Source organism: Numenius arquata, chromosome 3 (assembly GCF_964106895.1).
Source record: "Numenius arquata chromosome 3, bNumArq3.hap1.1, whole genome shotgun sequence".
NCBI classification, from domain to species: Eukaryota; Metazoa; Chordata; class Aves; order Charadriiformes; family Scolopacidae; genus Numenius; species Numenius arquata.
The window spans coordinates 10698452-10769607 of record NC_133578.1 but is presented as its reverse complement, the minus strand read 5'-3'; the positions used below and the strand labels follow the sequence as shown (position 1 = coordinate 10769607).

General features: G+C 46.6%; 1 protein-coding gene across 1 annotated transcript; it reads right to left on the bottom strand.

Annotated features, from left to right (window-relative positions):
• Positions 1-36762: 36762 nt before the first annotated feature.
• On the bottom strand, positions 36763-48440 carry MARCO (macrophage receptor with collagenous structure). The gene is made up of 15 exons (XM_074145704.1): positions 48281-48440; positions 47129-47230; positions 46511-46741; positions 46053-46088; positions 44741-44785; positions 44307-44414; positions 42859-42966; positions 42699-42743; positions 42184-42282; positions 42034-42087; positions 40974-41018; positions 40718-40825; positions 39404-39445; positions 38933-39106; positions 36763-38603 (listed from the first exon to the last, which is right to left on the bottom strand). The coding sequence occupies exons 1-15, from the start codon at positions 48393-48395 to the stop codon at positions 38473-38475; spliced, it is 1443 nt and encodes a 480-aa protein (XP_074001805.1). The 5' UTR covers positions 48396-48440; the 3' UTR covers positions 36763-38472.
• Between the last annotated feature and the right edge of the window lie 22716 nt (positions 48441-71156).

Below are 71156 nucleotides of genomic sequence, written 5' to 3'. Positions count from 1 at the left end.
CGGGGTGTCTAACTCAGACATATATAATAACAGGGGACAGTAATCCTGGGTGTCCCTTTCTGTCATCAAGCCACTGTTAATGAGTCCATGCTCCGTCCTTCACGAGACAACATATGTAATTTAGGAACACCACGATGGTCCTAACGTGCCTGCCCTGATTTATCCAATGGCTGTTATTCCTTTTTCATCAATAAGGAGTAATGACACAATGAGTCCCTGTAGCTGGATCATTAATTAGGGGAGTTTTCACCTTTCAATTAATAAAAGAGAAACAAATGCCTCCTGGATCCATTTGCTGCAGTCCCAGGGGAAGTGGGGGGTAATCACCTTGCACAGGTAGGGCAACCAGGGAGTTTCATTGAGCAATGTGACGTGCCGTCTCCGGAGCTGATTGATTAGCCCAGGAAGCTCGTTTAACCCGATATCATCTATCTTCAAGACTAATCAGGCACGATGAATAAAAAAGAAGAGAGGCAAGCACGTTAGTAAGAGTAGGCTGGTGGCTGATAAGCAGATAATTACACAAAGCGAAGCCGTCACAACGATAAATGTGTTTTAGCAAGGAGTGACCTCATGGTGTGGGAAGCATAGAAAAGTTTAAACTTCACTATCATCCAGGAACAAGGGGGATGAAGGTGGCTTTGTCACATGGTAAATCGTGCTGGGATTTTTCACAGAGCATATGTAGAGGCTCTGGACACTGCTTCAGCAAGCTCTGGTGCTGCTGGTAGGTGGTTGCTTCTCAGGGTTTTGATCTGAAGTTTGTTTTTTCAGATGTATCACAGGTCCTGCCAGCCTCTGGAGTCATCAGATGGACACATCCTAGAGCAGCTGCAAAGGGAAGCATGGAATGCTCATAACCTGGGGAGCTGCTGGGACCCCTTGCTTCACCCTGCTCTCTTCCTCAGTTTTCAGAGGAACCTCAGGAACCTTGGTGGGCATCCCTTTGACCACATCTCCTCTGGGACATGGTCTGAACCAGGGGATGCAGATGCTGACTGAGCTCAAGGGTGAGCCAGCTGCTGGGTAGGTTTTGGTGGCAGTAGCTGAGTGTTGATCTGTGCTCTCCCTCAGGCCAGCGATGGGGGTAGAGACCTGGCATGCAGGACCTCAACCATCCCATAATGGAGGCCTGCAAGCCTCCTCTGTGCTGGCATTTTGGGGCAGCTCAGGGTTCTAGCGGTGCAGTCCGAGAAGGTGGCCGTGCCAAGAGCCTTCCCCAGCCAAGCTTACTGCTCCCCTTCTCTCTCCACAGGGTGGCAATGCCTGCCTTCAGCTACAGCAGCCTGGTCCTGCTGCTGCCACAGCACACATCCTCCTGGGGAGAAGCAGAAGACCCTGGCTGGAGGGTCCCTGGGCACCTGACACTGCCAGTTGCTCAGGCACAGCCTCCAGGTACAGCCTTGTGGGGACAGGGACAATAGGTGCTGCTGGCTGGGGCTGGCACCTCCAGCTTGGCACCTCTTCAACATCACGGGGTGTTGGTGGCTCTTGGTCCTGTGTCTCAGTGCCCACCCCGCTGCTGCCCATCTCCCTGGGGTGCCACCACTGCCGCTGCTGTGTCACTGATGCACATCGGCTGGGCTTGGTGGGAGATCTGCTTTGTTGTGAGGTCTCTGAGATAAGAGTCGAGACCTGCTGCTCGCTTAGAGAGACCTGTGCAAAACCCCTGTCACGCACTCGGTGGGCAGCAAGTCACTGGAAGGTGTTTAATCCGGCCTCGTAAATACGTGTGTGGCTCTAATTTCAGGTCCTCTCCTGCAGAAGCTGCCAAGTGATGCATCAGTGGTGAGAGAAGTAGCTGCTGAATAGCAGGCGTTAAATAGATAAAACATTAAACCTGTAGTATAAAGGCAAGCACTGAAAAGGCAGGTGCTAAAGAGAGGAGCGGCTCTGTGGGAGAATTGAAATGAATTCCTCTGAAGCAGCTGAGACCATTTGTTTATTAAAAAACACATATCTACACACGGGTGAGAGGGCGTTGTGGCCAAGAACAAGCTCACGCCACTCCCATGGCTGAAGGTTGAGCTCTAAGTCGGTTGGAAACCCCTGGGAGATGAGCAGCAGCACCTTCCCCTGCTGAACCATCTGGACCCTGCACGGGTGGGAGAGGGGCTGGGATGAGCAGTGCTCCATCTTTGGGACTCAAGAGTGGCTGCACCCTGAGAAGGGGTCCCCCAGGGTGCCCCTTTTTATAACAAATATTACAATATGCCAAGCCAGAGGGCAGAGGCAGGTGTTGCATTTTAAGGCATGTAGGAGCCTGAGAAAGTTGTGTGTATAATTGTTCTCAGAACTGAAGTCAAAATTTAACCCCGTCTCCATGTCTGCCCCGAAAGGAGAGCCCAGACACATGTCCTCTAACGATGTCATGTGTCAGAATTTCTTAATTACGCTTTCCCCTCTGATTTCTGTTTAATTTGCTCCCTCTCCTTCTGAAGATTACTCCCTTTTTACATCCCTCTGAATAAAGAGCGTTTAGTTAGCGGGGAAGAAAAGATTTCCATTGAAGAACTAAGAAAAGCACTAGATTAATTCTCTGCCTGCAGCTAAACTGAGAGTTCATCTCCTAATAGGCCATTTCAAAGCAGTTAGATTTACTCTTTTAGACTAACCATACTGTCTGAACAATATTTTATGCCTGTGCTAAAATATAATAGGCTAGAGAGACAACTCAGATGTCAAGAGTAGATAGTGCTGTCAAAGTAATTTGTCTTGGGTAATAGATAGACTGACATGACTTTGAAATATTCCCAGGAAGAAATAATTCCACATTTGAATGGTTTGTTTCTTTCCCTTTAAAAAGCCAGGAGTGTATTATTTAAATCATGTCTATCAGAAAGTCTTTATTTTCTGTGAAAATAACATTGGTGTTGCCAGTGATGGGGACATGGCGCAGTGGGACTTTGCAGTGTTTGATAAGGGAATTAGGCGACGCCGGCATGGTGCTGCCCGAGCATCCTCAGACCACCCCTCGTAGCACCTTGGTGCTGCCAGTGCTCGGGGGAGTTTGGGAATGGATTAAAAAAGTTAAACCCAGGAAAGCTCTGGGAAGCAGCGAGAGTGCACCTGAGTTCAGGAGAGATGCTTTTTGGCCAAGACGTTTCCAAGTCCCCTAAGGAGTGTGACACCGGCAGTTGTTCTCCAGCATTAACTGTTTAGATCAAAAATGCTACTAAATTGCAGGGGTAGTTACTGAAGAAATGTAAGTAAACTTCTTAACACAATGTTTGCCACAAGCCTCCCCACCGCAAAAGTGTTATTGTTACTTTTTATAGATTTTAAAGCTTTTATTAGCTTCCTGACAGATAGTCAGCAAATACACATATAGTTAAGGTATATGGACGACCTGGTATCTGGTCTTTTCATTTGTCCAAATGTTCTGGAAGAAAGGCTTAGCTTATTTTTCTGTTAAGAAAAGGAAGAAGTCAGAAAAGTCTTAAGAGAATTCATCATCTTGTGTTAAAAAGATAAAAAGAATGTTGGTTGGTTCTTATTTTGCAGAACACAGAGTAGGTAAGACTTTTAGTGTTTACTTAGTCCCTTCACACCACTGTGCTGAGTAAAAGAATGGTTGAGGAAGGAGCCAAGAACAATTATGTTCCCTTTAAAGCCTGTTTCCACTGCAGGTATAAATGGCACCAGTTAGCACAGCTGATAATCACCGCATTTGGCATCTTCCCCAGTGCGGTGCTGTGCTCTCCCAGGCTCATACTGAGCTGCTTTGAGGCTGGGAGGGGGGGTCTGCCAGGGCACAAGTAGGGTCAGGCTATTATCCATCCATGGGGATGGAGACCAGTCTTGCCCCAGGCTCAGAGTCTGGGACCATCTCAGTCATGTCCATCATGGGGAAATTCTTTAAAGGTACAAAAAGGCCAATGGGTCAAAACAAAATAAGCACATAGAGCGTGTAAATACTTCCTTCACCAGGAAAAGGGCCACCTCATCTGGAAATGGGTCTGTACAAACTCAGTATAGAAATGCTATTAGAAGAACACTTGTTGCTGCTGATGGCAGCACGGTGTTTGGATGGGGACCAGCTGCCCCAGGCATGGGGGTGCTCTGCAGGGCAAAGTGTCTGCCAAACTACCCAACACCGACAGCACATTTTATCCCTCACCCCCCATGCATGAGTATAAATGACCACCAAAAAACGTGGGGCCATAGCAACAGATCGCCTTACTTGGAGGTTTCCCAGGAACTTTCCACAGGAAGCTAAATATCCAGCTTTGACATCCTTGTTTTATGGGTGAGTACATTGAAGGGTGGAGAGGGACTTGCCCTGCTGGGGTTAGAGGCAGTGCTGGGAATAGGGTGGAGGTGTCAAGCTAGGAAGTCTCATGTTTTAGTGACAGAACTGACACTTGTGGCTAAAATGTCCCTTTTCTGTTGCTACTCTGCTGCCACTTGCAGCCATTTCTATTCAAGGCATGTTATTATCAAATCTTGTGGGGAGCCCCTTGAGATTTGCGGCTGATAACTAAAAGAAACTCCTTTATGTTCATAATGATAAAACAAAGCATCGAGTCATTCGAGCTGATTTTACCCAAGACATTTCCTGAATTATTGCTCTCTCACAGCTGTCATGGGCTTGAAACTTTCAAAAGCCCATTTTGCTTCTGCTCGTAGCTCTTTCATTGTCAAAGACTGGTGCCATACCCCTGGGTTTGCTTGTGCAGCTCAAAGAGGAGCAAGCGACGCGGCTCCTTAAAGTTAAACAAAAAACCCTCACCGCTAATGAACTTGTCTAATTTTATGCAGAAAATGCTGCCATCTTTCCTTTTAAAACTCACTTCAAATTCCAGGTTGATACCAATGGGGATAGTTTCAAAAGCACCTCAGACTAGGACGCAAATCCCTTTGACTTTCAGCTGGACCTGTGTGCTCCTATATAATTTGGGGGGGAGGGGGGTAGGAGAGAGAGATTTTCAGTTGTCAAAGCCTTTTAGGCAGCATCACAAACCCACTTGGCTTCTCTTAAGTGCTGTGTCCAGCCAGCAAAAATCAATGCCTCTCTACTTAGCTGTACAAATCCCATTTACTGTAATTACCCATGTAAGAAAATGATATGGATCTACTTTAAGGATCTCCGAAGTTGTTTTATGATCTTCCTGCAGTGTTTTATGCATGTTGTTGAGGTTTTTTTTCCCTCACATCTTGTGCCGTGAATGTGAAAATAAAAAACCCCAAACAACCCATATACAAAAAAGACAAATAATGTCTCTGAGATGATTAAATTCCTATGCAGGTGAGTGGGTAGAAATGCTCTTGCCTACTCCGAAATCAAGTTGACCTAAATTATACAGTATAGATTATTGTATTTAGAATAATAATGGTGTGCTGGATATAGTGGAGTGATTTTAAACCAAGGACGTACAGCCTTTGCTGAGATCCAGACAGGTTTCTTAATCTGATTTATGATGCAAAATTTAGGTCAGGTGGATTGATTCCTAATAGAGATATAATGAATCAAAATTCCTAGAATGGCTTTATTTTGCACAGAGGTGTCAACAAGCTGTACTTCTCTATTTGTGCACCTGGCGTGTAATGATTCTCTTGCAAAAATCATAATCCATCAAGTCCTCCATTCAAGAATATCAATCAGTGCCAGGAACAAGACTATTTTAGCCAGGAGTTCTCAGTCATTTTGTTTTCCTCCTCATGAACACATAAGGCGCTGTGACATTTAAATTGTGCTTTGACATATAATCATTAAATGTTTGAAAATGTCTCATTCAGTTTTTGTTGCCTCATCCATTTGCTTACACTGGCTTCTTGTTTTGCCATTGTTGCTGGGGTTTTTAGCATATGAAACCCTATTGTTGCTTTTAATAGCTGGAGGCAAAATTATCTCAATTTCTTGAAAAGAAACCTGGTTTTAGTATTAGAAAACTAAAAGTAAAGCTAATGAGATGTCTGTTCCTGCCTTAACGGTGATTAAGACAAAAAAACCCCAGACCTTTCTCTTAATATACCTATCTTTGACATAATAAGCCAACTTCAAGAAGATCATCATAAAACTTGTGATATAGTCATCAATGTAGATCTACAGGACCTCATTGCTAAGATTTATGTCCTATGTGTTTTCCTGTGTTATGCATGATTTTTTTGCCAGGGTGAAATCAAAAGTTACATGGTTGGGCCACTGTAATTCCCAGCCTTCTGACAGGGTCTTCTGTTGGGCAGCTTTCTGGCTATAGGTGAGGAACGAGGGGTTTTGCTGGAAATGCAACAAATCCCTTATGCTCAATAGCAGTTCAGGGCAGGGCTGGGTGCCACAGGGTATAATTATACTATAAGGAGATGTACAGGCATGGCATCATTTGCTATTGCTAGTATTAATTGTTATTGCTTTAACAAACAAGAACAGTGACTTCTTTCTCTTATTGCTGAATCAATATGCAAATGTCTAAGTCAAGACAGCAGCCTGGTGGTGTGAGGTGCTATGGACTTACCCATGGAGAAGCAATGTCTTCCGTAGACAGCAGGACTAAATGACCACATCTTTTTTTAAATTTGGTCATTGAGTTATAAAAATTATTTTAAAATAGACTTAAGGTGGAGACCTCTACAGAGCATGTTGAACTAGTGCCTGGAAATGGCATGAACACTCACTGTGCTCCTGAGAGTGTGCTGCTGTTAAAAAAAGGCATTAATGTTATGGTAAAAGTTCTTAACTTTGCTAGTTTCAGCCAAAATTCAGCTTGGTGGTGTGATCACTAATGTCCTCCTTCAGCCTCCATGGCTACTTGCCTTCAGCCTCTTCCCTGAGGCATCCTCTGGCATTGCACAGATGGCAGGAGACTAAGTCGGGGCTGGAGGAGATCTTCATATCTCTTTTCCCTGGGTGAGAAAATCACTGTTTGCAGAGTGGTAAGAGACCCTGGGCTGCAGGAGAGCCCTGTTTCCATTTCCCTGTGTGGAAGCATCCGCAGAGGTGCAGCTTTTCCCCCCGTACCCATCTCCCATTTAAACAAGTTGAAAACAAAGGGGCTGCCCTATTAAGTGCTATTTGCCATGCTGGATGCAGGCAGCTATCCGTGACTTATAAAAATGGTTGTATATTTTTTGCTAGCCCCCCCAAAAAACACACAAATCCACCTGCCCGCCCTTGCGAACACGCTCAGAGCTATCCCTCTCCAGCGCGTGATGGGCTGAGATGCTGCTTTCCCCCAGCCCTCCTGCAGATCATTGAGGTGGTTTCCCCACCACCACCACCCCTCTTATAATTCTGGTGTGTAACTGAGAAAATTATACCTCATTTCATCCTTGGTGTAAATTGATGCAGCTGCCTGGGAGTCGGCGGGGCTGTGCCAGATTGTACCAGCCGTGAGCCTGGCTGGGGGCCAGCCCTTGGCACAAACTTGCTGAAAGCTGTGTACAAACAAGGCTTGTCACTATGTATGTTATTGCCCTTTTGTTTAGGATATAAATATGTCCCATACCTGCTTGCAAGCCTCTCGTTTGCCATTTCAATGGAGAATCCTGTAAAACAGCTGTCATGCTGTCTCCTGTCAAATCAGTTGCAGATGCATGTGTCCTTCCCCATAATAAACAGGTATGAAATTGTCTCTTCGCAACGCGCCGGCCCTCGTCGCTGGGAACGGAAATGAGGGAGGCTCGGCAAAAAAAAAATTGCCCTGAAAGCCAGCGCTCTGATGGAGCGCCGTGAAAGTTACTCGGACCTCTGAAAAGAGACTTACAAGCATAACGTCTCAGGGCATGAAGTAATGAACTAATGATGAAGGGTGGAGAAAAGTGAGGTGAACTCCAAGGTTGTCCATAAGGTCACCTTCCTCCATTAGCTGCAGGTGAATGATGGCAAAGCAGCCCTTGTCCTGGCCAGGGTCAGAGCAGGGCCCCGGGTGACAAAGTGTTTGTGTAAGGAGGTACAGAGTGGGAAGAAAGGAGATGAGCAGGATTTCCGGACTGCTATCCCTTTTCTGACTCTTGGACCCATTAGATACCTTGTTATTGCTAAGCGTGGCTGCTGATTTTGACTGTGCTTAGTCACTGGGTGACTTCGGGTGAGAGCAGGCCACCAGATCACCTGCTCTGAGGGACCTCCCAGCACGTACCTGTCCAAGCGACCCAAAATGTCTTGTGACACTCGGTGTAAAACACTGCCTTGCCTTGCTCCGATGACAGGCTAGTGTCAGCTTGGGAAGACATGAGCAAGCACGGGACACGTGTCCGAGTGCCCAGCTTTTCCCCCACCTGCGTTTGATAAAAAACCCCAACACGACACGTGCCAAAAGCCACTCAAGCACTGAGCTCTAACACAGACTTGCTTTTATGCTAAGTGCTACTCAAGGGAGAGTCAGTCTCCAAGATGGGTGGGAAATTAAGCTTAATACTTTATGATTCCTGGGCCCTTTTGCCTCTACATTCAACTCCCACCTTGTACACCAAATATTTTATGGCACACCTCCTGCTTTTGATTAAGTGCTTCTTTCCCGGCGGCTGACATTGGTCTTTCACATGAATTAAGTGCCAGGTTGTTGTTGAAAATCTCCCTCGCACCAATGGAGTTAATGAGGCGCATTTGCAGAGATGAGGATCTGGCCCATACATTTTATTTGCATTTTCTTAGGCCATGTCTCTGAGGTAGATAGTCATGAAGCTGACAGCATCAAATAAATTGCCTATTAGTTATTAGTATCTTGTTTGATACAATAACAGTCAAATCTGCTTACATCTGACAGCAGCGTGTGGAGGTTTGGGAAGTTTTGGAGATCCATCACAGCTAATTTTTAGCAAAAACTCAGTAGTTCATCAACAAATAGTTGGGGTCAGGCACCAACAGCGGGGTGAGGAGCATCTCAAGACAAGGCTTCTCAGCCTTTTGTATGGAACGCTGATGTAGTTCTCCATTCTGAGCATGGAAAGAACAATGTCTCATGGCTTGGAGACTCTCTGCAGCTCGTGAATTGCCTGTCCCCTCCCCACTTCAGCAAGGTGCTCTCTAACTCATAAAACTCTTACGAAATTCTGTTTGCACCTGAGCCAACGATGTTGAAACTGTGCAGTGTACTACCAGGTCTGCTGGCGACACAGCGATTAGTGAAGTGCTCCTGGGCACGGCACGCCACGCCATGCCACACGCAAGTCAAACCTCTGAGACAGGATTTTAAACAGGGATGCTGAAAACAAAAGCGCAGCAAGAAATCAGGGCACGAAGACCTGTTCTGGAAAGCATTTCTAAGAAGCATTACAGGAAAATACATGTTTATAGAAGTTACATTCACATCACTGAGTTTTGTTCTGGACTCTGGTGAATGATCACAGAATCTCAGAATCACAAAATGGTACCTCCAGAGAAGCGACCTTTGGAGATCATCTAGTCCATCCCTCCTGCCAAAGCAGGTTCACCTAGAGGAAGTTGGACAGGAAGACATGCAGGAGGGCTTTAAGTATCTCCACAGGAGACTCCACAGCCTCTCTGGCAGCCTGTTCCAGTGCTCTGTCAGCCTCAAAGTAAAGAATTTTTTCACCGTGTTCAGACACAATTTCCTGCGTTCCAGTTCGCGCCTGTTGTCCCTTGTCCTGTCCCCAAGCACCACTGAAAAGAGTCTGGCCCCATCCTCTTGACACCTGCCCTTTAGGTACTTTTAAGCATTGATGAGATCCCCTCTCAGTCTTCTCTTCTCCAGGCTAAACAGACCCAGGTCTTTCAGCCTTTCCTCATGAGAGGTGCTCCTTTTGCCTGATCATCCTTGTAGCCCTCCCCTGGACTCTCTCTGGTAGTTCTCTGTCTTTCTTGAACCGGGGATGCTAGAACTGGACACAGTACTCTAGATGTGGCTGAGGGGGAGGATGACCTCCCTCAACCTGCTGGCCACATTCTTTTTAATGCACCCCAGGAGACCATTTGCCTTCTTGGCCACAAGGACACAAGATGGTTTTAAGGAAATTGTAACAACTCATTTCATATGTGTATGGTGGATTAGACGTGAGGAACTGGCCTCACAAAATCAGTCAGTATTGGTGTGGTTCACCAGAAGGGTGCTGGTTGATGAAAAGACCAGAGGCTCAGCGGTGCGGGGAGGAGAAACTACTGCCCCTGGCTGCTCTCCTTCCTGCTGGTGGTGGGCGGAGATGTGTCCCGCTTCCAGCCACTGCAGCTTGGGTGATGGGATGCCTCTCCTTGCCAGCTTCACGTTGGCCAACATGCTCACAAGAGCTAAACCCTGCTGCTTGGGCACACTCTGGTTTTTGCTGCCTGCTTCAGACACACCTTTGGCAAAGGCATGCAGTTGTTGGTGGTAATAGCCTACGCCGCTGCAGTGAGCTCTGCCCTCCTAATTTCACTCCTACGAGATCACTTTACCAGCAGTTATTTCAGCCAAACAAGACATCATGCCCATCAAAATCCCTTCTACTAGGCAAGCCAAACCTGATCTAATAGCTGTGGGTTGAAGGTGTTTGCATGAGAATTCATTTTGACACACCACGCTAATCCGTGCAACTCTCAGTGCAGGAGGTTGGGGAGGGCATTGTCAAAATGACACAGTTCTCGCCGAGGAAGGCTGCAAGCTCTGAAATCCCCAAATTATAGCCAGGAAGTACGCAGTGATACCTGCTGACATTTTGTACAACTGCAGACAAAAATAGCTGTGCCGGTAAAGGAGGATGTGGGAGTCTGTAGGGAGGGAAAAAGCAGCAAAAATAAAACAAAAAGCCTTCAGAGCAGGGAGCTTGCTACCCTTCTCTTGGATGCTTTGTGTGTCAGTGGTGGAAGGTACCAGGTCACTACGTTTATCCCCATTGTTATGTGAGGACAGACATCTGTTGGGGACAACTGATGAAGCATCCTGCCTCCCAATGCCAGGAAAAACTCATATTACTGTGTCTTCTGCAAGGACATGGCTGGAACGAGGGCTGCCTGGCAGGTCCACGCTGCACCCTCCCACGCCTTCTTGATCCTCCTAGCTCAGGGGATGGCTGGCCTCTGTGCCAGCTCAGCGCACGTCCCAGCACAGTGATGTCCTGGCACCCACTGTTGAGTGGAGCACCCTGCTGCTGGGCCACCGCAGGCAAGAAGAGGGGGGTGGCCAGCGTGCTGTTGGCAGTATTAAAACAAATCAAATCAAATGGACTTAATTGCTGCTCCCAGGCTATTGCTCGCTCCTTTGCCTTTGCCTGGAGGCTGCCGTGGGTCTGAGGGCTTCGGAGGGGGAACAGTTTGCTCTCACCTGACTGATGCCCAAGCTGATGTGGGGGGCTGGCTGCCTTGCTGCAAGGAATGCAGCGGAGCTGGGTGGGTCCCTGCAAATCTCCTGAGCACAGCTGTGGTCCAGCGGGGACGATGTAGTGGTCGGGTTTAAAATGATGCTCTGGGTACGTAAAATCCCAGGAGGTGGTAGCAGTCTCTGAAGGGAACATGATTGCCGCAGCTGTAACAGTGTGCCGGAGCTTACTGGACTAACTCTAAGCTTTAATCTGTCTGTAAGCCTCAAACTCAGAGTCTTTTTATGACTTTCCCTGAGGATCTTTCCCTTCCTCTAAAATATTGCGGTGGGTGGGCTAAGGTCCAAGCAGGTCAGCTGAGCTCTTCCAAGACTTGTCAAGGGCCGAGTGCCCAGTGTCCCCTCAGCGCTGGTTCCTCTCCTGCCTGGGCCCCACAGGCAGAGCAGATCCTCCTGCTCCTCCCATCCCTTTGCCAGGGAAGGACATTGCTCCCCAAGGATCTGCAGTGAAGGGGTGGTGGCACACCAGGCCGTGAGCATCACCTCTGGACCATCCTTGCTGTCTTTCCATCTTTATGTCGGAGCTCCACATGGCTTTGTCCTTGGGCCCCTTCTCTTTTCCCTTTACTTCTCTTCAGGTTTTCTCATCTGCAAACTTCAGTTCAGCCCATGCTGGTGACTCACAGAGCAGCATTGATCTCTCAAATCACAGTCCCAGCTTGCCTTTTTGACATATCCTAGTGGATGTCTGGTCACCGTCTCAAGCCCTTTGCATCCGGGCTATGCCTACAACCTACACGCTATTTCTGTACAGCCGCTCCAAGCTACCACCTATCCATCAACCTCCAGAGCTACATCTTTCCTCCAGCCTTCCCTGCACCCACCTTTCCTCCTTGCCTGACAAATGCAGCTTGATGGGCTTGTGGAGAGCTACCATGAAGCTCCCTCTTTGGGTTGCTGGTGGCCGCCTCTTCCTCCAGTAAACCTCACCGTACCTTAGTGATCTTCAGCAGTTCCTTCTTCAGGTCATTTCACCCCAAAATAGTTACTTGTTGGTGCCCAAAGGTCTGCACAGTGGTGAGCGCTTAAGCCCTTGCTCTCGCTCTGGTTGTCTGTAGCAGTCTCTGGTCTTGAGCTGGAAATGCCTTTTTAGTCTGTGCTTGCGAAGGTTCTGGCACAGCAGGCTCCTCATTTCTGAGCAAAAACTAACACATTAAACTGCAGCTTTGATTATAAATACAAAAATATCCCTAAGAGCAAAGGGCTGGTCTGCACGTTTCCCAAGAGGTGAAAAGGGGGTAAAATCCTTATTTACCCCGGTGCAATTCAGAGCGTGTGAGTGCAGAAAGCTCTGTGCACTACTGTGGCCTCCAACAGCCACCAGGTTTGCTTGGGAAGCTCCACTGTGGTGGGTCCTGTGTCTCACCCCCAGCATGAACAGAAGGGATTTAATCGATCACTGGCAGGGCTGAGGAGAGAAGAGAGATTCAGGGAAGGAATCACAGGACAAAACAGCTTCCAAAATATGTTTTGGAAATCTGCAGGAGTTTGACGCTCATTTAAGATTATTTTCATTTTGTGCAGACAGAAGAGCTGCTAGGACAGGATAATTAGCTAATTAGCTAAACATAATGTCTAAATCTTTTTTTATCTTTATGCCAACTTTATTTTTAAACTCCCTCCCCTCTAGCCAAAAATCCAGCTGTTTCTCAAAATCATCTTGTGATTAATCTTGGTCCTCATTGTAGTCAAGAACAAAAAACCCCTTCATTACACTGTGGCCAGGGCTTCTGCTAAGAGGATTTTGGTCAACACTTTTTCAAATTTTTCAAATGCACATTCAAATAAACATGAGTTTTTACTTAAAAAAGCAATTTGGGCAAAAAGTAATCCTATTTAAAATATTATTTCTGTAGATGTACCATTTACAAAGTCCTTTGTGGAAGAATCGTTCTTGATTTTAAAAAAATCATTCTTGATTTAAACAAAAAGTCTGGAGAGAAAATGGAATTATATTGCAAATGTTTTTTATAAAAATAAAGACTTGCCCTCACCAAATGCTTCCAAATTTAAACAAAGCAAGCTTGAAATTCAGCACAAAAATAGGTTTTTGCTCCTGTTTGTTTTGACTTTCCTTCGGGTTGATTTATTACCGTTGGCACCCCGCAGCACTGTCTGAGCAGTCTTTCATTACTCTGCTCTTTTCTTTCGGACATGATGAAACTTTCTGGCTCCTTGCTGTCCTCCCAGCGGTGATGAATGCGGAGCAGGCACCCAGCTGTTCCCAGCCACATCCCCCCAGCTCCGCTGCCAACCACCCACCTCCAACACTGGTGTTTGCTCCGTCTTGCTTCTGCCGGTAATTTGGGTTGCACTGGTGCGTGCCTGGGAGAGTGGGAGATGGCTGGGGGAAAAAAGTGATAATGAAAGGCAATTAATTGAATCAATCCATCAACTAAAAACCAAATCCATGCCCCAAATGTTTCCTTCTGCTTACACACCTTTTTTTTTTAAAAAAAAAGTCACAGGGCTTCTAGCTGCAGTGGCCGCTGGAGCATGGGAGATACTGGGGTACTAAGGCAACCATGCAGGCGGGCAGCCAGGGCAGGCCAGCCGAGCCCAGCCTGCTTTTAATCATATATACTTATTTTGTATACACCCCAGCTTGTGTTTTCCACCTTCATTTTGTACCTCTCGCCAAGGAACTGCAAACCCAGAGCAATGAGTCCAAGGGATTTACTAGTCCGTGGTGGTGTTTTGAAACACCTAACCCTATGATTTATTTTTTCAGGCCAGCTTCATGACGATTGCTTTGTCCCGTCCTGTCGGTTTGGAGCTGCTGGAGCCGTCTCACTGGGGCTGAGCCATGAACGACTGGGGATGGCATTCAACTACTCTCACTTACCACACACCTGAAAAAGTAGAAATATATACTCAGGAATATTTGTATATGCACACTCAAGATATTTGGACTGGCTCTTCATGAGAGCTACCATAGATGCTCCAGCCTGGCAGCGGTACAGGTCATGAAATCCCTGGCCTTTCCCAGTTTTCCCCTTGTAGCAGCCTAGTTTTGCCAGTGGCTCAGTACACTCAGTTCTCCTGTTAATGAGGCTGTAATTAGGCAGAGCTAGTTGGGAAATGTTTTCTCCACTCCATCAAAGAAACTGAGATGTTGAGCATTGCTCTGTTTGGCAGCGGCATAAACAGGGGAGGTTACAAAATTGGTTTCATTTGCATTTTTGGGGTGGTTTTTTAATTTTTTTTTGGTGACAACTGCACCTCAGACACCACAACATTCTCACTTCCATATTGTCCGGCTGTGCGTGACACGGGAGAGCTTATGCAAGGCCGAGGCGGACACCAGGGACATGGCAGGAGGGAAGATGCTGCAGCAAAACCCTCATCATAGATTGAGTCACCATGGGGTGCTGAGACACCGGCAAAGAGAGAGAAGCTAATCCCAAAAGCCTGGAAACTCAAGCAGACCTCACAGGTTCAGAAATCACAGATTAAAAAAATCCCTCCCAGAGGAAAATTCCCCCTGTATGTTTTTTCTGGAGGCAGGATATTGTCAAACGTGATTTTTGAATGCTTTGTTTTGGCAATATGAGGTCTCATTCCTACCCGTCAGCAGACGTATACAGCCAACACTTGAATACGTAAATTACAGGGTATAAATTAATGAGTGTTGTGGAGTTCAAAGGCATGTATTGGCTATTGTGCCCTCTAATGCTAAGATCTTGCTATCTAACAAGTGATCCAGCTAACCGAGTCCTTGCAGAGGCTGTGCTTTGGTAGCCTGTGTGCTGGACAGGTGGTGACCCAGCCAACACCTTTGCATGTCAAGCCCGATGTCACTGAACTTATGTGAGTGTGTATGACTTTAGAAGAAATTAAAAAAACTCACACATGAAACCCACAAATTCTTAACTACAAGCCAACAAGACTTAACTACAAGTCAACATCAAGCTTGGACTAATTCCAATGAAGCCAACAGCATTATTCATCTCTCAGGAGAGATACAGAGAAGGGTGAGGGATGATCAAGGGCATGCAAGAATTTCCTTCCATATGCCAAACACTAAACAGACTGGGATTTTTCCTCTTGGAAAAGAAATGACTCCAAGTGAGATGAGCTAGAAGTTGTGATATCTTGAAGGTGGTGGATGGAGTGACCAGAGGATTATTCGCCATGCTGTTGAACAGAAGTAGGAAGGCCACCAGTGAATATTTTGAGCAGCAGGTTCAAAGCAAACACAAGAAAATTCTTCCTGACCTGACACCCAATTACACCGAGCCCCTGTCTGCCTCCATGGAAACTTTTGTGTCTCAAGTGGTCAGCCAAGACCTTTTTTTTTTGCTGTTTTCAGAGCGAATAAAAAGAGCTGCTCCATCTATAACAGGAGGGGTGCTGGGTTGGCAAGAACATGTCACATAACAGACACTTTAAGATATTTAATCCACCAAAAACTTCATCTTCTTACTGTACCACTGACTAATTTGTTAGCCCAAGAGGAAGTTCAGCAGCTCTAGCATGCCAGAAAGCAGCAGCACCTGGTACCTTGCATGGTGTCACTTGCCAGTCTGGAGCAATCAGTCAACTGCTTAATAAGCAAAACACTTGAAACCTTTAGTGGTATTTTTCTTTGTTAATATGAAGAGGTGACACACACGTCTAAGCAGCACTGACTTGCATTGTGCTACTTTATATGAATGCACATAACCACCTGCGACCTGCCAGCCCCTCATTTGTCAAGGGGGAGCAATCATTCAGCCACTTAACAATTGCCAGGAGAAAGGCTCCGAAGCTTTCCAACTGGAAATTAAAGCGCAGCACTTTGGTGAGTGATTGCAATTCCCTGACAAAGCATCCTGGAGTCTTAAAAATAACCATGCATTTTTGTATATATCTGTAAACAGTTGACAATTGATTTCTTACTTCCATTTTTAATCAGGCTGGGTAAATTCTGTAATTAATGGTCATTAGGGATTTAGAAGACAAATGAGTCATTCATTAGCTCGGTGTCCAAACTAATGAGCAATAAATGCTTATGAAAGACATGATTTATTTAGTATTTAGAATCCATGTCATTATGTGATACCTGATGAAGTTGCCAAGAAACAAAGATGACCCTTGCCTTGGAGCCGCGAGGGACAGCTGCCTGCTCTATGGGACCAAACGGGTGCCAAGTCTGGGGGACTCCTGGGAAGCCAGCAGCCTTCCTATGACTAACAAGGGTTAGCTTAGCCAGCCAAGACCAAGTTTTCTCCTAGTGCTAAGTGTTTTCCTTGAGGCTGGTTCAAGGAGGGTCATTCCTGGCTATTTCAGATCACCGATCTGAGGTCTTCAATACAAACATGGCACTGCCATGGGCTGCACGTCCTTGTCCCAAAGCCATTTTTGGACTTTCCTTTGATACCGTCCAGATGAGCAGCCCAACTGCTGCAGGAGAAGAGCTTGGCTATGCTGCTGCCCCCATAACCGTTCAGTTTTGTCTGTGTTCTTTCCAGAAGGCTTTCTATCCACCCAGCCTTCCTTTCCCACAGTTGGGAGCTGGAGATGTAATAGTTCAAAACAAAGCTGATGTGCCAAAATGCCATAAGCGATGAAAAAAGAACACCACAGAAGGAGAGTTAGTTACAGCTGTTCCTGAGAAAAATTTGCTCTGTGTACTCTTTAAGCAAGCCAGGAGAGGCAACTGGATGCCATGGGGACAAGGAGTTGTAAGGCTAGCAGGTATTTAACGCAGGTAAAACTGGAATTGCAGATGGCAGTACTCACCAGTCCAGGCTTATAAAACTCACTGGGGCCAGGAGGAAGGTGGCTCTCACCCCAGCAGAGGAGGATTTGTGGTCAGGGAGGAGGACAAGCAACAGGTGCTTATTTTGGAAAAGAAGTTCCTGCACTGCTTGGTGTGTGTCTGTGCTTACTAACGCAACCTCCTGGAGTCGCCCTTCTGGTCCGGTGAATCTCTGCCAGCCCTAACACTCATCCCTTTTTGTCCTCTCTGACTTTGCTGCTGTTTATTTTGGGCTATTGGAGGAAGAAGGTGCCCTTCAGGGTAACCAGGATAAGCTACCTCAGGTTGTTCCTGCAAGCCATTGCTTTTGGGCAGCGGTGTGAGTGATTCATTGCCTTTTGAAGGACAAATAGCTCCTCCAGAAATGTGTTTTCCAGCTGAGCAGACAGCAGGTCCAGGTCCCTTCAGGGATCCCCGGTCGTGGCCCTGCTCATGGTGGGCAAACTGGTCCTGAGTCAGACCAGTGCTCACTCCACTCATTTAGGGAACCCCATCAAACAGAGAGGACAGATTTACAGAGCAGAGACAGTCGTTTTCTTTCTTTCTCCTTACAGGGCAGTCAGTCTTCACACAGACCTCTGATCCTGTCACCTGGGTATTCATGGAACGTTACTCACTCCCAACTGCAAGTAGAAAGCAGGAAACATACTCAGTAATGTTTTCCAGGCACAGAATTGGCATGTTTTTCAGTCACAGGTAGTTCATATGCACTATTTCTCCATTGGGCTAGAGCTACATTATTGAATGTTTTAGATAGTAAGAATTTCAAAAATTGGTAGAAGTAGACATTTTGAGGACCAGAAAATTCAACTTCTTTTCTTGAAAAGAAAAGATCGTCAAACCTCCTGGTGTCTGGTGGGGTAAGAGTCTGTACATCTGCCCTGTGACACTTCCACTGTTATACCTCAAAGTTTGGAAAAGCTGGCATTTAATTAAGACATTTTTGAAAGATAGATGTCACTGAAATGTGCTGAAGGAGACAATTAAAAAATCTGAAAATTAATTCAAAATAAAAGGATCTCTTCAGATTTTTCATTTTTGGCACAGACGTCCTCCGAGCCTCAACTAATTACTGCAGAGACCAGAGGCAAGACCGAGGTGAGTTCATTTTGCTCCATCGAGCTCCATCATGTCCCTGCTGAGAGCGGGGAGTCCACTAGCACGTGGTGCTCATCCTGGGGTTAGGGAAGAAAGATGGGAAAGCACGTCACCTCGGCTTTGCAGCACTTGCATGCCTGCAAGTTTGGAGCTGTTGCCAACAGGAACAGGGTAGACAGCTGACATAAGAAGGACATGGACCTGTTGGAGTGAGTCCAGAGAAGGGCCACGGAGATGATCAGAGGGCTGGAGCACCTCTCCCATGAAGACAGGCTGAGAGAGTTGGGGTTGTTCAGCCTGGAGAAGAGAAGGCTCCGGGGAGACCTTATAGCCCCTTCCAGTACCTAAAGGGGGCTACAGGAGAGATGGGGAGGGACTCTTTATCAGGAAGTGTAAAGATAGGACAAGGGGTAACTGTTTTAGTCTGAAAGAGAGTAGATTTAGATTAGATATTATAAAGAAATTCTTTACTGTGAGGGTGGTGAAGCACTGGAACAGGTTGCCCCGAGAAGTTGTGGCTGGCCCATCCCTGGAAGTGTTGAAGGCCAGGTTGGATGAGACTTTGAGCAACCTGGTCTAGTGTGAGGTCTCTCTGCCCATGGCAGGGGAGTTGGAACTAGATAATCTTTACCAGCTCTAACTATTCTATGATTCTATGATTTGTGTCACCTCCATGAAGCTGCCTGCAGCTCTTGAGCAGGATCTGGGGGTTCTGGGACCAGCAGGAACACGTGGCTGTCCACCTTGCCTTGCTTCGATTGGGCACAGCAAACGCATGGTGGCTTCTCCAGACCTCAAGGTCTCAAGAAGAATCCTTAAAGGGACTAAAGGTTCTTCTGGCTTGACCATGTCAAAGCTCAACCTTCAGAGACTCAGATCATTGGGCTATAAATGGTAAGGTAATGCATGTGTGTGATAGAGTGACTTCCCCCTGCAGATGTCCTTTAACTGGCCAGATGAGCTGTGCTGGGCACTCTGAGCTGGCCCTTCCCACTTCAGAGCTATTGAGTTAATCTTATCTGTCGTGGTGGAGAGGTGTGGATCTCATCCCGCAGCAAACAGCCTGACACGTAGATAAGATAAGCAATTTGTGGCTTCGTGAAACATCAACACAGCTCAGTTTATGCCATTGAAGAAAGACATTTATTGTTTCCTTGCATAAGCAGCAGCAGCAAAGGTAATGCTTTCTCCCTTGCTGTTTTTGAAGGAGGTTGTAGCCCTTTTTAATGTGTGACCTTCAAGCTCTACAGAAAACTTACAATTGAAAAGCTCCTGTGAGTAATCCCATTTGTAGTCAATATAGTTGCATTCTGCAGAGGTTTGGTATAAGTCTCTCACCTCAGAATAGCAGGTGATAAAGTAAGGGTGGTTTTTTTTATTTTTAATAAATGGATTATTTGGCATTCAGAAATCCTCCCTTAAGCCCCAGGCTCTGAATTACACTATTGCAAGAAATATTTTTAATTTAATTGAAGACTGGTTCTTAAAGACTTGCAGCTCTGGCCGTGGTGGGCGCCTTTTGTCACAAAGCCAGTCCTTGGTGATGCTGCCTACCTGTGGGGTTATGTGGGAGTGGGGAGCCCCGCGTGCAGCGTGGGCTGGATCACCTGTCTCCTTTGCAAATGCTTCTCATTAATTTAGTGACGAATAAGAAAGTGGGGGGAGAAGGGGCATTTTTCTTGTCTTCCTGCTGTCTTAGTCAATTCTCTGTATAAGAAAATCTCTTTCTTGGCAGCTTGTAGAAGTTCATAAAAAACAAGTGACAGAAAAGTAAGTTTTTTGGCAGGGGCCAAAGCTGCTCGGTCTTGGCAGGTGTCCTCCAAGGTCACCTGGGACCAGGGTTCAACAGGGCATTTGCCCCTGCAGCCCCAGCTGAACTGGGGTTAAAGAGGTGTCCAGGTCTCTTGGTGATTAAAGGGGCTTTCTGTATTTGCTTTCTAGAGCATTGATTTCAAATGCTCTTGGCCTCTCCCTCGACAAAAGGACTTTTTCTCCCTCTTTTTTTTTTTTTTTTTTTTTTTTATATTGGTGGGGGTGAGATAGCTGGGGGAGAGCATGTGAGGGATTGCGAGCTGACACAGCATGCTCAGTTTGCAATATGAGAGTGCAAAAATTGTATTTTTCCTGTAGCAAACAGTCATCACAACTTTATATTTAACATCTGCACAGGCAAAGCAGCTGGGGGTAGGCAAATGAATCCCGACAGGGGAAAGGGTCTCCTCGATGAGTGCAGCCAAGTCCTCCTGTGAAAACTGGGAAACTGTGAAAACTGTTCATGCCATGAGTATGACTGTACATCCATCCGGAGGAGAGACAGGCCGACCCGTGCCCACGCTGGGGCTGAGGGAGGCTCCCACAGGGACGTGACTCATCACTCACAGAGTTTCCTAAATCTCTGTGTCAGTCAAGTAGTGGCTGCAGCCTGATGCGCAGAGCTGCTCTTAAAGGGGTGTAGCAAATTCAGCCTTCCCTGCCTTTTGGTGAGACCAGGCTTCAATTGCAAGGAAATGACTTCTTCCCATTAAACCACAGATCTAAACAATTTTCATCCTCCTCTTTACCTGTATATATATTAGGGATAGTCCTCGTCTCTCATCTGAGCACTAGAAGACCAGCTCTCCCCACTGCACGGCCATAAATGTGAACAAATCCCAAGCCCGTGGCAGATAACGGGAGCGCTGGGACAGCTTGAGCCATGAAGCAGCTCCTAAAGGCTGAGGCTGCTCATTTCTGGTCAGCATTTAAGGCTAAGCTGCAGAATACTTGGAGGAATAATTTTAAAGATGCTTTCTGGAGGCTCTGGAGCACAGAGAGAAAAATGCACTTCTGCCAAGTGGCCCAGAGTGAGATCTCTCTATACTGCGTATTTCTTGGGCCAGGGATGGTTTGGTCGCTTGATCTAGTTTAGTAGTCAGGAGGCTGGTGGATGGGACATAGGCCAAGACTATGTTGGGTTACTGTTCTGTGACGGGCAAGATGTGGTATTTTGATCTATTCTTAAAAGCAACCCAACAACCCAATGAATCAAACAAAAACAAACTCACAAAATGGTGCCCATCAGCAGTGACTAAGCCAGCAGGTTCACTGGTGGGAGTCGGGGCACAAGCTGTAGTGGTCTTTCACCGACAAGCTCCTCTGTGCATCTTCTGTTCATAGCTAGATTTAGGCAAATATATTTTTTTTGTCTGTTAAGCAAGCCAAGGGGAAAGTTGGCTTTAATCAAATTGAAATGGGCATTTTTTCTTTTAGAAAAGGAAAAAAAAATAAATAAGTGATTTGAAGTACTTGAAATGTTTTCAGAATGTTTGGACTGATTCAAATCACATTGCAGTTGGGATTGTTTCACCTGTCCTATAAAAGTCAGGTCAACTTCGAAATGAAAAGCATCGCTCCTGAGTGCAGAGTCATCCTGGTTTGAAATGGGAGATGAGAACAGAAAATGAGCAGACTGATGCTTCAGTGCAGTGAAATCTTTTAATAGCTTAAATTTAAACAAACACGTGCTTTAGTATTTGTATAGTTGAAGGTATAGACCCCTATGTACAAATGTTTGGAAATGCCAAGACAAAAAAAAAGCTCATTACCCCAAAATTAATTTTTCCTGAAGCTGCCATTGCTGTCAGTATTTTCCACCCTGTCAACAAACAAACAAGCATTCTCCCCTCTAGGCAAGGACAATAAGATGCCTCAAACGTTTTTTATTAAAACTTTGAATCAAAGTACTTTTCAAAGTTGCAGAGGGTCTTTTATTTATGGAAAATTCAATTCAAGAAGCAAACGCAGATTTTTGGAGGATGAGAAAAATTATGGCAATTTGGAAAGGGATCTTTTAAGTTTCAAAAGTAGTCGCTTTTTAATAAACACCAGTAAAAGAGCCATTGAAAAAAAAAATCCAAAGTAAAGGCTCTGTTTCAAGGCTTGCCAAGGCAGATACAGCTCCAAGGCTTTGCCTGTGCTCACTGAAGGCTTTTCCTACCTTCTCTGGTTTTTGCAGAAGTCACTTCCATGGGCTTTGGCCAGCCTGAAGGGCAATTTCTGGAGGAAGACTATACTTATGTGCCAACACCCCTGCCATGGACCCCAAACTGCATCCCTGCTTGAAATGGGCTCTCCTGGGACCTGGGAGGTCCTGGATGTGGGTGAGTGTCAAGCCTCATGCTTCTTTTTTTTTTGGAAAGATTCATGTGAAAGCCAGTTTCACCGCTTGCAGTGTCTGTTAGCTGTGGGAACCCAGGCTTCCTCCCGTCTCAGATAGGCAAATAGCTGGCTTTCATTTTGCTTCTATCTACCAGCGTTGCCAAATTAAATGTTCCGTGGATGGGCAAGAAGTAATAAAAGCAGCACTTTCAGAGGATGAATTGGGACCAGGTTCCCGTTCCACGACGCATGGCAATAGGGACATTTTCACTCATGTCACAAACATCCAGGGACAGTAACAAAGCGTGGGGCAAGTTTTTGCTCTTATTTGGGGTGAAACAGCCCAGCTTCTGTCTGTGGGATCAGTGGGGTGCTCAGGGTGCTCAGGGCATACAAAGACCCTGTGTTACAGCTGCAACAACACCGGGAGGATACTGCACAAAATAAATACGACATCTTTCAAAGAAACCAAAGATTTGGGTCTTTCCGCTGGGTTTCTCTAACATGCCTACAGTGAAATGAGGCACATGGCTCCCAAGGCAAAGAGGACATGTCAGCAAGCCCCAGCCTTGTGGGCAGCAGGATTTGACCATGCGGGTTTGGACACAGGCTCTTCGGAGGCAGTGACAAGGCTTGTTAATGTCAGTGGTGCTGGATCAGGGTGTCCTGGGGCACCCTCCTGCCGAGGGCAGGAGGACCTTTCGGAGCAGCAGCACTTGCAGGCCTTAGTGGAGGTTCAGGTCTTCTCCGTATCTGGCAGGCAGACCAGAGGCAGGCTCGCATTTGGCCAAAGTTTTGTCAAAATATTATTGGTAAGGGGAAAATTTAGCCAAAAACGAATTTTAAAATTACCTACTTGCAGAAGGCAAAAAATCTGATCAATATTAGTCAATGGGTAGGTGTTAATTAATGTCTTGTTTCTCAAGCTAAAACGCCATCAGGCTGGTAAACCACTTTTAACCTCACTTCCAGGTAAATTATGTTTAGTTGCCCTTTTATCCGCCGCGCCTTGTATACAAATGAGCAGCAGCTCCCAGTGGACTCCACCGAAAGGTTAGCAGCCGCGCACGGCATCCGGGATGAACGGTCGAGATCCTCTCAATACAAGCGAGCATTGCAGCAAAGAACACTTGGATTTGATTAATTGAGACAAATTTTACTATGACGGGAGCCCGGAAGGTACAGTGGCAAAAGCGGTTGTTAATCACGGTGCCTGCAGCTCGGCGTTGGGTACGCCGGCGTGGGAACTATTGTCATGACATCAAAATGCCTCTCCAGGATGGATGATGCGTAATTCGTGTGATGTTTAAAGATACGCGGGAGAAAGTGGGAGTGTAACAAGGGGCCAGACCCTCATTTACAATCTTTTCAGGCTGTGGATTGTCAAAGTATCTCAGAAGGGTTTTGGCAGCTTTGTCATTTCCCCTCCCCTGGTGCTCGGCTCTTATTTAATTATTAATGTGCGTGGCTCAGGGTTGTCTCGACAGGTGGAAGAAAAGTCTCTCTTGAAAGTGATGGGAGTAGACTTGAAAATCTCCATCTCATGGTCATCATGTAAGGCCTTTTGGAGCGGTACCAGAGGGTAAAATGTCATGAAAAGCCAGATCCAAAGTCTGTCGAAGTCAGTGAAGTATTTCCATCACTTCAGTTAACTTCAGGCTAATCCGCAGGAGACCTGATGAAAAGAGAAGAGGGGAGCAGGACAGGAGTGATTTCAGCCAGCCACCGCTTCTATGGATCGTGCTCCACACTTAACTTTACCCTAGTAATTGTAGGTTTGGCTGGTTAATGAGTCTTCATGCTTTCCCCCCACTCTGGGGGAGTCGCTGGTGCCTACGTCTGCCTCGGCAGTGACACAGACCCCTTCCCAAGCGGCAGCCCCCAGCTAAAGCCTATCCTGTGCTGGAGACTTTTCCTGCCACACTAATGCCTCTCGGGCTGCGATTTTTAATGACATCTCGATGTTAGCAGGAGTAGCAATATATGGATTTACACCAGCTGAAAAGCGTGTCTTCCTCCAGTGAGGAAACAGGAAAGGCTTTTGCCAGCAGAAGATACGTCTGCCTTCAAAAGTGGCAGCAAACTCTTATTAGTGCAGACAAGATCTGGGGAGAGATTCCCTCCCCAGATGACATTTTTGGCAGTTTTACGAATATTTTCCCCTTGTGTGATGAACACGGCCTTAGAGATGTTTTGACCATCAGCGTTTTAAACAGAAATCTCTCTCACTGGGATTAAGACACTTTGAAAATCTTCTCATCTGCAAAACATTTTTTCCTTTAATTTGGGAAGCAAAATTACTGAAGCAATTAAGTTCCCCACTTAGCTTTTCTAAGCGGTTTCTGCGCGCTTTCCCTTTTATCTTAGTCTCAACAGAAATGGTGCTGGATTCCAACAAATAAGGCAGAATGAGCTCCTTAGATTTGTTTCTGAATTGGGCAATTGATTGCTAGGAAAAGTAGTTTATGCTTCCAAGGATAATAGAGATGCATCTGTGGCATTTAGCGGCAGCGGATACATGCATCTCACATGCAGTAACAGTGGCAATTGAGAAGTAACGGAGGAGGAGCAGACCCCAGGGGAGATTCCCCAAAATCATAAATTTATGCCCTGTAATTAGTCTTCTTGCTTGCCAGCCTCTTTTTTTTTCCCATTGGTGTGACAAAATGGAAAAAAAAAAAAGAAAAGTCAGGAGAACACTGTGAAATTTTCTGCTCTTTCCTTAATTTCAAAACAATATCCTCATTGTGTTTACATCTGTCCTCAGTAAAATACATTGCCAGTTTTCCAGTATTCCCTGCCTGTCTGTTACTAATCCCCCTTCTCGTATTCTCCCAGTGACAGATGGCCACCATCGACAAAGTTTCTAGAAAGTATCTGGGATGCTGAGAAGTCCTTTCTGGCAGCGTGGGTACAGGGACACTAGGATTAAACTGATGTTAACGTGATGCAGATAAACACCGGGCCAGGTGGGCTTAACTCGTCTTTTTGGCCACTTTTGCCTGGTGTGCACAAGGATGCTTTCCTTGCTGTTGGGACACCTCTAAAGTGTGGATTGACTTAAATGATATGCAAACTTGGTGAAATCTTTAACACTCACTTTCCCTAAAAACTGAAATATTTTTGCGTTTAGTTTTGGCAAGAAAACAGAGAAACTAGCGCTTTGGCTCAGTCTCAAGGTTTGTTTTTGATTTTTTTAGCTTGCCGTGTAAGAAAAAGAGCCTCTTACTGCTCCATTTCTCATGCCTGTGGTGCCAAGATGTTTTACACTTGGTGTGAGCTTTCTTTTTTTTCTCAAATTTGCCTTGATTGTGGTACTATTACTTCTGAAACCCAGAGTCTAATTTCTGACCCCAGACTTCCTGAAAATGTCCCTTTGGTTTCACATAACAGGCAATTCTGATGGTCTATTGGAGGTTCTCTATATTTCTGCTATTTCCTACGGAGTCAGTGTGGATTTCCTTTTCCTCTGTACGTTTTGAAAGTTGGATGTTCCCCTCTCTTTGTACTTCTCCACTTTGCCATCCAGGTACTCGTCATATCACCTGCTGGGTAATTCTCTTAGCCACCCTCAAAGTGACAGATGGGATGCCTCAGCCTGAGTATTTACATACTTGACTTATCCCAGTCTACCTGAAATGCTGCTGCCAGGACAAACACTATCCTGCTGTGTCAAACGCAGAAAGGAAAGGTTTTGGGCTCCTTTCAGCTATATGCTTAATCTGTGCTTTTAGTGGGAAAGAACTTGCATTCTTTGATTTCCAGCCATTTTTCCCTTGAAAGCTACCAATAGCCTGCAATAGCTTGGGTGGTCCTTTCTCAGGCTGCTAATTCCTCTTGATTTTAGTGAGAATTGACCTGCTCAAGCTTGCTGAAAATTACTCGATAAGGGATTTTACATGTTCACCTTATTCAGGAAAAATAACTGTGGGTGTAAACCATTTTGACCTCAGCAGAGCTGAGTTTATTTACACCAGCTGAGGACCTGCCTGAGCCTATGCAAACCTGACATTAATCTCTTCCTTTCTCAGCTGTGATTGAAATATTTTCTGTCTTAACCAACCTTAAAGGCCTGTTCTCTGTTCCATACCTGATTGTGCCGGCTGGGGCTAACTGAGCATGAGTCTTTTGTCATGCAAGACAGACAAGGTGTTTTTTTTAAATTCAGCAAGACTTGCTGATTAGCAGTATCAGTGTTTTCAAATACTGCCAGCTACCACGATCTCATTTGAAAGAGATTGAATATTTGGAAACTAAAGGTCAGAAATATCAATAGAACAGTACATACGGCTCTGAAAACAAAGATGAAGAGTTAAAGCCTTAGAAACAGTACATGAGTTTGCCTCCTTAAAGTGAAAATGATAGCTATCATCTGGTTTATAAATTCATATCATATGTACATCTTGGAGCAGTTTACAGCTAAAGAGCAGAAGATGTACAAATGAATAGGAGGAAAAAAACCCTAAAGATAGGGGAAAGGATCCACAAATAGTTTTTTAGATAGGCTTAGCTGTGGTACTTGAAGTTAGCTGGGGAATAAGCCCTTCTACATTGGAGTAGGAGTTTCTCCTGTCCAAATGAGTCTTTTTAAAGAAATTTGGATGGAAACTCCATGCAGCTCTCTTCCATGCTTATGCTTCGACGTTTTTCAGGCAGTTTTCTAACTTTGTGTCCCTGTGGTGCTCTGTTCTGGGTCAGACCCCATGTCATGGCTGGGTGCGCTGATACAAAGTGAAGCACTCGCTTTCTTTGATGATGCGTGGCACAGAGCCAAAGGATGGCTTGGGACTGCATCCGTTGTAACGGGGTGAACAGATAAACAGCAATAATCAGGGTTAAACTGCAGAAGTATCAAGGTGGGAGAAAGCTGGAACTCGAGGCGCTGATGAAGTGCTGTTCATTGCAGTTTTATAATGCCTCTGTGCCATGAGACTGAAAATTACTGTGCTTTCTAATAATCAGTGCAGCTCAATCTAAAATGCCCTGTTTAAATAACCATTTGGGAGAGTCCCTACTGCTTTCTGATTCGAAAGCTGGTGGGTGAGTCCGCTGCTGGGCTTGTGGATGGGCTGCGTGTGCTGCCCAGCAACCTGAGAAAGTGGGGGACCCGATGCCCAGTTTTGTGCACAGCAGGAACAGTGAGTCCCTCCTCAAGTCCCTGGGCAACCAGCAAAAATGAGCCCGAGGCTGTGAATCCCGACTCCTGAAGCATTCCATGCCTCATTAGTTAATTCAGCTGCCCTGAGGTTTTCTCAGTCCTGAGTTAAGTCTCTGCTCTCAGTAGTACCACCCACTTTCCAGATGGTGACATTATTTCTTGCACCCTTTATTCGCTCCTGTCTCACCCTGAATCTTCTCCCTCTGGATTTAGGAGACAGCTGGTTGGGGAGTTCAGATCTGCTTTCAGGTGGGGCTGCGTGGGAATGGGGGTGGGCTTCTCCGTGAGCCCCGCACTGGGAAATCGTGCCTGCCAAAGGGTTACAACTGGCTGGGAAAAGGAGGTGACGAAGGATTTGTAAATGTCACCTGGACTCCAGAAAGTCCCTTGGCAATGTCCAGCCCTGGCTGCTGCTTCTGGGCTCTAAGCAGCTGATAAAGCTGATGGGAGCTGCGGTGAGTGATGGATGGGAGCCACGTGGCCCTGAGCGGTCTCTGTGTTTGCGAGGGGAGGTGAAGAACTGGAGTGGGATTTCTTTTAGGGGTGAAATAACTGCCAAGAGGGACTCAAAGGAGCAGAAAAGTCTGGCTCTGGGAGGCACTTAGCCTCTGACTCATTGCTGGGCTGAACTCCAGAAAGACCCTCTAAGGGAAGCTCCAAATTTTAAGAAGTAAACGTCAGGGGAGGAACCAACCAGTTTAATGCCACTTCTTCTGGCATCAGAAGTGCTAAATAAGTTCCTTGAAGAAAACAAACCACCCCGACATCGCCTCCCTTCCGCAGGTGCATGGGGGAAATGTGCACCTCATCAGCCAAGACAGAGCTCAATCTCTCCCTCACTCAATAGCCTCACGTGTTGCCGTCTTCAGAGCTTATCCCACTTGTCCTGCAAAGACACAGCACGAGATGATGTTTCTTTAAAGATTTCTTTTAATTTTCCCCCCTTTCTCTGGTGTTGAGTGAGGCGAGGGGCAGCGCACACCCCAGCTCCAGTTTAGGAGCAGAGGAAAGTTGCTCCAGGCTTTTGGAGCTCCCACTTAGGATCCTGGAAGGGGAAGCAGAGTTTGGAGAAGGTGCTCTGAAGTCTGTCTGTAAAAACATCAATCCTGGGTCTGGCAGAGATCCATCCTGGATTAATAAAACTGCAATCCTCATTTTATTATCTAGATCCCATGAAACACCTGCAGACCAGCACAGATATGGTGTTCACAGGGCCTTCCTACAGTCATTCCTCTTTCTTTCATTTATGTCAGATTTCTAGGACTGGGTGAAATTCAACATAGAAACTGTGTCTTTTCATCCCAGCCAGAAGATGCCTCACTTGACAGAACAACCACAAAAGTATCTCCACGAGGAACATGGATATGATTTTGATGAACTTTTCTCTAAAATGCCCCTACCCTTTATGCTGTTTGCCCCATTACATGCATAGAGCTAGTTGGAAAGGCACATCCTGGTGGGATTTCCATCTGGACTTTCTGGGATAAAGAAAACATAGCCTAAAGACATGCTCACCTAGTCTAATGAGCAAGAGAGGATGCTAAAATCCACTTTACCCCTTAATTTTCTGGTGTCGTCCATCTCTAGATGAGGCAACTTTGTGAATCTCTCCAGCGATGTTTGTTCTAGAGCCTTTTCCTTCACACAGCTCGTCTGATTTGTCGTGAGTCTTATACAGAGTGTGAGTTTCTATCTTCTGATGTACCATGCAAAGGCTGTCTTTTGGTCTATATGCCAAGCTTTGCTGTAAAAGGAAAGGGGTCAGCCTTCCCACTATGAATATTTAGGGGCATTTTACTGTTTGATGGGCCAGGAGCAACCGTGTGCCGATGTGCAAAAGGAAGATCACAAAAGTGCACGCAATGGGGATTGCATATCCCAAACTCCTCTGAAATATTTGAGAGACTGGAGACCTGCAGCACCTGGATACTTTCCTCCCATTGCTGCCCCATGTGAGCCTCGGCAGCTCGTTGCGTGAACCTTTTGGGCACTGCCAGTGTATGTGTGGCCATTGCTAGCATAAACCTACACCCAAAGCCATACACAGGCATCACATCACCATTGGAGAAGTAGCCCCACTCCACAGAAACGTTTTTTGTAAGTGTGTTATAAAAGATATTGGAGAAAAAGAGTGGACTGGCACTTGTAAAATGTCTTAACCACTGAAGTGCATGTAACATATTATTATAACAGCTTTTACAGGAGCTAAGCAGCATTCAAAAGAGCTGGGCAAAACAAAAATAAACAAAAAAAGGACTGAATTGGTACCAGGAGCAAATTTGTCTAGCTCCCCAGATATCAACAGAGCAATGTTGATTTATACCAGCTGCAGATGTGACCCAGGTCACAACTCTCTGCTTCTTCTCCTGCGCTGGGTGATGCTTGGAGGCCTTTTTACTGAAGTCTCATTGCCCAGGACCCTCTCATCAAGCGTGGTCCCTCATGTTTACCAAAGATGTACATTTCATCCTCGCATCCTCAGTGCGCTGTGTCTGCCCCATGGTGTCACAGCATGTCGCACCGGAGCAGGTCACAGCTGACACGCTGGCCCATAATTGGAAGTGGCACTGTGCATTGGGAAGCAACAAAAGGAAAATGTTGAAAAAATGTCTTTTTTTCCCCACATTTCCTAGTCTAAGATGTCAAAAGTCAAAGTGTCCCAGAACACTGTGGTCACTGCAGCCATTGGAAAAGAGAGATGCTTCTCTCCCTTCTTCTGCCCTCCCCGTGCCAACTTGCATAGGGTCCTCATAAGGGTCTCTAAAGCAAATAAACCCAGAGTAGGGGACTTCCCCACTCTTAATCTTGCTGTTTGGGAGAATAAACACAAGACAAGCGAAGGGCGTTCATCCTCCGCCCATCTATCTCTTAACCGTAGCCGGATCCGTTTACAGTGTTGTGCAGCTCTTCCAGGCTGATTGAAATAACTAGATTCTCAGAGACAGGGTATTTCCCTTCCCTCCAGCATTGCTGTAGGACTCTGTCCCTGCTTGTTACTGGAGAAATTTTATATCCCTGCAAGTTGAGTCAACAGTCTTTACCCACGTCTGGAAAAAAACCACCCTTGTTCTTCTAGCCCTGGGATCCTCATCTCCCACCCCTGGGTAATCAGGATTAGCTGTTACTTATGCAAACAGTGCCACTTAATTTTAGTTTGATCTCATTTCCACCCAGAAAAAGGGTTTGAGGGCCTCAGAAGTGTGTTGAGAGCCTTCCACCCCCACTGAGCTTCTTGCATCGCTACTCTGTGAAGTCAAAGCATCTCCTTGAAAATCAGAGCGACTGCACAATCAGAGCGATGGCTGAGTCCTGGTGCTTGCATGAGCCCCATCTACCCTGGCAAAAACCTTCCAAAAATTCCCTTTCAGATGCTGAACAGGAGAAAAAACCACCAAGGTCACCTCCGGTTTGATCTTGGCACGTGCCACGAATTCCTCTTCTCTCTTAACTCCAGCAAGGGCATCCCTTTATAGGTGTGTAGCTCGCCTGGTACAGCAGGCCTCACAAAACCTGGTTGTGGGTTTGTCCCTGCCAGGTGGAGTTTACTGTGTTAAGGAAAACCTAATTTCTTTCTTCAACCTGGTCTGAAAACAAATTTAAGGCAACAACACTCTGTGGCTCTAGGACCTCAGCTGGCTCCCAATGTCCCAGCACAGGTTAAGAGCGGAGTTACTGGGAGAAAGCTAGCACCGTAATTAATGTGGCAAGAATGTGGTGGGATTTCAGGAACGTGCTGTTGTCTCTGCTTTCAGAAAACTTCAAACCAAGAAGAAGTACTATCCTGGAAAAGAGGCCATAGTTTCAGAATGATGTAGAAACTCCTGGGTGAGTTTTTCTGCCCTGCACCATGCAGAAGGTCAGATGAGATTATAATGATGGTCCTGCTGGTCTTAACATCTGTGAAACTTTCCTACAGTTCCTTTGAACAGCTACTCAGCTTAGTAGGAGATGACTTTTTTTTTTTTTCCTGTTGGCATGTTATCAGAAGAGATCAGACTAATTGTGCGTTTATCTGGAATTACAGTTATGAAGCTGCTCTAATAAGGCAGTAATTCATATCTTGAATGATTTATGGCCTGAGCCTGAAAGCCCTCTGAATCCATTGACTCCAGTGGGATTTCCTAAGGCACCGAGATACAAGGTCGTTGCAGAGCCGTGCTCCATTGTGCTGCCGATACCCTGATGGTGTGGAACCAACACCTTCACAGTGCCACTTGTTTGTTAGGATTTGCACAAAACATCACAAAATGGACCCAGAATAAATGCAAGTTGTGTACTACTTCCTTATTCACACGGCATACTTATTTAACAGCTCCCAAAGTTCTCTGCTGTCTTCCCCCGCTGAGCACCTAGATGACTTGGGAGGAGTTTTAGGCGGCAATTCTTCTTCACTCTGGAACTTGTACTGTTAAAATTCATTTAGCTTCAACAAAGGAGAGTAACGAGCTTTTATAGTCCCTGTGAAGTAGTTTTAACCTAGGACTCAAAAGACAAAGAGCCCTGTTGAATAGCAATGTTTATTTAGCACTTTAACTTTTAAATCTTTCTCAATTCGGATGGATGTGTCTTCCCTTTTGAACTGGAGGCACAAGTGCTCTATTTGCCTGCAATACCATTTTTTTTTTTTCATCTCACACTGAATCCCCAGAAAATCCTCAAATATTCTTGCAAATCTCGAAGACATTAAGGCGTTAGCCCCCCTTCCTCCCCATTTAGACCTTTGAAGGCTGGTGTGACTAGAATGATTTTGGAGTCATAGCTCAGAGTCTGAATAAAAAATGAAGGGAAGCGTTTTGCAATACTGTAGCCAGTACAATAACTAATTACTTATAGATTTTAGGTCACATTTGAAAAAGACAAATACTGAAATAAATGGATAATCATTCGGAGCTACCACTAACAGTTTGTTTAAATACTTTGGGTTAAATTCAGCTCTGTGTCAGGGCAGAGCAGCTGCCTGCATCGGTGCTCCAGCTTCATACTGGTGCCAGTGAGAGCCAAACTGGCCCCTTTGCTGAGGTCAGAAACACTTGTAGCTCGGGCTTGTGCACCGCACTGGATGGTTGGTTGGGCCTTTGCTGGACCATGCCAGTGGGAAGAGAGTTAACCAAGCAAAGCATGACCAGTTCTGACACCAAGTGAAACAGAAAAATATAGCTGAGGGTTTTGAGGCCAAATGCTGCCGTCCATCTTGATGTCTGGCAGAAAAAGCTAAGAAACGTGTCGGCAGATTTGTGGTGACACGGTCTCTCTCTGCAAACAACAGAAGACTTCAGAAGAGAGGGGTGAAAATACAACTGGTGACCCATATATTACACGATGAGTTTAATCTTTAGATATAGCCAGCATGCGTATTAAAATTTTTAGCTGTCTGTAATATGGGCAGAGAAGTCATTCCTTTATTACAGTTGACATTTAATGTGATGGCTTTAATGTACTTTAAAGAACAACAACCCTCAGACAGAACAACTTCTTAGCTGTGAGCCAAATGAAATTGCCTTTTTTACATTTTTAACTGGAATCATCAATAATTTCACTAAGGTGAGATGTGTTATGAATTGCACTCAGCGTAAACTTCAGGCTTTGGAAACCTGAGGAACAGGCTTTTAGTTAGTAAACATTTTGCTCTTCGGCATCTCTGTGTGCCTGGGTGGTGCTTCAAATTGCGTGTGACTCCCGTTGAGGCTATGAAAGCTGCAACCAGCCTCTCATCAACCTCCACGGGCAGCCAGCAGCCTTCACCACCGCGTCGTTTATCTGGGGTTTGACAGTAGTGCCAACATCAAGACATGGCAATGATTAGATACATGCTCTTTATTTATTAACGCACATTCTCAGCGGGATCCTCCATGATCTAAAGCTCTGACGCTGGGAAAGCTGCACCTCGCTGCAGAGCTTTCCGGATCTGACTGTCCGTGGAAGAGGTGTTGTCTGGGGCCAAGTGTCTCCGCACCATGGGGCTGGAAAACCAGCAGCCTGGGTGCCCGCCTGTGCAGCAGGCTGGGAGGGGTGGCACATGTCCACTTCCTTCCCAAGGGACACTATATGGGAAACTTCACTTCTGCTGCTTCCCTGTGGATTTTGGTAAATCCTTCCAGCCGCGGAACATATCCCACTGTCTCTGTCTGCTCCCCATTCCTTCACAGTTGACAGAAACCCCAGTTTTCTCCCCAAAAGGAGAGAAGTCCCAGCTTGGTGCCAGACGACCTCTATAAAATGTTCACCTCCTTGGAAGAACAGGGAGAACAGTGTCAGGTATATTGGAAATGGTATTTTAGGGCTCCAGAGGAGATCTGTGTCCTCAAAGGCTTTGCTCACTTACCTCAGAAATACATGTGAGTCAGTGAGACAGGGAGATAAACTACCCAATTACCCTCCTTCCACCCCCCCCACCCCCACCCCCAATTCTCCCCACCCCAAATCTCTTCAGTCACGAGGAGCAGTCAGGGACAGGGATGGGAACATCTGGAAATAACAGCATTCCTAAGGGAAAGTATTCCTTTTTAATTAATTATATCCCTTTTATCCATGACAGTGTAATTGCATTTTGCTTAACTAAATCTTTTTAATTGGTGCTGGGAGTGAATGATAAGCAAAGCTGTACAATTCCTTATTAGCCATTGTAGATAGCTATTTTAGGGCAGTGTAGGACAGTTAGCTGGGAGACCTAAAAGCTGGGGTCAAATAGCACCGATTTGGGTATTTGCGGAGGGAGGTGGTGTGGGCATGAAAGTCACCCCTACATCTCAGGGCTATTCATTTTTGTAGATGCAACAGGTTTCTTCGCTGCTCACTGACTACCCCGCAGTGACTCAAGGCACTCTTCCTCCTCCAGTGGAGCTTCCCTTGGACTGGAGAAGTGGATGCGTGGGGCACGAGTGCCCTCCAAACCTGCTGCCTGGGGGTCCCAGTCTCAGGCTCCAAGTGCCACTGCTGTGACTTGTGTCCTGCACTCACAGTGGCAAGGCTGGGGGTGAGCTGTGCAGCTGTCCCTCCAAGGGGACACCTCTGACGTACTGGTGAAATCTGGGGGTTTGCCTTAAAAATAGTGTTTCTGACTATTAAAAGTGCAGAGAAAAATGTGTAAGTTTGTCCTGACTGCCTTGCAGTCTCACAGGTGCAAGAGACTGAATCACAAAGGTATTTTTCACTCCTATTTTTCAAAATCCCCTTCTGGGGGGACTGGTTGACCACAGCTGGACCCACTGAAGAAGACTGGGAAACCACCACAATCTGCCTCACCTCCTTAGGACCCAGCGCCCTGCTCTCGGGTTTCTGCTCTCGCTGTGTGTGCCCTGAGTCCATTGAACAGCACCAACCACGGTTTTGTCCTTCCCTGTGACACAGGTGGGACATCACTGGGACACTCCAGCCGCATCTCCGGGACACTCCGGCTGCACCGTCGGGACCCTCCGATCCGATCCCATCCGATCCGCCCCGGCGCGGTGGCCGCGGAGCGGGTGGCGGCCCTTGAGCTCCCCTTAGTGTCGGGAAGGAGCATTTTTAATAAATACACGTCGTCCGTGGAGGTCTCTGTGGTGCGTCCCGGTAGTTCAGCGCTGTTACTGGGTTGGTTATTGGGGGGTACCCGGGACTCATCCCCCAGGTCCCGTCGCGCCGGTGGCACCCCCGTTAGCTATACGTCCAGCCATTGCCCTCGCTGGGAAACTTTTATTTGGCACAAGAATTGACAAGAGGACAATTTAAGCCCAGCTGTCCCCACGTTGGTTTTATCCTGTGGTTCTGGAAAAATTCTGTGTGTTTTGTTTTCTCTTTTTGCAATTAAATAAGGGCTTTTCTTACCTCTACCAAAACACAACATAGGAGTGAGTATGGCAATCTATACCAGGTGAGAGCTGCCACAAATACCTGTCATTTGAACTGAAAGTGTGGAATTTAGTGTGAACTTCTGAATCTGCTAAAGCTGGACTTTGAATTTTTATTTCTGACACTTGGACTCCTGGCTCTTGAAGGAAGTGAGCCTGCAGCCTAAGTCTCACAGCCTCCATGACTCCTTCAGCTTACCTACCTGTTATGGGAACTGGGAAGAATTTCTTCAGTGACCACATTAGCAACTTCTTTCTAGTTTCACCCTGGTTTGGACAGAAGATGATCAAATGTAAATCATGCTACCACCGCCTAGCATCCTCTGCTGTTTATTCACAGCCAGGCAGTGCTTCCCCAAGAAGATCCATCGGGACTGACATAGTCAGGGAGTGTGAAATCATGGGCATCACAACTTGGCCAGAGGCGTCCCCTCCAATGGATGCTATTTCTTGCACATGGAACACCAGGCACTGGGCTTGGTTCTTGCAGCTGAGACGTGCTCTGCTTTAGTAGGCAGAAGTGGTTGTGTTTCTAATTCTTGTGTGAGCTTTGTGCCCACAGCTCTCCTCCCAGCTGGCTGGGCTTCCTTCCCCAGACTGGGCACACAGAAGGGTTTTATGAAGGCGAGGTTTGTTTTCCTGCCAAGCTCGGGTTTTGCCAGCACAGCAATATCAACACAGGTCCTGGTCCTGACCCCCCTGTTTCCTTTCCCAGACCAGAATGAACTGCAGTGGTGTGGGCACTTCTGTACTGGTTCCTGCATCCCTGCTGAATGGAGGGGGCTATGTGAATGCTGACAGGTAGCTGCATGTTTTGGCCCTTTCCCCTCTAGCCATGGCATTCCCAGCCCCTGCAGTCATCGGCCCGGCTGTGTGCCTGTGCCTGCCTCAGCCACATCGAGCCCTTCCCCAGGGCTGTGCTACAGCATGACTGTGGTGCCACCGAGCTTAAACACAGGCACTCCCTCCATCACCCCCATCCTTCTTCCTCCTTTAGTCCCGGCAAGATAAATGCCATTTTTTGTACTTGGCACTGAACTCTTCAGTGTAGGCATGGGCTCTCCCAGGCTGCTAGGAAATCCCTTTGATGCCAGATTTTGCAGATTTTATATCTGCACTGCAGGGTGTAGAAGTGGCAGGGGAATAGATTAACCATGTCATGCTCTGGTTTCTGGCCATGTTGTTGAACAGTAGCTTGGGTTCGACCTGTTCCTGTTGTGCTTCGGAGCAGATGGGCTGGGCCACGGCATCCTTAGTCCTTGGCATGTAGATCCAACCCTGGTGTTCTGACCTTAATCCTGGCACAACTGCTATTTTCTGGATTCCCATTCTCCAAAAAGGAGATTTGGGGGATCTAAGTCCAGCCAAAGGGTCACCACTGGAGATATGATGACTTTCCCCTCAGTAGCAGTTTTGCCTGATGAAAAAATCAAATGTCAGCATTTAGCCTGAAAAATGCTGAGGAAGATACTCTGCTAGCAAAGAAAGTGAGAAAATGAGAGTGTAGGCAGCACCTGTTGATGTATCAAGACATGAATACAGCTTGTAAATCCTTTATTTCCTAACAGTGGAAATGCTTTATTTACATACTGCCACACACACACACAAAATAAAAGATGAAGGAAACATGTGCGGACTCAGCGCTGCCCGTGGGAGCCCTGGAGAAAGCTGTGTTAGCCCAAGTGCTGGTACTCAGCATGCTGTGAGTGCTGCTGGGGCTCCCTACCAGAACCGAAAGCTTTTGTCTCTTTTTGTGCAGGTGAGACACTGTCCTTTTCCACCAGCTCTGAAATAGTTGTCATTCGTCTGTTTTCACCCATGGTTTGCGGCAGGTGCTCCTTGCCTCCTCTAAACCAGAGCCAGCAACGGTAAGCAGCCATCTTCATTTTCCTGCTGTCAAAGGAATTGGAGTGGATACCGGAAAACTCTCTGGGTTTTCCAGACTTCTTTCCTCATGCTTGAGACCCCGTAACAAACATTTCCTCTGCTTCAAAGCAGTCTTGAGCTTCATTGCAGACTGCACTACCAGGCCCTGCACACTGCTGGGTCTTCTCACTCACGTTGGCCCTGGATGCCCCATCGCCTGCTGCTCTTACCAGCACTGCTTGGTTTTTCCGCTTATATCTGGATTTCGAAGCACTAAAAACTAGTTTCAGAGCTGTGTAGACAAATGCAATTATGACCCGCATTAAGGCAGAGATGTAGGGTCACTTACGTGTATTTCTGACATTTTAAACAAAATGTCTGCAAATTGGTTGTTGGGATGTGCCCAGCTACATGTACACAGGCTGCTTGTCACCTGCTGAATGTCCAGTGCTGGTGGAAAAGGGGAATACTTGGGCCTTAAGAAAGAGAAGCTTTTCAGTTGTTATCTTACATATGACACATATGAGATTTTCAGTTAAGGTAGAAGCCTTTGGTTTGGAGTCCAAATTTTCACTCTGGAAGTTTAATTGACTGATGCTTCCCCATTATTGCTTTTATTCATCATCCCTTTGCTTTACTGGAACATCTGATTTCTAAAGGTATGAAATGCTTAGCTTTGTACACCAGGTAAGGTAAGGGGTGTTGCTCCCGGGGACAGGTTAGGAAACACTGAGAGAAAAGGCAGGGGACTTAGCCAAGGTCAAAAAGAAGGTCTGTGCTAAACCAGGATAGATCTGGTGATAGATCTAGGTGGCACCTAGATCCCAGACACTTAGTTTTGCACTTTAACCTGTGATCAGCATGGTTTCTGGCGAACATTTTATTTGGATGCTAGAGAGATCATCTGATGATTTCTGAGCATCTGCTGTCTTGGGTGTGTGTGCTTCACCGGGGTTTCTAGGCTCAGGTTCACAACTGTGCTGTGATGAAGATGGACTAGCCAGCTCAGCTGCAGTAATGTCCCGTGTCTACACGCTTATCCCGTTCTCTCTTACTGCACTAAGCTAAAGTGGACCATCTCTCCTCCCCTGCAGAGTTAGAGGTCACACACTTGTGAGCTACTGCAGATGAACTGATGTCAGGTAGCGGGAAAAGCTGTGAACTGGCTCACGTGCCTGAGCTCCGGTTGTTTCGTGACAGCTGGGATGTTTCAGGTTGCCTGTGGGTCTTGTAACCATTATCGATTTACAGAAAATTCAACTTTCTCTGTCAATATTTTTATGACCTGGTAAAGAGACTACAAGCACAGCCTGACAAAATTGGGATTGCGTTATGAACAAGAGCCCCGTAGAGAGCGAGGGGGGCAGCAGCTCCCAGAGCAGCCTCCATGTCCCATCACACACACTCCACACCAGCGTCCTCGTTGTGCGAGCAGTTGTGCACTCCCCAGTCAGGCTTTGAACACTCGAAAATTGAGGTTTCGCTCCCGCTGCAATTCACGTCATCAAGCCAAATTTGCCCAGAGCCTTGGGAAGATGAATTAAAAAAAACAAATAAACAAACAAAATAGTGTTGGGCAAAAGTAAGAGGAATATGCATGCTCTTCTAGAGACCCCCGTGGATAGCAGGTGTGCGTTGGGTTGCACAGTTGGCTTGTTGGAAAGCAAGTCTTTGGGCACAGTTCAAGCAGCGCTTGACATGCAGTTCCCTAATCCCAAGGAGAATGAGCTGTCCTTTTGGGGACATTCTCTTTGCTCTCCTGCTGCTTGTGTAGAGAACCTTGTTGTGGTGCTTTCTGGATGTGTGTACCCTCCCATGACAGGCCTGGGGAGCTGGAAGGCTGTTGCGGACTCACCTGCTGTGGCTGTGAAGGCAGAGACGGCACGGCTGTATCCCAGCATTCGGCAGACCACAGTCGCATCTTGGGTGCTCCAACCATCGTCACATATTGTCCCCCAGGCCCCATTGTGAAAGATTTCCACACGCCCCCTCCTGCCCCCTTCTGCGATTCGTATAGAACTGAAGATGCCTGACAGTTCAGAGGAGAAGAAAATAACTCTACTGGTCATATGGGCATGAGGGAAAAAGCACATTGAAAGATGGAAGTAGTGACCACCCAAACTGGATGAATGTTCCCATCCCCATAGCTGTAGCCAGAGCAGGACCAGAAGTTACTGATAGCTCAAATCTGAACAATTCAGGGTTCTCTTCTGGGTCTGGAGACACCAGGCTGCAGTTCAGCACATGGACCCCTTGGTTGGTCCAGATGTCAGATAGCTTTGATGCCAGAAAGCGAGCAAGGGAATTAAAAATAAAAGTTCAGTACCTTGTCCCTTTTCACCTTTGCTCCCTTTTGCTCCTGGGAGACCTGTTCCAAATTAAAAAACAAGGAAATATTTGTTAGCTGTTCGGGGGAAAATCCACTTATTAACTTCTTCTGAATAATTGGGTCAGTCAGATACGAGGGCTCCTCCCCCTTGTGGAATGAACCCTCTGAAGTGACTAAGGGTATGTAAAAGAAACATGGCAAGAAAAGCTGGATAACATAACAAAGTCTTCCTAACATGTGACCCAAGAACAGGGCCACTTGCAAAATTCCATCCACTTACTCATGGGTAATGTATCTTATTCCTACTACCAGTGTCATGTAAAATGACATCTCTGATAGCCTTTTGGTTCTGCAGAAGAAGGCATGGTATCTCCCAAAGTATTGAAGGTAGATCTACATCATGGGGCTTGCTCTCTAGGTGCTGCCACAGGACAGCAGAAAGTCACTCCCAACAGTCCTCCACATTTCTGTGTAGCAACTTGGTCTTGAGAGCAGGGGTGTTGGAAAAAACCCAATGAGCTCTTCCCCCGAAAACTACTTCCACAAAGCACACATTGCTGTCTCCTTCTGGGGATGAGGATATGACACCCACCCAGAGAGCAGCCCCTAACCTGGGGTCAACCCAGTGACACTTTTCCCTGCCTCCAGAGGCAAAGTTCCAGAAGAGGAGTGCACGGAGGAGCCCCATATAGGTTCTAGTTTATTTTATTTCTGAGGACTCTTGTGCTTTTCTGTATGAAAAGAAATAGTACCTGGAGCACTGGTTGCTTCCCATGGCCAGTTTTAACTACTGCTTGGGGTTTTTTTCTTTACTACAAGTCTTAGGGTTTTTGGAAGCATTCTGCAATTGGAAAGGAGGGGGAGTAAGAATGAGGAGTAGCTGTAGTGTTGGCCCTTTTGAACTGTCTATTTTTGTGTCCTACGATTAGAGAGGCGTAGTTATAGCCCTGGTGTTTCTGATTCTGTGTTCCTGACAGACGCGTTTACATGGGATTTACCCTAGCGGCGTGGTGTGCTGCCAGACATCTCTATACAAAGCAAAGAGGAGCATGGATTCTTCCAGCTTTCTGTGAGATCAGGGATTCGAGAAAATCTAATGCATCTGTTTACTTGCATGTCTTTTAGCATAGCTCCCAAGGTGTAAATGTGACACTCTGCACATTCACCTCCTGAGAAGCCTGATCTGTCTGTTGGGTTCCTCCAAACGAGCTCTGTAAAGATGCCCCAGAGCAGCTTGTGCCAGTCTGTCACATACAGTTCCAAACTTAAATGCACCATCAGCTCCACAGACTCTGTGGCAAACAGCCTTACCAGGTAATCCAGGTTCTCCCTTAGCACCTTTTACTCCTGGATCTCCTTTCGGACCGTGACTGCCAGAATCACCCTTGCTTCCTTTTTGACCAGTTAGGCCTGGGATGCCTGAGTGGAAAGCAAAAAAGTCATTGCTTTTGTCCCTTCCCAAGGAAAGAGCACGATGAGCATTTCACGTTGACGCAGAGAAGTGGAATGCGGCATTTAAAGTGCTTTGCATCATCAGGCTAAGTCACACTGGGAAACAAGGGTTTACCTGGAGAGCCGTTGTTTCCCTTTTCTCCCTTTTGCCCTGGAGGACCTAAGAATATGAAAACAAACAAAGATGTATAAGACAGATATTTACAAATTTATAAAAGCTTATAGAAACTAGTATTTATGATGGATTTCAGCTCATCTAATTTAGCTATCTATGCTATAGGCGTATCTATTTCTGAAGTGGGTGTCTTATTTCCCATTATACTCAGTGCAGACCTCATCAATACAGAAAACACAGGCAGTGGAGAATTGTCTTCTTCTGGAGATCAGCTTTTTGTCATTTATTTCATATCCTAAACCCCACTGATGGGATAGACCACCATCCAGGTGTGTCTTTACTGCATAAAGAGCCTAGAGATGTAAATTTAGGTGCATCAGACATATGTAAGCACATAATGTTGGGCCAGGTGACTCCCACCCCTATCATCAGGTATCAATGAATGCAGAAGGGTACATTGGACTGTTGTCACCTCCTGATGGAGATGAGAGGCTGCGTGCACTATGTAAATTCAGGGTTCAAAAGATTGATTTAAGAGAAATACATCGGAACAGGCTTGTCACCCTATTGTTTGGGTACCCGGACAGAGAGGTGGACTTCCTCAGATGGAAGGTCAAAATAAAGGCTAGGCTGTGCACTCCAGGTTGGCCTCTGAAGATACCTCTTCCTGCAATGCTACAGAGGAGGCCAGGGCAGATGCTTGCTAGGGAATTCATATTCCCCATCAGATTTACAGCCAGTAAAATTTCTCTTTAGCTCCAGGGTAGGGAGGTTGTTGTTCAGTTCATCTTAAACTGCCGCCTTGTTTGTACATTTTCTATTTATACAAAAATGCAGGCAACATCACCTCCTCATGCACATTACAGATGATTGAAACAACCCCTCCGCTAAGTAGCTACCCCCTCGGCAGTCTGGCAGAGGCCCAGGACCACCATGGCATACTGGGATGTGTTGGGGCTCCAAGAACAGGACTCAACAAATCTCCTTGCTGTTGCAGATCCCTTTCCAGTGTCTGTATGATGTGTGTTGTTGACCCCAAACCTGTTTTATTCTCCTTTACCTGTTACTCCTATGTCTCCCTTTTCACCTTTGAGCCCCTTGATGCCTGGTACTCCTAAAATTAAAAAACAGATCAGTAAGGGCAAAGTTATCACACAAAATGCAGCCAGAGTAGGAGGTCTGTGAGTTACAGGTTTGAGTAGCGGTGTACCTGGACTACCACTGGGCCCGTGGTCCCCCTTCTCCCCTTTCTGACCAGGTCTGCCTTCGAGGCCAGGACTTCCCACAGGTCCACGTTGTCCAGTTACGCCTTGAGGTCGAGACAAAGCAGCACATGTGAAATGCAACACAGCATATGAAGGAGAAAAAAGAAAGGCTGTATGGACCCAGGTCCTTGCAGACTGTCAGCCTTGAGAGGCACAAGGGCTTTCCAAAAAGAGCAGCTAATTTCTGCCCTTGTGTGTGCAGACATTTCAGGTAGGAGGACACGGACCTCCACAATACAGGACCCTTCTTTCCCTCTCATGCTCCAGAGAGTGGAGTCCAGATGAGACAGCCAAGGCTGCAGGATGGGTTTGCATAGCATTGGCATGGTTCCTTAATCTTACCATCTTCTCTTACCCATGCTGGGATCTAGCCTGGCTGCAGTTTTCTTGTCATGAAGCACCATCTAAAAGAGATTGGTCTCTTATCTCTAGAAGAAACTGCACCTTCTGTACTGCTTACCTGGCTCTCCTTTCTGACCAGGACTTCCAGGCTCCCCCGTGCTACCTGTAACAACAACATCCTAAGCTAACAAGGCTTAGCCAAATGCTTCAACTAGGGCAGCCCTCCACCACAGCACGCACGTGCTGACAGTGGGTTGTGCTGTGTCCTCTCCACTTACCATTGAAACCTGGCAGTCCTGGGATTCCTTGATGGCCCTGAGGACCCATGGGTCCACGAGGCCCGGGGTCTCCCTTCTCGCCCATTTCACCTTTCTGTCCTTGGAGACCTACCAAACAGCACAGCACATGTTTGTAAATTAAAAAAAAAAACAAACACAAATGAACAAACAAAAAAAGCCCACAACAAAACAACAAACCAACCAGATTTATTGTCTCTGCAGCCAGTGGAGCACCTCCTTCTAGCTGCACCAGTAGCAGGGCTTGGCCTCACACCCACATTTACCATTAGCTACACTCCTGTAAAGTTGTAGGAGGACAGGGCTGGATGGCACCTCACAAGTCTGCCTGAACCACCTCTGGCTCTGCCAGACTGGCCAAACATTCTCCTGACCTGCTCTTAAAGCCTTGCAGTGGTGCCGTGACACCTTCCCTGTGTGTTCCCCAGACTATCCCTACCACTAGAATGTTTTCTTCTCCAGCTAAATACCCCTTATTGCAGTCTGAACCCTTCCCTTCTCCTCACCACAGTGGAGATGGAGGACAGCGTATCCCACTCCTGTGCTTTCAGGGAATTCCCACATCTCCCCTTAGTCTTTTCTTCTCCAAACAGGTGATCAGCATGCTCCAAAAAAATTGAATTACTTTAAAGTAATTTAAAGAGTGACATTTCCTTCATCTTTCTGCTCCAGAATTTTCCCAAAGTCCTTGCCTTTCGAAATTCCTCCTACTTTCATGTTTCTCTTCTGGAGTAACTTTTGCTAATGAGGGCGCTGGAGTATGTGGGATCTGATGGAAGATCTAAGAAAGCTTTAATCAACCTGTGCAGCCATCCTCCCTGGTCTGAAAACACACATCCTCTGCTTTCTTTTGCTGTCCTACTTTCAGCCTTTCCTCTCTGGGTGCAGCCCTCGTGAGACCACTAAATAACAGCCATCCAGGAGATTCCCACTAATGAACGTTACACGGGAGAAACACAGAGTATAAATCTTCTACTTAAGGTGTATAAAAGGCTTATATAAAATACAAAGTTCTCAGAAATAAGTTTTACTAAAATGAAGACTAACATCCACATACTTGTGCATATAAATTATATTGTATTATTTTATACCATGAAAATCCTACTGCAAACATTGCTGCTATAAGCTGGGAGAGGCTGATAATTGAATACCTGTGGCTTTCATTAGACAAAGGTCGCTCTATAAAGAGACTTCCATGGTGCAGAGTCAACATTTTGCATGTCCTCTTCCCCCAGCCCTCCTTTGGGAGCTTTGCTGGAGCTTGGTATGAAATGAAATCCCTTCAGATCAGCTCCCTCATTGACTGGCAAGCTGGATTTTTATGAAATATCTGACCTATGAAGACTTCTTCTGGTGTGTTAAGTAGAATAAGTTTAAACAGGAATACATGGGAGAATCTTAAAAACGTTGAGACAGTGAAGAAGTCTTACCTGCAAGCCCCACATCTCCTTTTTCTCCTCTCACTCCTGGTTCACCACGTGGGCCAACAGGACCAGGATCTCCTCTGCTCCCCTTCTCACCCTGCAGTCCATGTAATCCTGCAAGGACAACATCACTTTTCTGATGCCTTGTGGGGTGTCGTGTCAGCAGCAGCAACTCTGCTCTCTGTGTACTTGAGAGTGGTGCTGGGGGCAGTGAGGAAACAGACCACCACGACCGGTGCAGGTTGACTTTTAAAATAAGAATTTTTCCAGCTAAGTTTTTCTTTTGTTTGCATTAATTTTGCATAGGCTTATTTCCTTCAACTCCAATGACATTCCTACTGACTTACACCTTGACTGAGGACAAGATTGCCCATAAAATCATCCATAAAGCCACTTTATGTTCATTCGCAGAAGTAATTCAGGTGTCAGAAAAGCCTTACCTTGGATTCCTTGGTCTCCCTTTGTCCCCGGTGGTCCCTGTAGCCCTGAGATGTAAAATACATATATCAGCTGACACACATCATCTATTCGCAGTAATGGCTAAGAACAAGAAATGAATTTTTTAATCATCCTTGTGCGTGTGCCTTCTGTCACCACTGAGGCCAATCTTCAGCTGGCAGGGACCAGCACAACCACTTGAGTAAAGTCTGTGGAGCTCGGCTGAGTGCGTGGCTGGGCAGGGGCCAGCTGTCCTCCAGCCAAGTCCAGCTCGTGGGGACCTTTGGGGAGATCGTTCCCGAAAATGCACTGAATGATTGGGCTCTGATGTATAATAACGGTGCTTGGCGGAGGTGCTGTTTCAGTGTTGTAAGTGCAGCCAGGGAGATATGAAAACATGATTTTTTAAAAATGTATTAATTTTTTTTTTTGTCTTCAGAAAAGCTCATCAGTGTAGCCAAGAACTAGGGATGGATGAGATACAGACCTGACCTAACAAGGGTTGCATCTTAGATCATCATCATAGTTTCATAGAAACTCTGGTTTCTCTGGACATTGCCTAGTCCAACCTCTGCTCAAAGCAGAGCCAACATTAGATCGGGACTTGCTGCATCCTCACAGCGGGCAGACACCCATCTCCTGTGGTGAGTGTAGTTCTACCCAAAACCCCCAGGTTCCCAGGGCAGAGCTTGTGCATGGATGTGGAGGGGAGCGCTTGCACCCAGCTCATTCCTGAGTCTGGGCAGTGGTTTCCGCAGTGACAGAGTGGGCAAGGTCCCGAAACTGTCACTGTTTGTTATATGCACTGTTCAGCTGGGGCCCTACAGAGCAGGGACTGGGGAGGTCGCCTTCAGTTGTCCTGGAGTGAGCTGGGCAGCAGGACTGCCCAACTGGGGCATGTCTGGGGCATGAAACCCAACTATCCACTGGTTGTGGGATGCACATAAACGCCCTCACTGGTCCTCTCTCGTCTCACATGGGAATTTGGGATAGTTATTGCAGGTAATGATCAGGTACAGTTCCTCCATCTCCTCTGAGCTTTTCTGGTGGGGTAGCTGTGAGGAGGCAGAGCCAAAGTGCTCCTCCATGGTGGTCACTGACCTCTGTAAGAGCACTCGGACAAGCTGAGGCTCTTGGGGGATCAGTCAAAAGGTGCAGCAAGTCTCCTCATGGCTAGGGCACTGGGTGTCTGCACATTGGGTAGGATTTGGGTCTAGAGACCGAAATCCCAGATCCTCACTTCAGGTTTCTTAGGGGGAAAAAAGAGAAAGAGGAAAAGAAGAAAAGTTGTTTATGGCTCATTTACCAACATACCTGGTGGACCAGGATCTCCTTTGCGTCCAGAACGCCCTGAAATAAATATTTAATGGAAGTTTTTCAGTAGTCAGCACTCCACGAGGGACATATCAGTATGGGGTTGATATGCTTGAGGTCTGGGCTGAAGACTTCACTCTTTTGGAGAGCACCCAGAGCCCAAGTCTACAAGTTATGGGAGGGGAGAGCAGCCTGGAGCTGCTTGTGCAGCTGCAGCTGGATCTGGGAGGGCTGCCTGGGGCTGCGCTCCAGCTTCTGCAGGTGTGTCTAGCTCTCCAGACAGGGCATTGGAGCCAGTGTCCAAGCCTGGGCACTGGGGCATCACTAACTGACAGGAAGACCAAACCTTGTCCTAGTTATTTTTTCATCTGAACCAGGTTTTTGGCTCAACTTTCTCAGTGGTGCAGAAGAACCAGCTCTCCGCACTCTACAGCCAGTATGGAGAAATGGAGCCATACCTGCAACCAGGCTGATGTTGCTCATCATCATCATGAGGTTTGCATTGCTGTTTTTAATTATGGTGATTTCCTCTTCTAAGCTTCTCCTCCAGTTTTCTTCACGTCCCATGTGCTTCTCTGCAGAGTTTCTCTCCAATATCAGGTTGTTGGCAAAGTAACTTTCCAGAATCTCTTCTGTATAGGAGGTATTTTGTTCTTGAAATTTCAATATCTCTCTCTGCATCTTAAACACTGAGGAAACAAAAGGCCCACGCAGTGAATATTCCCTGCCTGGTCCGGCTGGGAAATGCCTGTTCGGCAGAGCAGTTCCTCGGCACCCGTGGAGTGTACCTGGGGTTAAATACCACCACCGTTTGACCCAGGAGGTGGTTTTCATGTGCCGGTCCTTTCTGCATCCAGGAGTGCAGCCGGCAGCGCTTTTGCAGATGCAAAGCACACAGAGGGGGTGGGGGAATGGCTTCCTCCAGCGGCTGCTCTGACTTGTGGTCTGCAGAGGAGCGTCTGTACTCCCTCAGAGGTTTCCTATCGCTGTGCTCATCCCCGCTCGCCCGTGCCCCTCAAGAGCTCCCAGCAATGCTGCCTTTTGACGGCCAGCCTGCAGTAAGGTTGCAGCATTACCTTTGTACGCCAGCAGCACCTGGCCGCCCGTCAGCAGCAGCAGGTACACGCCGAGGACCGACCGAGCACAGCACGGGGATGGCTTTCTTTGTCTTCGAGGCTCTGAAAACCAACGGAAGTGGGGTAGAAACCACTCACATCTTTCCTGCTACAAATTCTGGTCGCTTCCAGCCGTTTCAGGCTTGGCCACAATGAATTAGCAGTGCTTTCCCGTGACAGGGAGCTGCAGGTCCCTCTGCAAGACTGCCAGGTCCTGCAGGCAGGGCAGGCTGCCTTCCTCCAACCCAGGCTTTGCACTGCAATTCGCTTGGCCATCTTTTCCCTAGCCAATTTAACCAGCTCTCTTCCATCAAGACTTAATCCAGCCTATAACAGTATGAATGCGGTAGCTCTCCCCTTTCTGCATCAATAAACTCCCTGCTTCCATCCAGCCTTCAAAGAAGGTTGCTCAAAGCACATGCCTTCTCCATCTGGAGCACTGCACACATGTGATTCCAACAGCGGGGCATGTATACATTGAAACAAATGAAAAATCAATAATAAGCTGAACTGCAGAACAAACAAAACCAAGTCGTAACATTTAAAACAAATTGTCACCAGCAAGTGCAAGAGAAATAAACTTCTTTGTCAAATTTTGGCCTTTAGGGAGAAAAAAGTATTTCAGAAGCATTAATGACTACTTCAGACATTCAGTAAGTTACCCTTAATTGAGTTTTTTTCAAAGTAATGTAATCAGAAGTTTAAAGTCTTAGTTTTAAAAGGGTTCAATGATTTAATTAGTTTTACAATAGAATGGTTTAGTCAGCAATGAAGTATTTATATTCAGCTAAAAACTCATAAACTTACATTTTTTTGTTTGATCTGGTGATTCCAGTATCTTAACTACTAAGACATGAAAGTTTTATTCAGTGAAATTAGGCATTTTCTAAAACAGGAAAAGAACTAATTTTTTTCTGATGTTCAGCATCAGCTTTGGGCTAGAAAGGACGTTTTCACATGCTTCTCTTTTAAAATGGTCAGTTAATTTAGTAGCAAAATCACTGTAAAAAGCATTTAATATGCAATATAAATACAATATTTCATTTTATGTGCTGCTTTCTTCATAGAACAGATAAAATCCATATCAATCCGTTTAATAAAAATAAAACTTACCACTTATCTGAAAGGTTGTAGTAGTAGCTGAGGCAAACCCAATCTTGTCTGAAATACTGCAAGTGTTCATATCACTTGAATTTCTATCTTCTTCGTACCCGTCTATAGTTTTCATGACAATTTTCTTGTGGCTGACCTAAAGCCTCGTCAGACTATGGACAACAGAGAACTGAAGGGACTTCCTATCTGCCTCCTGATTTGATATGCTTTCTGATATGCTCTTCCTATCTGCTCAGTTTTTATAGACTTGTGAGAACTCTGATGTGGTAATTTGAACAGTTCCTCAAAAAATCACACAGCTAAGATGTTCAGCTGCTCTTGTGTGCTCATTTGGGGACACCGTGTCCACAGAGCCTGGGGCAGGATCCTGCAGGAGGTTCAACCCTGAGTTATTCCACATCTCTGCACTTGGTGCAGAGGCATGAGGTGGCCATTTTTCTCCTAACACAAGTAAACCTCCTCACGTAGCCAAGAAGATCCCAGGTTCAACGTTAGCTTGGAGATCCATCCCCTGGGAGAGGAGGTGAGCACTGCATGGTAGTGAAAAACACATCAACTTGCACCAAGATGCTGACTTGGTGATGGTGCAATGCTGAAGTGTAGGGAAGGAAAAAATCAGGAGTTGTAAAGACAAGTGAATGATGGTGGGGTGGGGGATGCTGAAGCCCAAATGGGCTTGGGATGTAATGGAGAAGAGACACTTGCAGCTTCCTTGCCAAGACTCTTCCCAGCCTCTGCTTTCTCCCTGACCCATTTTCCACAGACACAATTCCTATCATCTCACTATGTCTTTGCTCACGTTCTGTAAAACCCACGCCTGCAGACCTCACCGTGCCATTTGGCGTTTTGGTGTCTCCCTTTGTGCCGGGGTTGATTTTGATTTTGCAAAACGAAGCAACTCACCCAAGCCGGCAGGTGACAGCCGTCGGTAGGTGCCGGGCAGAGCCCTCCATACCCATGCAGCTGCCGCCACGTGCTGTCCTCTCTGAGGCGCAGAGCAGTCCCCATCACACAGTCTTCTCCTGGGCTGCAGGTCTGTGCTCATCGGCAGGGCTGCTGGGTCCTCACCGCTTGGCGTGGCCATGGAAGAACGTGCAGCGTAAGCTTCAGGTAGATGTGAGCTGGAAATCCACACCGTGACTGCCCAGTGCTGAATGAAGCGCTCTGTTCTGCACCTGATGTACAGATCTCTTAAAGGCTTAAACCAAAGACATGTGGGGATTTTTAAATCCACTTCTGTGTTCTCCTTTCAAACGTGCTTGTGCAGCTGTGACTCGGTTTGGCACCAGCAGGGAGGAAGAGGAGTCCTCCGTTATCATATATTCTGCTAGGAATTGGGATAATTTGCTTCATTGTGAAGGGCTCAGATATCCCCTTAAATTAGGGTGGCTCGAGAGGCTTCTGCAGATCAGCTGAGCCATAGTAACTACCTGTGCATCCTCTCCCTTCATGGCATCACCTCCCCACTGGGGTGAGGGTTTGTATCCAGCCCATTTCTAATGGTTTGAGTGGTTCAGCTGACCACTCTGCACAAGCCTGAAGCCATCTACTGTTGCTGGGCCAGGTGATGAGCGGGCCATGACTGCATTTGTGTTGCCAAGTGGATGTTTATAGGGATGGATGTGATTCAGGTGCACGCAGAGAGCAGATTTACAGCAGAGAGGCTTTTAACAACACTTGTAGGCAAATCCAGTTTACTTCAGAAGTACTAAAAAGAAGCTGGCAGCTGTAGTTTTCAAAAGCCCTTCTAAAAGGCAAAAGGTGCAGTGAGATCTTTGTGCCCCCCTCCCCCGAGAAAGAAGTTCAGGGGTATGTTTTGCCACCTCTCACGGTCATGCCATTCTCAATGACCCAGGTGGCATGAGTGAAAAAGCAGGGGTAGAGAGACTCAATTTTGACAGTCCTGATCTGCACTGCTTCAGGGTTCAAAATCCAGTTCTCCAATTTAGCTAATTTTGGAAGGTCATGTTCCCACCCAACTTTGCCAGCCAGCTGCCTACCCAGCCGGTTAAACTCAATTTCCCCCTTATTTCTAGTTGACGTAGCCCTGTGCGGCTCTGCGTGCTGCCACATTCCCATCAGTTAGGTGAGCATCTGGCTGCCTGGGAGAGCCATGGTGTGCTTCCATCTGATTGTCAGCCTCTGCGAGCAGGTGGCAGATCTCCCCGTGCACGTGTCGCCGGGGGTCTCGGCCATGCCACGGACGTCAGAGATGGCGTACCGACACGCTCGCTCAGCCTTCGCGTGCGCTCGCTGCCACTGCCCCCACCCTGCTTTCTGCCGTCTTTCATTTCTCGCCGCAGCATCACTGGCTGCAGCTCTGATTGCACCCTGATTGTGCAATCGGGGTTACCAAACCAAGAAAGAAAAAAAAAAAAAAAAAAAAAAAAAAAAGAAAAGAAAACGCTGATTCAGTGCAGTCTCTCTAGGTTGATGGTTTGCTGAAACAATGGGATTATTAATAGAATAGCAGTTTCCAGCACGTTATGGGGCATGTCTCTTGGGCCATCAGCCTCACCCTCCAGGCTCTCTGCTAGGAAGCCCTGGCCTCTCTCCTGTCCTGCTGCTCATCCTGCCTCCACTGAAATGCTCTGTCGACATCTTGATGAGGAACCTGAAGTCCTCCAGCTCATCCCGGCCCTTCCCGTCCCATGCTCTGGTGTTGGCGGCTCATGCCGGGCAGAAGGTCCTCCTCATGCTCTCATTGCAAAGGTGCACCCCATCTGAACCAGGTTTTGTAAAAAGACCGCAGCTGCCTTGAAGTCATAGGCCTGTGGGTAACTGCTGAGGGAGGGGAAGTGTCTGGTCCCTGGCCATCCCAGCTATCTTTCTCATCTCCTCTCACTGCTGTTGTCAGCTGCAGGCATTTGCCACCACCAAAACCACGTGACAGTGCGAAGAGAGGTAACGCCAAACTCTAACCTGGCGTTAGCTAAACACAGCTCTTCCCAGCAGTGATACTGCCAGGGAGCTTGGACGGATATTATCCTCTTCAGAACAAACATTTATCCTGAAAGAACTGAGTTTGTGATTTTTCAAAGTGGTTTTTTTTCCCAAATGAGATGATATCCTAGCTCAGAGGTGTTTCTCCATTTATCTTATGGTAATTTTTCCAAGCTCATCTATTTGATTGCAGTCTGTCTTAGGCACAAATGTGCAAAATTCAGGGGGCTTTGATGCCCTTCCAAAGACGGGGAAGAGAAGAGATGATGACACAAACAGGCCTTATGTCAGGTAAGCCAGGGCAGTAACCACCACCATTTCTGGTGTCGGCTCTAGACTGAAGTGAGAGTGGCAGCCAGAAAAGGCGACCGTCTGCTGCTCATCCCAACACCTGCATTCATGTTTCTGCAGATCGGCTTCGAAGAACCAAAAAGTAATCCTGCCCACAGACCACACTGCTCTCCCACAGAAACAAGTAGCCGTGGTTTGACCTGGGACACAGCTGACAGGTGCACACCACAAAGCCATCAGCGACCAGAGCTGTACAATTGCCTCTGCAGTGGTTGATTTGTTTGTACACTAGCTTGGTGCTTTTTTGCTTTTTTGTTTGTTTTTGTTTTGTTTTGTTTTTTCTATTTTACCTGATTTTCCAATCTTTTCTCTCTTTTTGGAATGAACATGGTGGTGAAACTTGACGTACCAGTGAGCTCTTGTGGTGGATTGACCCTGGCCATCAGCCAAAAGCCCACCCAGCTGCTCACTCAGTTCCCTCTCCCAAAGGATGGGCAGAAAATAGAAGGAAGGAGAGAAGACTCATGGGTCAATATGATGACAGCTTAACAGGGAAAGCAAAAGTTGCACTTGCAAGCAAAGCAGAAAGAGGAATTAATCCTCCACTTCCCATCATCAGGCAGATAGGCAGTCACTTCCTGGGAAGCAGGACCTCAGCACATGAGATGGTTGTTTGGGCTGACAAATGCCCTAACCACAAACATCTCCCCTTCCTCCTTCTTTCCCTGAACTTTTATTGCTTAGCTCGACATCATATGGTGTGGGATATGCTTGTGGTCTGTTTGGGTCAGCTGCCCTGGCTGTGTTCCCTCCCAACCTCTTGTCCACCCCCAGCCTGCTCATGGCCTTGGCGCTGTGCAAGCACTGCTAACCCATGGCAAAAACATCGCTGTGTAATCAACGCTGATTTAGCCACAAATCCAAAGCACAACACCATAGGGGCTGCTGTGGAGAATGCTACCTCCTCCCAGTCAGACCCAGTACAGCTCTCCAGTATGATGGTGTTTATGCTGAAATGTCTTGTCTTCTTCAAGGAAAGACCAAGGACTTTGATACCCACGGACATTGGGAGACACTGATGAATTCAGGGGATGCCCAAGCAGGTTGTGAGTGATCTGCCCACCGGCAGAGCTCATGGAGGTGCCAGGTCTGGGGTATCCCTGGTGAGCATCCCACTGGCTGCCCATCTTAGCCCTGGCCAGCATCCCCTGAAAAAAAAGTGAATCCAGCTCTAAGGGGAAGAAATAATGTGGTACCTGGAGAGTGTCCATGCAGAAGAGAGACTGAGGCCAACACGCAAGATATAAACAACTGTGATTTGTGCCAGGGCGTTAAAGCAAAGCTTGAGCCTGGACCCTTATGGGAGCAGGAGCTTTTTTGGGAAGCCCCCCATGTCCCTGCATGCCTGGAGCCGTGCTCAGGAGGTCCAGCTGCTGCGGTAGCACCTGGGCACTCCTGGGACCACGGAGAAGCACTTGTGCTAAAGCAATAAAATCCCCAGCGCTGCCTGGCTGACATTTCTCCTTTCCAGCTTGATGTGTTGCTTGGCTTTGTTGTAGAGATTGAAACCAGATTTTCTTTCCCTTCTTTGAGTTATGTTAATTTGTGTTTCATCAGAACTTGCCTCTTCTCCTCCTTTTCTTCTCCCCCTCCCCTTTTCTCCCCCTTTCTTTCGGCTGGATCCAGCTGCACCATGAATTCAAGGAACCACCTGCAAAATATTTTAATGACTTCAACCTGTTCTTTGAGGTGAATTAATACCAGGACAGCCTCTGCAGCATGGTGAAATAGTCAGGGTTGGCTAAGCAGGCCACCCTCAAAGCCAAAAAATATGTTCTGCAAGGCAGCTGCTCCTGACAAGCAACTCTGTTTTCAAGGTCACTGTACAGTGTCTTGCTCCTCACCTCAAAGACAGTTTTCCCCTATTTAGGTAAGAGTTGATTCCAGAGACTGGGTGTATCCCAAACCAACTTAGAAACAGGAAGGACTAAGGAGACGTGCAAAAACCAGCCACACAAAGAATGGGTTAGATCTGTTAACGGTCTGCTATAAACAGGGCAATTACGGCTGAAGGGAGGCATCTCCCGGGGCTTGCTCTGCAGCTAGCAGCTCGGTGCTGTAGGGAGAGATCAGCTGCTCCCTAATGTTCCTCTTTGCTGGGATCCTTTGGTTCATCCCACCCACTTTCATTAAGGCCATAAAGACTTCTTTAAGCACAGCTCACAGTGTATCCATGTCCTCACTTCCCCCCATCTCATGGGCTTTTAAAATCCCAGGGTCATTTTAGATTTGCTAAGAAGCTATCAATCAGCCACGTCATATGATGCTGTGGTACCCTCTCCTCGGGTGTGAGCCCCATAACCAACCCAGCCAGGCAGGAAGGTCCTCAACCCACACCTATTTCCTCTATTTTCAGGAAAATCTCTGGGACTATGTGAGGTTCAGGGTCATTGCAGTTTTAGATATTAAGCTTGGCAGGTAGTCAGCAGATCATTCAGAAGGACGTTCCTAAAGAGGTTTATTATTGAGTGTTGTCCTTGTACTGGGGCACATCCCAATTAATTGCCTGCACATCAATGCGTTACTCTGGATTTATCTCAGGGTAAACAAATTAAGGAGCTAATACTTGGGCTTTCACTGAAGGATGCCACTGGATGGTTTGTCTCTGATAAGGTTTCTGGCCCAAATTTCCATGTCCTGAATGCTACTGGCAAACACTTCAGCTTGAAAATCCATTAACCTGTAGCCGCCCTGTGCCCCTTATTCAATGAATGTGGAGAGCAAACACATGTGTGAGCAGCTATATACACAGACTTGAAACCATCACTGACAGCAGTCCATACAGAATTAATTCAAAGCAACTGTCCTGTAAAACACGTGTGCAGCGCTAGGCACTAAAGCTCAGCCCCTGAAAATGCTCCAGACTCCCCTGCCTCTCGTTTTTCTCCTGTCCCTGAAGAGCAAAAACCAGTCCTGCTGTTCAAATCAACTCCAGTAATTGCTATGGTGACACTGGGTGTTTCAGAGACCCAAAGTCATGGCTTTTTCCCCTGAATTTCCTTCCTTCATCACTTGCCCTCTTTTGTCACGTCCCTTTGCTGTCTTCCTGTGCAGCGTCTCTGGGTGCTGACATGACTGTGCTGCTCCCATCCACTCAGCATGGATCTGCAGAAAACCTCGATTCCCTTTCGGTGACTTTCCTGCTTGCCAGTGACAGCCACGCGGGGCTGAGCTTGCTCAATCTCTTGCTAGGAAATGATAAGCCCAAGTGTGAAACCCCCAGCATCAGCATATGTGGGAAAAAAAAAAAAGTGACAGAAAAGGAAAAGACACTTTCCTGGGAGTTTTATTGCCACCCTCCAAGGCACCAACAAGAAACCGCAACCAATTTGCAACCCGTGCATTGCTCCCCACAGATCTCACCTTTAGATCAGTACGGGTTGCTTTTCTTTAATTAGGGCTGATAACTGATTGCTGCTTCGCCTTTATTGTCTTTAGCAATGATAACCGATTCTTAATCCATTCTCCACTATTTTTCAATGTGACAGTGTTTGCCTCAGGAAATATCCTAGGGAAAGGGAGCAAGAAACTGGTGAGGGACAGTGAGAGTGGAGTGGAACATCCATCGGGGTGGAGCAGGGATCCTCATCAAAGTGGTGAGGGGTTGGGAGAGGATGGGGCAGTGGGTGGTGCTGGCTTTGTGTGTCGGTCCTGGAGCACTGGGAACGGGTCGGTGTGTCTGGGGCCATCAGTAAGGTTTGCCCTTGTGTCACAGGTGATGCAGTAGGAGTGGGGTGTTCGTGAAACATTTAAACTTGCCTTCTCACGTGCCAGTGGCAGGCTGGTGCTCCTTATAGTTCACTCTTGCTGCCATGCAAGTGTCATCACCGCTTCTTTCCTGTGCAGAAACAAGAGCAAAGCCCTGATTTGACATCCCCCTCTGAGCACCTTGCAAAACTAATGCTAGTAGCAGGAGTGACTGAAGCTGGCATCAAAAGAGCATAGCAAATTACTTTTTCTTTGCATGCTTTTCTTCTTTCTAAGAAACTGCGTGCAAGTGTCCAAATGCCTGGGGAAGTACACGATGCTCAGATCTTGCCAGTGGCTAACTTGCCCAAGGCGTGGGCAAGTCTTTCTAAGGAAAAGATTTTCTTTTATACTGACCTACTGCTTTTGTGCCGCTTTCCATAATCAACACACAGCTTCTTTTGGGAACTAGCTGGGAATCCCCTTCCTCCTGCTACACTCGCCATGACAAATCAAGCAGAGCTGTTGAGTTTTGATGAATAAAAGTAGAATTTGCCCAACGGCTCTGACTCTTGTCTAATTCCAACATTTTGCATTAAACTGTTCTTTTTCAAAAGTGTCTGGAAGCAGCGGGTCTCTAGGATTCTCACATTTGCGCACGAGTTAAAGACCCAAAAGGCTTGGGCAGAGCAGCTGGAGCCTTCGGCACCGTTAATTCAGGAATACTGTCATTCTCGCAGGGTGTTCGAGCAGAGTTTTGACAGAAACAAAGGGGCTTTGGATGCCACAGACTCTCCGTGTCCCCTACGTGTTGCCTAGGAGCCTAGGAAGATAGGTCCATATGGCGATGGTGGTAGGTGATAGCGGTAGAGCGAAGAATAGCCAAGTGCCATTGAAGGCTGGTTCAATATAGGGATGATAATCACTGACATAAAAAAAGTATGGTTCTTAATAAATTCCTTCTGCCCTAACCCCCAGAGAACCTGGCAGAAAGCACAATTTAAGCAAAAACAAATACCAAAACCACACATGTATATGTACTTTAAAAGAAACAGACTGAGGAGGAAAGGGAAAAATCAGTTAGAAATAGCTTTTATATTGGTCAAATATTTAATTCTAGTCCAATAAAATAATAAGATCCACTTGTCATTATTTGCCTTTATTAATGAGTCAGATATCTTTAATTCAATACAGCACTCTTGATGGCAGCAAGAAATTCTACATGGAAGCCACTGATTTTATTTCACTGTTGTGTTTGAATGAGCTGAGCGGGTGCAAATGTCCCTGCTGTAGGTTGTTTAACTTTCCCAGGGCAAGTACAGATTTAGGGCCTCACTCAGAGGGTGCTGCTGTCAAACAGCAGCTTTTGGGAGAAGTCAGACAGGACTGGGGAAAGCTGTGAGAGAAGCTGCAGTCAAGATCCTGATGTGGAGCATTTCCGTGCCTGCTGTTGCATTCAATGGAGCAGGAGAGCTGGAGGACATGGACTAGAAGACCCTTGGAGCTGTGCTGGTCCCCAAAGCCCTCCTTGGTGCTCCTCAAAGCCACCTCCTCGGCAGCCTTGGGGCCACCAAAGGACAGAGCTGGTGCCTCAGATGCCCCTTCCTTCTCGGTGAAGCTCCGGTAGGAGCCTTGGCTGACCCAGCACCCACATTTCATGGATGAAAGCAGGGGTTTGGGCTCATGTGTGGGGCTCAGCGTGTTTGCCAGTGCTGGACTGGGTGAGGGTTGATAAGGGAGGTCAGCCCAGCTGGTGGGAGGCCAAGCCAGGCAGCCTGGCTCCCACTCCCCTCCCAGTCACATCTGAAAGGAATTTGCAGAGACCTTGGGATGAGGCTTTGAGAGTCTTTCCTCGCCAAAAACATTAGAAAGAAGTTGTGAAAAATTAGAGATCCTGGTGTCAATAAAAGCATTTGACAATTACAGTGAGTTTCTGGCTATCCTGATTTCTTTAATTAAATTGCACCAAGCAAGCAAACTGGTTAAGCAGTTCTCAGTGCGATGTAAGCGCATAGCTAAGAGAATTGGACCAAGGTGCCACATGTTAATCATTATAGGATTTTGTCTGCACAGCATCAGTCTTGCACAGATCTGCTTATGAAATCATACCTTTCCCATTAAACACAGTTTGAGTTTTGAAAGGGAATTCAGATTGGCTTGGCATGAACCTTTGTATAGGGCTGAGGAAACCTGGGAGAGATGGCCCCGCTTTAGGTAATGAAAAAGAAAATTAACCTGATTTCTCTTTTGTGGTGCATTGAAAAGTCTCTGCTTAAGGACTGCGGATTGATGGAGTGGCCTGAGGTGGGAAGAATATTAAAAAAGATGTCAACATGCCAACAAATGTGTGTGCCAGAAATAAATGCATTATATGTTAGTCCATCAGAGGAAGCTAAAGAAAGGTGTTCTTTTATGGAGAGAGACAGTCCGGTAGCTCACATCGTTAAGGAAAAAAATGATCAAAGCAGAAATGAGCTCAAGTTTCCGAATGTCATCTGACCTTCAGAGTTCATTCCCTCAACCAGTCGAGGGCCAGATACTTGATGAATATGATGCAGGAGGGATCTTAACTCTGCATAGAGACTTGGGCATATGTTTTGCTATAACTGTCCCTTACTTTCCCTACATTGGCAACCTGAAGCTCTGAATTAGAAGTGGCCTTTGAGAAATTGTCCCAAAACTTTTCCCCTGACCAACAAGAAGAATAACAAAATCCTGAAGCAAAATGAAAAGAAAGTGGATCAAGGGCATAGATTTCATTCTTCTGCTCGAGAGCATGAAGATCCAGAATAATGACAACCAGATGGAGAGTTAGGCACTGGCCTAAGTTGGCTGATTTCTGCAACAGCAGTAGGGTTTGGTCTATAGTGCAACGTGTTTCTGGTGGAGATATGCTGGCTGGAGAGCAAAAAGCCATTGCACCTCCTGATGGAAAGCTGAGCCAAGAAAACTTTTGTTTCAGATAGTGTTTTGTCAGCCTAGCAACGTTGTTAGTAGAGATGATATAACTCTGCTGGCAAGGAAAATCCTAAATTGGTACATGAAAAGGTCTGATGTGATGTCTCCAGTGGCATGGCCTTACCAGGAGAGGATACATCATGCCAACAAGCTCTTCCTTGGTGGTCTGCACGCAGCTTTTAACTGGGGATGAGCCTGGGCAGCTGGTGGCAGGAGGAGGGAGGACCTGTACCATACCTGGCTCTCAGGTCTGTCCCCTGGTACCAACACGGGCAGTGGGGCAAGAGATGGGGGCCCTTTGTCTGGTTTGGCATATATCAATGCCAGCAAGGATAAGTCCCAACACTTGTTGGTGCATGAATGATATCCCTGGAAAGCTCTCCGGCACAGCAATGACCCAGGGCGGGGAGGGGACAACAGTTGATGGCTCACGGTGTGTGTTGCAGCATGCAGCCTCCACTCAAAGTCCAGGTTCGCAATGTACCAGTAAGTGTCTTTGAGGTTCATTTGTCACACACAAGAAAAAAAAAAAAAAAAAGGGAGAAATATTTAAAAAGAAACATGTAGAAATATCTCCTGTCCTAGAAAATAAACACATCCCAGTCCTGTGGCAGTGCCCCAGGCTGGCGGCAAGCTCACGTTACTTAATTATGATATGTTGCCTATACCACATAGCAGGGGACAAACCCCCTCCTTTATTCTCGCAGTCTGGCGCGGCTGTGTCTGCCTCGCAGCTGTTCAGAGCACATATATCAACAGGTCTCAGCAGTGCAAGCAGAGATGCTGGAGATACAACCCTGGAGAGAGAAGCTGCGGTGGGGAAGTCCAAATTTACCCTTAACGCAGAACTGTCTTCTTCCTTTCAAAAGCCGATTTCCTTCTCTTTAAACACAAACTTGGTTCTAGTTCTTTGGAAGGTTTTTCCCCTTTACAGTACTAGCTGCCCTTTCGCCTTGGCACCGATTCTACCCCATCACCATCCTGGACCCGGTGCAGGGAGGACCGGCTGCTGTATGGCCACCAAGCAGGATTATGTGGACAGCAAGGGGAAAAATGCCAGGAAACTTCAACACCTCTGTGAAGTCTGACCTTGAGCATCCCAGGCACACGCTCCTGTTCTCCTGTCTTTATTTTCCCCAGTGAAAGGCTTGATTATACCTCCCAGCTCTGTCCTGGGCTGGACACTGAGCATAAAATCTCCAAATGAAAAATCATTTAAAAATATACATTACTTTTAAAAATACAGAATATTTGGGGGAGGAGGGGGAGGAAGCGTCTTGCACAGATTACTGAATTACACAGTCCCATAGGGAAGAGCCCAGGAATGTGCCCCCCGAAGCCCGTGGTGCCCAGAGCCATGGCTGTTGTGCCAGGTGGACCAGAGGAAGATGCAGGTCTGGAGCATCAGGATAAAAACCCAACCCGGGGAGCCCGGAAATGAGAGTTTGCCAGCATTCCTCCTGGCTTTAATTAAGCTCATTGTCATTTTGGTCAACTCCTGCTCTCCTTCCCTCCCTCTCTCTGTCGTTTTGCCCTGAAAGGCTGTTCAGTAGACTGTACCCAGCTCTCAAAGCTCAAATTTTAATTAAAGTCATTCAGTGGCTTTGAATGACTAATGACCTCTTATCAGGTATTGTGCTACAAATAGCAGGTGAATGACCTTCCCTCCCACTCTTCATTAATACACTATATTTTTTTTATACTGCCTGCCCTGCCAAGACCCTTTTTGCTTTAAAATAATATCAGAATAGAAAACTTCCCTGAAATACATGTTAGTTAGGTGCAAAGGGCACAAAAAAGCTAATGGATGAAAATGCACTTTCATAGACACACCTTGAAAAATCTGGCTACGAAGGGGTATAACTTATAATCCAATTTTCAGCAAAGACAAAGAAAGTCCTATTGGATTTCTGACACCAAGGTCTGTCTGATGGACATTTCTATCCACGACTGGATGGCAAGAGTGTGATGCTGACCAGGTAAGCATGGCTCCTGTTAGGGTATCCCTCAGTCCTCCAGGGATAATCAATAAGGGGATAGGAGAAAAGCATTTCTATTGGAACTACAAAAAGAACAAGGATTTGGGGTGCCAAAAAAATAAGTAAAATCTCCATTTTGCCTATATTCCTAGTTCTCTACCTTTTAGCTGCTGAGAGTTTTGTTTGAGGAGGAAACTCTCTGTGATCACTGTCCTGAGTAGCCTGGGGCCCCGTGTGAGGAAGGAAAAGAGCTGAGATGAGAAGTTGTTGTTGGGGCATTTGCTAAAGTCTTGTTTTCTGTCAGAAAACAAAAAAAAGAGATAGTGAGAAGTAAGAAGAAAAAAACAGAAAAAACAGTTTATTTTCCCAGTGGCAGTTCTCTTTTCAGGATGTGGGGTGAGGGTGGCACCTGGCTATGCCAGGAAAGGAAAAAAACTTCACGGGTTGAAATAAAGACAGATTAATAAAACAATGATGGAAAAGGAAAATAACGATAATAGTAATAATAATGGTAAAAGAATATACAAAATAAAGTGATACAGCACAAAGCACTCTCACCACCCGATTGCCTATCCTATCCCAAACAGTGATCATGGATTCCTGCCCCCCAACCAAGCCCCATTTATATACTGGGCATGACGTCTATGGTACGGCATATTCCTTTGGCCAGCTTGTCCTGTCTGTGCTCCCTCTCAGCTTCTATGGGACTTGACTTAATATTAACATTACTTAGCAACAACTAAAACGATATGTGTTATCAGCATTATTCTCATGCTAAACCCAAAACTGAGCAGCTACTAAAAAGAAAATTAACTCTATCCCAGCTGAAACCAGGACACCTGGGAAAGTCCATCACAGGTTTCCAAATCCACAGGCACACAGTGAGCTCTTTGCTACAACTTTGCAGTGCTACGATGGTAAGAGTTGAAAATAAACTAGCAGCGCTGTTGAAGAATTATTTTTTGGCTTTTTGAGGTTGTTCTATAAACAAAAAAAAATGACACCAAACCAAAAAAGCTGATTTCATAGCATAAAACCTCACCTATAAGTGACAATTTAAACAGCAGCAAGAACTTTCAGTCACGGGTGACAACTTGGGCTCATTTGCAAATGTCCACCTTGAGGCAAAGTCTCCAGACTCACCATTTTATATCCTTTAGGTCAAACTTAGGCATAAGCACATGTTAAACCCAGGCACTTTTCAAAGCACTGGCCACAGCATGGTCTCTAACTGCGATTTAGCTCTGTTCCACAGTAGCAAACTTGGCCTGAGCTGAAGGAGAACTGAACTTGCCGCTGTTTTTCAGCAGCTGCTTATCTCTTTCTCTGTCAAATGCTCAGCCTGCTCGTGTCCACACAGCTGCCGTGCTGAGATTTGCTCCGGGTTTATGGCTTGAAGCTGTGGCTTTTTCCTGCTGCATCTGCAGCCTAGGGTGGGAGGCCACGACAGAGGCTGGAAACAGCTTTCCACAGGCTTGGGTTTCCCCAGCGTGAAGCCACGAAGCCATGGTGGACCTGGCCACATTTGACATAGAGGTATGACGGACATTTCAGTGAAAATAACTTTCTGAGCTTCACTCCTGCCGCAATGGGTGGTGGTTATGTGCACCCACCCTCATGTGCTGCCCGGCTGTGGCTGGCCGCTGCGAGGAAGCTCAGCAAACCCACCACGTTGCTGTTGGTTTCTTGGCCATCCCAGCTGTAAGGAAGTCACATCAAGTCATGTTCTGCTTTGTGGACTGGACAGTGCTGACATATTTCCATTATTTATTTTCTGTACTTTTAACAATAAAAGGTCCACATGGCATCTCTAAGCAAGGGAGCAATAATTAGACTTTTTGTAAAATGACAAGAACCCTGCAGCAGTGACTACACAGACAGGTTCATTCTGCCCTCAGCATCCTCTCCCCTCAGTTGGCCAAGCTGAGCCAGAAGCAAAGTCCTACCTCTCCTCTCAGGTTTCCTCAGAGATTTTCTCACTGTGGGATAGGCCTGGGGCTGGGGGAAACCAGGCTATTTGGGATCTACGCAAGCCCCGGGTTGCTGGAGGGGGTGAGCTGTAGCCCTGTGGCCCCTCGTGGCAATGCCTGGCCTTGGGTGGGACAGGGCTTCTCAGGGATGGGGACCCTCTCAGGCAGGTGCAGCTCAGATCTGCTGGTGCTCCTCAACCTGAGGGTGCCCTTTCTTCATACAAGCTCACAGGAGCCCCTCCTTGGCAGAGTTCCCCATTGAAAAAGTACCTTTAATTTTCTGACCTATATAAATTGCCTGGGATAGCTTTACAGCAATATGGCAAAGAAATTCCAGCTCCTGCCAATGACATTAATTCCAACCATGACGTTACCGTTTCATACCACACAAGTGAGAGAAAGAATAGAGAGATAAAGAATAAACTGCTGAACGTGATGTTTCATCTGGGGATGGATGGACCCAGAGATAAAGCAGCCACAGATGAACACCTTCATCTCCACAGCTGTGTACAGATAAAATTGCAGGTAGAACTGACTTTCTTCCTTTCTGTTTGAATGTAACTTTTCTATCACATCCCAAAAATAAAAACCCAAACTATGGAGGTTTCTTCACTGTGAAAATATTCATGACCTTCCTGCTGTATCCCCCGTGTTAGTTCTTGTAACTTCGGGCTCTCATCATCATCCCTGTCCGATTCACTCGTGCTTGCTGCTGCAACTCTGCTTGCTTCCTCTCGGCAGAGCACTGCCTTCCTCTTCCGAGCCTCTACTGTCGAATATCAGCTGCCAGCTCTTCAGCTGGGTTAAAAATGGCCAAGGACAGTAGTAAATTATTGCAGAGCTCATTCACTTTCTTTTCCTGCAGAGTTCAGCCTGGGAATCTGTGAACCACATCCTACTGTCTCTGAGAGGCAACTAAGCAAAGATAGTGCGTTGTCAGAAGGCTGAAACCACCACCTCCCACTGGGGCCTGTGCGAGGAAGACCAGCTCATTTAGAGGAATAAATCCTTTAATTTACTGAGCCCTATTCAGTCCCATTCAGCCCCTCTCTTGACAGAAGGATATGAGTGGACACATTGGCTCAAATGGACTAAAGCCCTATGTAGCCCAACACCCTACCTGAGGTTTACCAGGAGTGGGTGCCTAGGAAAGAGTAGAAGAATTTGGTATAAGAACATATTTATGATGTTTCCCAGCCAGTTTCTGAGCCTCCAGTCATTCTCAGCTTGGGGATTTCCTGATCCGGCTGAATGTTACTCCTTGGTATTTGCTGTTTCTTAGTGATGTTGTCCCCATGGCCCTGGGAGTTCCCAGCTACTCCAAGAAACCCTGATTGGAGGAATATTTTCACTGTTCCTAACCCTGCTTTAATACTGGGCTGAAATCGGTTGGTTAAGCAGAGCTGTGGGATCATGTTCATCCTTGCACTTTTACTGGGGTGGTCAAGGCTGCTGCTAAACTAATGCTTAGGAAACGCCATGCCCCATCCTGTGCTCCTTTACAGCAAAAGCATAGTCCTCACTGGCCTCACTAAGACAAGATCAAGGCTTAATGCTTTCGTCTGTGCACTCCTAGTCCAGGAAGGAGCAGGTCCATACAGAGAAACCTTGAGATAAAACCCAAGCCTGCTCCTACAGGCAGAGGAGCAAGGAGCTGGGTTGTTCAGAGCAGAGGGATTTCCTGAGCAGCAAAGTGAGGATGGGCTGGGGCAATGTATGAACTAAGAGAATTGGATGGAAAGGCTGAGACACCTCCAGTGATGTCAAAAACGCTCCCAGGACTGTGTCTAAATGGGTGATGACAAGGGAAAACCCTCCCCAGACACAGAGATCCTCTTTGCCAAGCGTTGTCCCTGGGGATATGAGATGTGAAGGCAAGACCTGGGGCAGGGCGACCTTAAAACCACAAAAGCCAAAAATATCAGTCTGGGAGGTCTTAAGATGATTCCTGACATATGTTTGTGCGATCTACTCTTAAAACTCGAAGACTCTCAGCCCTCTGTAGATAACCTGTCCTAACGTTTAATTACCTTCACAGTTAGAAAGAATATATTTTTTTCCCCAAATGCCTACTACTGAGCTCTGTTGTTAAACATTGAGCTCATTCTTTTTGTCGTCCCCTTGGTATCTATGGAGAGCAATTGACTGCTACCCTCTTCATAATAACCTCTTGCATATTTGAAGACTATAATCAGGTTCCCACTTCTCTTTTCTAGGCTGTCAAATACTTTGTTAAATCCAAGAAGTATCTCAGCTACTAGTTTGCCCATATTCATTATGTCAGACGTCCCGTTCCCAGCTGGTGGGAAGTATCACTCTCACCCAGCCTGAAGTATATGGGAGCCCGTGATGCCTGTGGGGATGAAGGCAGAGTGGGATGCCCATCACTGGCACCCCTGGTAGTGGATGTTTCGGAGCAGGCAGCGATGGGACATGAGGGAAATGCCTCCCTGTCATCCACTGGCTGCACCCTGCCCGGCAAGGCAGGGCTTGACAACTTGTCTTACAGTTTTTAAGGAGCAATCATCCGCTGCCCCTGTGCAGGAATTGCTCTCACTGTGGTGTCTGCCTCTTTGGAAACAGGGTAAAACTGAGCAGGACCATGAAGCGCTGAGTTTTGCAGCGCAGCTCAGCCTCTAAAGGAAGAGGTTCCCTTAATTGCTTGAAATCCATCACCTTTCTGTGACGGTGGTGTCACCTTGCTCTTGGATGAAAAAAAAGAGACACATCTGATTTCCTCTCTCTTCCCTGAGCCTTGCTGGCTCACCTCAGCCCTAGCAGCAGCCTCAGTGCTGGCTCTCCAGGCGATAGAAAAAGCTCTGGGGGCCCCCAGGACCAAACTGCACTTGTACCAACATTTTCAAAAGCCTTTATTGCTGTGATTATGCAGGAGATACCGATGTAGGGTAACTTCTCCGTGTGTGGAGCAAGGTATACAAGGCTAAGTGACAAAGCGACAGCTTGGCTTTTGGTGGTTAGAAGCTTCGTGTTATAAAGAGATGAACACAATTAGCCCTGACCGGAGCTGCCTGCCATTCCGCATTGTAGCATCCCCACCTTGTGGTGCGGCGCCGGACTGACTGAGAGCCGAGCAGCCTCCCCGTCCCCTCCGCACTCCCCAAGCTTTAGGGACACTTGGCCATCAGGCTTCAATGCGGACCTTCCTCAGGCGCTGATCAGACCTTCATTGCAAACAGATACGTAAGCGTGTGACCTGCCTCTTCTTCTAGACAGGTGCTGAAAGGTATGGAAGAAGTCCTGGATAGATGAGGAAAGGTTTGTTGGTTGGTTTGTTCGGGCTTTTTTTGTGATGTTGCTTAAATCTTTCCTTCTGGAAAGATCGTTGTTCTGATGCCTAAATATGTATCAGGAAAATTCAAGATATCACTAAAGATTTCCCAGAGGTGTCACACAACTGGCCGGTACCTTGTCCTTTGCTGCTTTTGCAGGAGAGGGTCTCAGAGGTGATTTGTGAGCTTTACTGAAAGTGTGTTTTGCAAATGAAAAAGATATAGCCATTTGTGATTCCTCGGATAGTGCTGTGAGTAGTCACCGGTCTTCAGAAAAAACAGATATTTCTAAACCCCACCGATTACTGATCGGCTCAGTGAACTAATCTATCATCTGTAATGAGGTGACAGTGAAAGATCTCCTTTTAGGGGTTACAGTTCAGAGAAAGCCAGACATTTTTCTGAAAGACTTGGGTGTTCTTCAGTCTCTGAGAGCATCTGCAGGAGGACAACCTAAGCCCAACCTCTCCCTTCCAGGCCTGGTGCTGCGAGCTCCCTGGCACACACCCTGTGGCTGTGGGCACAGAAAACTCTCAGCACCTCCCAGCAGCAGAGATGGAAACCTGTCAAGGCGGGAACATGGGTGAGAACCCAGCGTCTTCCTGCCCTGTGTTAAGATGAAATAGCTTCAGTCCTTGATCTTTGAGGGAAGGTGGCAGGATACTGTGTCTTGTAAAAAAAATAAAATAAAATAAAATTGTGTATTGCTGCACACACTGACTATGACAGATCCAGGTACCTGGTACCCCAGGGCTACGTTTTCTCCACTGCTCTTCAGCACTCTGCAAATAACTGAAATGATTTATAAAAACATAAAACTATCAGTGACTTTGACTAGCCCAGAGCTCCCTTCTCTCTTCCACTTCTTCCTTGTGTATGAAGGAAAGAAGACTATTCACATCCGTTCAATGGAGGAGCTGATGGCTCGAAGGAGCAGGAGACGACCTCCTCCCTCCCGCTTCCTTCTGTGGCAAAGAGATGATGATCTGCAGGGTTTCTCTTAAAAAGCTTCTCCCCGGGCACGCTGACTTTGCAACCTGCTGATGAGTTAATGCGAAACAGAGCCCTGGAAAATGCAGAGGGCGAGAACAGCAAAGCAGCCCGGGGGTGTGGGGTGGATAAATCACGGGCACGCCGGCCGGGAGGGGAGTCGCGGGGCTGCGGAGTCGTAAAGGCTGAGCTTGCTCCATACGCCTGGGCCGCTCGCCGGGGTTGCTCCGGAGCTAGTTGACAGAGCTCTGCCTTACAAGCCCGGTCTTCAAAGCATTCCTGTCTTTACTGTCGAACGCACCAAATGTCTCCCACAGCTGTTTAGTTGGTTTGTGAGCCTTGTTAAGTGCCGGGTTTATCATAGCTTTCCCAAGGAATGCATGCTCCCAACAAGTAGCTGAAAGATATTATCTGGTTCAGCCAGCTGAGGACTTCAGTCTCCTCAGATCAGTGGAGGTTTTTTGGAGACTAGCTGGTAGCGTACAATTAGTTTCTTTACCCAGGCAAACGCTGGGCAGTTTGATGTGTTTAATTGAACCTGATTGCCCTTTGAGTTATGTTCTGCTGGGAAGAGAGGTACAGGGAGCATCAGCATCATCACCCTCATCACCCTCACGATGGTGGAAAAGCACCAAGCATTGCTTGGGAAGCCATTCAGATAGTCATAGGCTTTCAGGCATGAAGACTTTAATCAGTATGTTTATACTAACATCACCATGAAGAAATACCTGTCACCGAAGGCTTGTCCACCTCCAGCTGGCAGAGCCCTCTGTGCAGACAGCCTGCAGACAGGCAGATCTAACGTTGTTATCTGCACCTTGCGTCCTCTCCACGGCATAAGCCAGAAAAATTTCCCTTCGGTGGCCATGGCTGCATCCAGATCAGGATTTGTTTTTCTGTTGGAGCAATATCAAACCATGCCCACCCTCCTGGCGTAAGGCGAGATGTCTGGGAGCTGTACCCGAACGCAGCCTGCTTCCCTGCAGATTAAACCTCGCGCAAGCTACTGGCTATTAAAGTTTCTTCCGCAGCATTAAGCAACTCTAAGCTTTCTTTGAAGTTCACTTTAAAAATCTCTCAAAGCCATAATCGGTGATGTGAAGGTGAGATATATAATGGCCACAATAACCTTATAAAGCACACAGAGAGACAGCCAAAGTACTTGAGTACTGCAGAGTACCGAGTCACGGAGTAAATGGGCTTAAGAGCCTGCCTCTCTCATTTGCTTATTCAGCTGATTGATGAGACCATAAGCTCCCCATCTGCAAGCTCTCTGGGCTCTTCCTAACCTGGGTTTGTCCATGACACATGGTTAATAATATTAATTATTGTCTCTCTCATCTCCAGGGAGAGCAGCGCGCTCCGAGCCAGAGCAGAGGAGAGCCCCTCTGGTCATCAGCTGCAGCCCGGGCACAGTGGGCAGAGGCAGAGTAAAACAGGGAGGTGAAATATTAGGGAGAAACATGCCAAAATGGGCTTTGCCCTCCTTTTGCACCTGGTAGGAGGAGGCTTGCAGATGGGTGCCGTGTGCCCTTGGATGGAAGATACAGGACAGAAACTAAGCAGTGATATAAAATCCTTCACTAGGGGATGATAAAATTACAGTATGATGCGAAGGCATGGAAAAGTAAAAACTGTAAACTAGGACAAAACAGATCACGAGACAATAAATCAACTCTGCTTTGGAAGTGATATGAAATTAGGTTACTGATGAAAGTGATTATACAAAGCTCAGATTGTACGGCACGCCGCTGTTTTCAGTGCTGTCTTAAAGTTTTAAATGTGAAAATCAGAATCAGAGATACAGATTTGCATAAACTGAAACAAGTAGTTTTTAAAAGATAGCCTGAAGAACTGAATGGAAATCCTAACTGAGACCATGTAGAAAAGGAAAGAATTCAGTTGGAAGGAGAAAGTGTGGAGTGCAAGGGGCAGAGGGACACACTCGATTTCCAGCAAAGTGAAAAGAAAAAAAAAAAGGTTTAAAAATATGTATATATTGCAAAATATATTCTCTGATCATGCTTTTTCTCCTTTCAGCTTCCCTGGATGTGAGTGTTGGTGGACGGGAAACTGCCAGCAGTTCAGGTGTCTTGTACTTCCCCCAGGCGGCAGTGGGAGGTTGGATGTCATCCCCAGCCAGACCCCAACTCCAGCCTGGGTGGACACCTTCCTGAAAGAGTGGTTGAGAAGCTGGAGCCATTTTGGCTTGCACTGGGATGGTGTCACAGGCACCAAAACATTTCTTTTGGAGTGAAAATTAATTTTTCCTCCTTGGGGTTAGTTGGTTTTAAGTCCCAGATTGGACCACCTTAAATGAAAGATGGTTGTTGTTGGGATTTTTTTAGTGTATGGATCAAAATAAGAGGAACTGAACTGGATGCAACAGCTATTGTACCTTTCACTTGATCCTCAGCTATAGTTATAGAAATATTTAGCCTTTCTTTCAGTGGTCCTAGCAACCAGTATTCTTGACATAAAGGGGAACATGTTCACAGAGTCAACTCTGCTGGTCATGTCCCACTCAGCTCCAGCCTCTGAAACCCATGGATTAGATTCTTCCTTGGCATAAGAGTTACAGAAAGAATCAGTTTGATTTGATGAGTCAAGAGTTTACCCAGCATCAACCCGGGCTGACAGTTTCATTTCAGCAAAACCAGATTATTTCAGATATCTATTAAACTGGACTGACTGGTATTCCCATTGCCATGTGTATACACACATACCAGACAATAATCTCCTTAACAACCCACAGATGAATTCCTTAGCTTATGAATCTGCCAGAAAACACATAATTTTCCCCATCAAGGAATGTTGCTTGGCACATCTTTAATATATCACTTACACAGCCCTCAATCAACCTAAATGATTCATCTAGCAACATCTCTTAGGCGAGGCTTTACGTGATTGAATGGTTTATCCTCACTGAAAAAGCACACGCCATTCAGTCCCACGTATGAACTATAAAAGTTATTAATAACTAGGAATTATTTAGATAAGAGCTATGAGGCCGGCTTTAGCCCGGGTGACTGCAGCTGGCCTGCTTTGAGCTCCATCAGTAAAAATCAGCCAGAATTTGCCCCCGTGGGAACAGATCAGAGGCTCGCAGGCTCAACACCAACGCATGCATCATATTTTATGTTGTGTTTTACAGTTTATCAGCCTTCGGATTAAGATTTATTAGTGTTGCCTTGCTGTTTAGTGGTTGTAACTCACGACGTGCTTGTTGCTTTGCGGCACTGCTCTTGCACCCGTGCCCATGACGGAGGGGTTGGTTCTCACTGCAGACGTTTCCATTGTACCAAACTGTGACCCCTTGAAGGAAAACCATCTCAAGCAGCAACATAGGTCATCCATGCCTCTACCAGGCTGCTCCTTCTCTTTACATGGTGTCTCGCATCCATAAGAGGCCAGGAGACAGAGCTCTTCACCCACCGCTGTGCTCAAGTCCGTAGCTGCTGTTACTGAGGCTGTGCTATGGGCTTGACCACCTCCTGGATGGAGACGCCGATGATAAGCTTGAGGACAGAGCGCAGCAAGCTGTCTGAGCCAGCACAGCCAGCACATTGTCCAGGGCACCTGGGAAGTCATTTTTCATCCGTGATATCTCCTCTCCTCCAGGGCTGGATGAATTACGTAAAGTTCCTTGGACCCCAGACAGGCAAAATGGGGTTATAGCGCCACGTGATCTCAGATACAGTTCCCAGCCCAGCGTCCTGATGTTGTGCACAGACGTGGTAACTTGGCTCCTTTCCTGCTTGAAAACATTTGTTTGGATGGTCTGAGAGTTTCTCGAGGTTGTGGACCCCCGCCATAGGGTGTTACATGGCTTTAGATAAGAAATCTCCATAAAACTGTGAGCAATGTGTCTTCTGCAGTAAATCTTTCTTCTTAGTCGAGAGTGAAGCAGTCACATTACATTTCCTTACATTGCAGCCCACCTGTTGCAAGGAAAGTGCCAAGAAAATTATACACCAGTGGGAAAGTGTAGATTGCATAGATGGCTTGGACCCAGCAAGAGCCTGTGTGGCTGTGGGATACACATTAAAAATCACCCCCATCTATGAAGCTTTCTTTGTGCGATCAGAAGGGAATCGCTGGCTAGATAGAGACAAGTAATCTGCCGGCTCAGAAGCCATAGCCCTAACTGCTATCTCCCCATCGAAAGGAAAGAAGATTAACTGGGTGTTGGACAGACAGATCCTGTGTAGCATGGCACTGCAGCGATCCTCGGGGTGCCTGAGTCTTGAGGAACAACCTTCATTTCCCTGTCTGAACCTGGCAGCTCCCTCCTGTGTTGTGTGGCCAGGAGTGAGGAGTCGCCTGGTAGCACTGTGTGTGCTCGGGGTGTGAGATTGCCTATGCTTGCTGGTACAAGCCACCCTGGTAGACAAAATGATGGGCTTGCTGGTTAAACTAGAGGTTTACAAGTCTGGAAAAGATTTCTTGACATCGAGTGGTTTAAATGCCCTTTCTTTATTTAGTGAATAATTATTGCTAATGCAGTATTTCTGAAAAGATTTTAAAAGCCCGTCAGTGCCTTGTTCTCTGCTGTCAGGGAACATTTTGCTTTTGCACCACCACCTGTGCAGCCGGCATGGGGATGGATGGGACCTTCATGGCCATGGGGTCCAATCCTCACTATTTGCTTCTTATCATCCCATCTCTGAAAAGTATAATTTTTCACACTCCCGTGGTGTTGGTCCCT

What these genes read in the sequence shown, in the direction of transcription:
- MARCO (XM_074145704.1), bottom strand. Translation starts at nt 48,395, where the DNA reads ATGAAAACTATAGACGGGTACGAAGAAGATAGAAATTCAAGTGATATG. An exon ending in CGGGCCCAGTGGTAGTCCAG is followed by an intron (nt 42,088 to 42,183) that starts GTACACCGCTAC and finishes TTTTAATTTTAG; the next exon opens with GAGTACCAGGCATCAAGGGG. An exon ending in GGGAGACATAGGAGTAACAG is followed by an intron (nt 41,019 to 42,033) that starts GTAAAGGAGAAT and finishes TCATATTCTTAG; the next exon opens with GTCCTCCAGGGCAAAAGGGA.